At 35.1% G+C, this 66296-nt stretch overlaps 1 protein-coding gene across 3 annotated transcripts; it reads right to left on the reverse strand.

Moving 5' to 3' along the window:
* Nucleotides 1-23290: 23290 nt before the first annotated feature.
* On the reverse strand, nucleotides 23291-48579 carry LOC149531057 (uncharacterized protein At1g76660-like). Of its 3 annotated transcripts, XM_089810175.1 has the most exons (4): nucleotides 48237-48368; nucleotides 48025-48145; nucleotides 45952-46031; nucleotides 23291-25297 (listed from the first exon to the last, which is right to left on the reverse strand). In XM_089810175.1, exons 3-4 carry the CDS (start codon nucleotides 46027-46029, stop codon nucleotides 24140-24142), a joined length of 1236 nt encoding a protein of 411 aa, XP_089666301.1. In that variant the 5' UTR covers nucleotides 46030-46031; nucleotides 48025-48145; nucleotides 48237-48368; the 3' UTR covers nucleotides 23291-24139. The 3 variants fall into 3 exon arrangements, with proteins under 3 accessions (XP_089666301.1, XP_089666300.1, XP_089666299.1); XM_089810174.1 differs by lacking the exon at nucleotides 45952-46031 and having other exon boundaries at nucleotides 48360-48579; XM_089810173.1 differs by lacking the exon at nucleotides 45952-46031.
* Between the last annotated feature and the right edge of the window lie 17717 nt (nucleotides 48580-66296).

Below are 66296 nucleotides of genomic sequence, written 5' to 3' on the forward strand. Positions count from 1 at the left end.
GAGTATGTTATCAATACATCATTTAACCATTGTCTTAATTGATCCTTGCACTTCATTACAACATCATAACTCAACCTTTCCCTTAGGTGTTCTTGTTACATCTTGTTGATCAAATCCTCTTCATTGATCAACTAAGTGATAGTACTTGAATCTTATAAGCAAATGTCATTCCTACAAGTAGCAAGTTTGACATCAATAACAAAACAATTATTGAAAACATTATTTTCCTTCTTTCCAACAATCTCCCTCTTTGATCTTCAACAATGAGCTTTTCAATCAGATTTCCAACAACCAACAACATAGGATATGTGCTACCACTAGTGGAAGTGGCTTTTTCATGATCTTTAATTTATGTTTCCTTTGTACCTTTGTTGCCAACTTGTTGCCCACCTTGCATGTCACCAATGTTTTTGATTTCCATCTTTAGTTGTAATAGGGTCTCTAATAGGCTCACCACTCATACTGGGACCATTACCTATAACATCTAATGTATGATGTTGGTTTATGATATTAACCATATAGGGGTACTAGTCATTCCATGTGTTCACCTTCATTCTTCCTCCATTACAATTTCCATCCCCATTATGACATCCTTCAATCTTTCCTTTTTTGTACATGGATGGGGACATGTCGCTTTCTTCATTCGAAGTCTCATAATTGTAAAGAATTATTTTTAGGGTGTTTTAATTCTATCATGTCTATCACCTTCCTCTTGGAGAAATCAACATCTTTGTGGTTGATGACCACACTATTTACATAGTAGATTTTCACCCCCTATCTGGTAGTCTCAAGTGAAGTGATTCCATTCATTGTACCCGTGACATTGTATCATGGGTCATCCTTTCTCATCATATTGAATGAGACTCATCAAGTTGTTATTATTTCTGTTGGAATTACAATAGGAAAGGTAAACTTTTGAGGGGGGGGTGAATCAGTAGTTTAAACTTGAACCCATAAAACTTTCACCACACATCCATCTCATGCATTCAATGAGTAAACTAAAATAACATATAAAGCTTATACATTTAAATCAAGTAAACATGTAAGCATTCACACATATATCACTAGATATGATTACCTAGAAACCCTCCAAGTGAGAAGGTAAACTAGGGTGTGGATGACACCCACAAATCTTCACTACTGCAATAATAAAATTTATCCAATGAAGATTACAATGTTTTGATCATAAGTCATGATCTACCCTGTGAAAGGTTTGCCTTGGTAAAGGCTTACAAAGACTATTAGGTCTCACCTTGTTAGAGAATTTCAGCACCCTATTAGAAGTGTGCCTTGTTAGAGGACTTCAACTTACAACTAAGTAAGCACCCTGTTAAAGGATTTCATGCAATCTATTAGGACTACTCTGTTAAAAGATTTGACTAAAATCACTTGTTAGAATGTCTTAGCATAGATCCTGTGGTTGGCATTTGCTTGCCTGATAACAGATCACCTCTAAACGATGTCTTCTTGATCCTTCTCGATCAGATGTCTCAATATTGTATCCTTTTCTCTATCTTTTGTTCTGCTCTAACTGATTCTACAATTCAATCTCACTTCATAACTTCTAAGTCACCATGAATTCTCTATTTGTGCATGCAAACGTCTCTCTTCACTCCTTCAATTCCTTACACACTTGATAATTCATGAAGAGTTTATGGTTTTGTCCTTCTTAAGAAGACTTTGGTGGCTTAGGGTTTGGTATGATTCTAAAGCTGAGATTCATCAATTTTGCCACCTAATCCTTCCCATTTTCTGATTTCCTGCATGTAATTTCATAGGGAATCCAACTAGAGATTCATCCTTATCTCCAAAATATTGAAATACAATCTTAAGTTAGCTCAAAAATGGTTTACATAATAGTTTATGCCATTACAAAAAAAATATGTCAAAATTGTTTTACTCAGCATCTGAAGTCTATGATGCTCGACATGCACTGATTTTAATACTGTGACTCAACAGCTGCATTGCTCAACATCCATTGTTTACTCGGCTCCTGAATCACTCGGTACGGTCTATTTGCTTGGCACTTGAGTGATGAGTGGCTCAGTACTCATTATAACTCGACATGGTCTAATATTTACATGTTTTACTCGACATGTATTACTAGTTCGGCATGAACTAAGTAAATGAGTTAAGTGTGTTGAAACTCACTTGTCAAAATCAATTTGAGATCAACAATCTCCCCCTTTGACATGACTGTCAAAAACACTTGAGTATACATTATCATCCTTAATATCTTGGACATAACATATCCATGACTCAGCTTATGTACAAAACTTAAAAATTTCAAAATTTTACAATAACTTGGATACCTCAAAATTTGATAACTCCCCCTAAGTTGATAAGCCTGTTATGTAACCAAAATTCTCTGCTCTTTCTGAGTAAATGTCTCTGTGCTAATACACTAATTTGACTTCAATGTTGAATTTATGCTCTATTTTCTTTCATGCTCTCCCTTAGCTGATATCTCCCCCTTTGTTCTTATTCTTCCTTTTTTTATTCTCCTCAAAAATATTTCTTCCTGCTACTATGCTCCCTCTTTCTTAGTCTCCCCCTTTTTGACACTTATATCAAATGGGCTATACACTTATTATGTGTTTTTCTAGAAAGGAGTTATGGACATCCATGATGATCTTGAGGGTTGACTTGATTTGAATTGCAAGCTTGGAAGCAAGGTGGACTAGACCATCTAAAGTAGAAAGATTGGGGTCTTTCTTCAATAGAGTTTTAGCATAGCCTAGCTCCTTGTGTAATATTTCCATGTGGGGTGAGGGTTGCTTGAATGCTAGTCAGTTTGGCTGTTATGTTATCCTCACATGTTGTCAATACAACTAACTAACTCTATGTTTGAAGCAATCTCCTAAAATGCTTCTCACTCTAAGCTGGATTTGTTGGTATTCTTGCACCTAATGCAAAAATTTGGCTCTCCAGACTCAAAATGTGACTTCTCGTCACTTGGGTGAAGAGTGTTGGATTACATAATTTTGTGTACAATGAAAATATGTTCTCAAGTACCTTCTTTACATCCTCAACCTTAGCTGCCAATGCAACTTGCGTAAGTGCTATGTCACCAGATATTTTCTCATTCACTTTGTTTTGGAACTTCTTTTCTGATCATTCTAATAGTTTGGCATTAGTATTAAGGTCTTCATTATTGACCTTCTCCACTATAACTATCAGTTGTTCCATTAGCGGCTTGGTCCCTTCAGGAGTTGGTAGACTAAATGCATATGGAAAGATTTCCTTAATGTCTTGAAGTGCTTGCTTCTGTCTATGTTCTCTCCTAAGCATTTCTTGATGCTTTTTCCTTTCTAAGGCCTGTTGTAATATGCCTATTTTTTCTAATGTCATAGTATCATAATCATATTTTGGTCTAATAATTTCTTCATCAAGTCTCACCTCTTCATAATGAATTACCTTTTCAACCTTTGATGAACTTGGGCTTGGCACTGAGATTTGTAATGGAGTAGCATTTGTGCTTGTCTTCTGAAGAGTTTGTGTAGGAGTGTCAAATGTTGGTAAAGCTACCAATGCTTAGATGGAAACTTGTTCCTTCACCTTAGATGTTAGTTCCATCTCTTTAGGCTTTCTCTAGTCTATCACTATGACTTGACTTGCACCTTGTCCTTGTTTTGTAGGTGTAGATAAGTCTATTTGACCTTTTTCCTGTTGTCCTGCAGTGGTGTCTTGCTCTTCTTTTGTCTTCTTCTCAACAGTATCAATCTTAACAATTGTATCAACCTTGGTAGATGTAGATTCTAGCATTTGGACCAAAGGTTGTACATTAGTAACTAAAGGGATGATAGAAAGTGGTTCTTGTGGATTCACCTTTTCCCTTGTAACATCAGTCACCAATTTTTGTAGTTCATCTACACTTACCAAAATAGGATTTCCACTAAGTTTGGCCTACAATGTAGACTAATCCAATATCTTCTTCAAATATTCTATAGTAAGAGGATTGATGTTCTGAGTTGATAGATCAGAAGCATCCTTGATAGCTATAGTTTCATTTGTCTTAGTTGTGTCATGTGGAGGATTGACACTCGATAATTGTGTGTCATGCACACTATGTTCTTCTTGTTGCTCAGGCTCAGCTGTTGCCTTGCCATATTTCATTTTTGTTTATGTTCCAGCAGTATTATCTTTGTCATCATATTTAACCTCAAAAGGTTCAGTTTCTCCTTTCTTTACTGTGATTAACCCATAAATGAGTTTCCATATCTATTTTGACTTCTTGACAACATCCTTAATATTATTTTGTAGAATACTGAAGGATTTGTATTTAAGTGTGAACCTAACTGCATATTTCTTTACAACCTTAGCAATTTGTCCCTTAGTTAACTCAGGCATTACTTGGCCCAATGTGGTCTCCCTAATTTGTCTTTCCAAATTTAGACAATAATGTCATTTTTGCTCAATTATGTCATATAGACTCTTAGGTACAGAGTTGGAAAATTCTAGTGTTGTTGTCTTGAATTTTGACATCATGGCAAATAGGGCCTCTTCCACTTGGTTTTTCTCCATTTTACCCAATTTTTCAAAATCAACATGACTAAATCCTAATAGATCTGCATTGTTCTTAATTTTTTTCATATAAGTTTTCAAGATCTAAAAGAGGATTATGACTTACCACCTTAAATTGGTTGTTGTCATCTGACTCTATTTTCTCTTCATCAGAATCTGGTTGTGCCACATACTTTCTTCTTGGTATCTTTCGCTCTTGACCTCCTTGTTCTGTTTGGTTTGTGTTGTCCTTGAATTTTTTTATTGTAGCACATGTGTTGGCTCTTGTTGTAGGTGTAGTGGGCTTTGGCTAACTTGGTTTGATAGTTTTCTTAGTCCTTTCCACAAGTTGTACCTTGGCCTTCCTCTTCTTTTTCTCAGAAGAAATAGGTGTTTCGGCTTCTTCTCCCTTGACACCTTTAGTATCCTCTTCTTTATCTTCTTCCATGCCCTATGTCAATGCTAGAGGTTCTTGTGCTTGAGTTTATTCTTCCTTTTCATCCTCTTCTTCTTCTTCCTCTTCCTCCTCAACACCCTCTCCAAATTTGGCTTTCAATTCTTTACTAACTTGTCCTTCTTCTTAATAAGTAAAGCAATTTTTAGTTCTATGGTAATCTTGCACTTTACCATCTCATAATTTCCAAAAACTTTTGTAGTTTTTTCTACTTCTTCTGCTAATAGAGTTTTTATAGTTGCAGAGGCTTCATCTACATTTATCTCATAGCCTAAGGGTCTCAACCATCTTACCCTTGATGTGGCAGCTTGTACAAAAGTATATGTTGGAAATCTAATTGAAAAGATCATTGTTGAAGATCAAAGAGGGAGACTGTTGTTAAAAGAATGTTTTCAATCATTGTTTTGTCATTAATGTCAAACCTGCTATTTGTAGGAATGACAATTTCTTATAAGATCTAGGTACTATCACTTAGTTGATTGATGAAGAGGATTTGATCAACAAGATGTAACAAAAGCACCTAAGAAACATTAGAAGTATAAGTTGTAAAAAGGTCAACTGCAAAGCTTAAACTAAGTTCATTAGTGGGTGTCGAGCAAGCTAGTTGAAGCCAAGAAAGTTCTTAGTTGGAGCCGAGAAAATGCAAAATCTAGTATGTGCCAAGTGAACTTTAGGTGCCGAGTGAAGTTCATGTGCTAAGAAAAGCAATAGGTGCTAAGCATCAAAAATCTTGGTGTCAAGTGAGCTTTAGGTGCCAAGCATCAGAAAATCATAGTTGATGCCGAGTAACACACTATGTGTTGAGCACTAGTGTTTCAATAGTGCTGAGTTGTTGTATTTTGGAAATGACGAAGATTTTCCAAATCTGAGCTGACAAAGTTGTTACCTTGAATTTTGTGAACTATTTGGAGGATAAGGATGATGAGTTGGTGGCACAAAATTTTATGTAAACCATTTTTGAGCGAATATAAGTGGATTCTTCATGATTTTTCTTGAAGAACCAAAATATGGGTTAGATTCAATTAATCCTACCTAATCCATGTGAATTGAAATTAAAGGAGGGAAGAATCGAGCAGGAAAGGAAGTTCTCGATTTCTATTTAAGGAATCACAAACCAAGAAGCAAGAGCTATTGGAGTGCCAAATTGTGAAGTGGTTGAAAGGGTGTCAAGGAGAAGACATCTAGGAGAAGGAAGAACAGAGCACAAAGACTCTGCTTCAATAAGTGGTCAGAGAGAGATGATTGCACTGGTACATTAAGCATGGAGACTGAAAGAAACTAAGCTTGAAAGGATGGCAAGTTGTCAGATTTGCAAAGATTGAAAGCCAGGTAATGTTATGAGCTGAATGGTGATATGAGATCTACAAGTTGAGTTGTATTCTGTAATTAGGTCAAAACCCCTTATTGTTACTCTCTAGCAATTGTATCAGTTAGGGTAAAGGAAAAATCCTATGGACTTAGGTTGGTTTAATAACCATTTATAAATCCTTTAAAAGGGTGGCATGCCAAGTGAATGTTCTAAAGTCCTCTAACCAGGCCCACTTCTAACAGGGTGGTTAAATCCTTTAACCATGTCACATTTAACAATGTGTTGTAAGTCTTTAACAGGGCATCACTTCATAAGAGTGCGCATTGAGTAGCATGTTACTGGTGATTTTTCTCAAATTGGGTTTCCACATAAATCATTGTGTTATGTGTTGATTTGCTTATGTTTTATGCTTGCATGTTGATTTACAGTAACTTGTTGAATAGGAATGTCTAAGCTTGAATGAATGAATAGTTATATGGGCACACTTTACTTGATGAAAAAGTTTGAATTGGACATGTTGGACCTTGAATAATTGATTCACACCATGCACCCCCCCCCCCCCCCCCCCCCCAAGTTATTCTAAAAGAATTTCTAACAAATGGTATTAGAGCCATCTGTTGATTTCGTTTCAAGTTACTAGAAGCAGGAAGATCAAGATGTCCAAGAGAGAAGTTCCCAAGCTCAACAAAGACAACTTTTTTGCATGGAAAAGTCTGATGAAATTACACCTTGGATCAATAGGTGATTATGCAAAAACCTCAATTGAAACAGAATATGTAGACCCAGCTGGACCTCTTACTGCAGGTGATTTGAACAAAAGGAAGGAGCACAATCAAACAATGTTGGAGATTGCATCTACACTCAGTTATGCTAAATTTGATGATATCAAAGAATGTGACACTGCATTCAAGACGTGGAAAGCCCTGACAAATATCTATGGAGGAGATCAGAATGTTCAAAGAGTAAAGACATAAATCCTCAGAGGAAAGTTTGATGACATAAAAATGGAGGAAGGTGAAAATGCTGCTCAATATGGTGCTAGAATGAAAGAAGTGGTAAACTTGCAATTAGAAGTCTAGGTGGTCAATTGGAAGAAGAGATTGTCAATAGAAAATACTTGAGAACTCTGCTCCCCATCTATTCTATTAGAGTTTCAGCCATCCAAGAGCTAAGGTGTGTACAAGGAAACACACTATCCTTTGAAGGAATTGTGGGAAGACTTACTGCATTTGAGCTGTCCAACTTTGACAACTACAAACCTGAGAATCTTGAATCTACTTTCAAGGCCAAGCTAACATTAAATGACAATGAGGAGGTGACATCAAACAAGAAGAGAAGAAAAGGAAAACATGCATCCAGTGATAGTAGCATAGATAAAGAAGATGTGGAATAGTTGGAAGCACTACTGGCTAGAAGATTCCAGAGAGGCAAAGGTAAATTCAAAGGTAACTTGCCTATCATTTGTTTCAATTGCAATGAACTAGGTCATATTGCTATAAGGTGTACACAAAAGAAGAACTACGAAGAAGGAAATAAGTACAAGAACAAAAGAGAAGATGATAGCAGAGATTACAAAGACAAAGGAAAAAGATGCTACATTGTTGAAGAAGATTCTGATGAGAATGATGATGAAGTAGTCTATGTAGCCATGAAGGATGAATCAAATGAAGATGAAGCAACAACACAGATAACCTGTGTAAACAAGAATGACAAGTGAGGGAGAATATGAAGAAGTTGATCAGAACAAAGAATAGTAGAGGAAGAGCAATACATATAGAGGGAGAAAATGTAAGAAGGAAGAAATGAAAGAAAAAGGATGCATCAACTAAGAGGGAGAAGTAGAAATGAATCAAAAGAGGGAGATGTGAAAACTGATGATAACACAATTTTATTTTTGGCATTTGACTTACTGTTCTAACCTAGTTAGCATTTGGTTGAATAGTTTAGTCTGATGGTTGATCAGTTTGGTTTGTCATCAATGCCAAAGAGGTAGATTGTTGGAAATCTGATAAAAAAGATCATTGTTGAAGATCAAAGAGGGAGACTATTGTTAAAAAAATATTTTCAATCATTGTTTTGTCATTGATGTCAAACCTACTATTTGTAGGAATGATAATTGCTTATAAGATCTAGGTACTATCACTTAGTTGATTGATGAAGAAGATTTGATCAACAAGATGTAACAAGAGCACCTAAGAAACATTAGAAGTATAAGTTGTAAAAAGGTTGACTACAAAGCTTAAACTAAGTTCATTAGTGGGTGTCGAGCAAGCTAGTTGAAGCTGAGAAAATTCTCAGTTGGAGCCAAGATAATGAAAAATCTAGTATGTGTTGAGTGAACTTCAGGTGCCAAGTGAATTTCATATGCCGAGAAAAGAAATAGGTGCTAAAAATCAGCAAATCTTAGTTGGTACCGAGTGAACTTTAGGTGTTGAGCATCAAAAAATCTTAGTTGATGTTGAGTAACACAGTATGTGTCAAGCACTAGTATTTTAATAGTGTCAAGCTACTGCATTTTGGAAACAATGAAGATTCACCAAATTTGAGCTGACAAAGTTGTTACCTTGAATTTTGTGAACCAGTTGGAGGATAAGGATGATGAGCTGGTGGCACAAAATTTTACATAAACTATTTTTGAGAAAATTCAAGTGGATTCTTCATGATGTTTCTAGAAGAACCAAAATATGGGTTAGATTCAATGAATCCTGCCTAATCCATGCGAATTGAAAGTAAAAGAGGGAAAATTTGAGTGGGAAAGGAAGTTCCAGATTTCTATTTAAGGAATCACAGTCCAAGAAGAAAGAGCTATTGGTGTGCCAAATTGTGAAGTGGTTGAAAGGGTGTCAAAGAGAAGACATCCAGGAGAAGGAAGAATAGAACACAGAGAGTCTACTTCAATAAGTGGTCAGAGAGAGATGATTGCACTGGTACATTGAGCATGGAGACTCAAGGAAACTAAGCTTGCAAGAAGGGCAAGCTATCAGAGTTGCAGAGACTGAAAGCCAAGCAATGTTATGAGGTAGATGATGATCTGAGATCTGCAAGTTGAGTTGTATTATGTAATTAGGTCAAAACCCCTTATTGTTACTCTCTAGCAATTGTATAAGTTAGGGTAAAAAAAAAATCCTATGGACTTAGGTTGGTTTAATAGCCATTTGTAAATCCTTTAACAGGGTGGCATGCCAAGTGAATGTTCTAAAGTCCTCTAACCAAGCCCAATTCTAACAGGGTGGTTAAATCCTTTAACTAGGTCACATTTAATAGTGTGTTGTAAGACTTTAACAGGGCAAGCCTTTTACAGGGCATCACTTCAGAAGAGTGAGAATTGAGTAGCATGTTACTGGTGGTTTTTTTCAAATTGGGTTTCCACGTAAATCACCGTGTTATGTGTTGATTTGGTTATGTGTTATGCTTACATGTTGATTTAAAATAACTTGCTGAATAGGAATGTCTAAGATTAAATGAATGAATAGTTATATGGGCACACACTTTACTTGATGAAAAAGTTTGAATTGGACATGTTGGACCTTGAATAACTGATTCACCCCCCCCCCCCCCCCCCCCCTCAGTTATTCTAAAATCACTTCTAATAGTATAATTAGAATCCACAAGAAAACATACATCATTATAATGTTTTTCAACTAAATATATTGGTATCCTTAGTCTCTCCTTCATTGACTTCTTGAAGTTTTCAAAGTAACTAGTTAGGGATTCAAAATTCTATCCTAGCTGCTCAATGTACTCACCAATTTGTACTACAATTGCTCTATTGGTCTTCCATCCCATAGTACCAAATGAGGGTAATGTGTTTTCTATATAAAAGAATATACAAATCAAAATTGAACCAAATTTGCATTGTGCACTCTTAGTTTTCCTGATTGCTCCAAGGTTCTCCATCAACTATTGCAATTGTAGTTTTGCTAGATAATATGTATGATCTTTCTTAACAATCTTGTATCCAACATCCACAGCTATATAGGGTACACTATTCAATCTACTAGATGTTGATAGAACTTGTGTGGTATTACCCTTACAAAAAAGTTAATAAGAGGATCAGTAATTGTTTCCATTGTCATACCTCTTTTATTCCAGATAGCTCTAGTATTCTTTTCAATCATTTCCTTGGAATCAATTCTTAATTTCTTAGGCCGATCTAGGCTCAGGTAACCAGTAACCCTATAAATTATTCTCTTAGTAATTTTAATAGGTCTTCTCTCCAGCCATAAGGAACCATCATGGATTTGGCTAAGCACTATTCTGATCCATTCTGTCTTAAAAAATCTAGGGCTTGTGTCAATCCCTTCCTCTCAACAATTTTGAACTCTTCTTTCAAAACACCATTTTCACATAACCTATTGTATGCATCCCTGATTTCCATGTCACCAATGCTTTCTATCTTACAGTTGTATCATTTTCTCACATCATGTACCATTATTACATTTGGCAAAATCATCGACAATGTGCCAAAAAGGTCTTGTTTATATGCAATGTCAGGAATGGCTTTGAAAATGGGCTTCTTAACTTCATTACTCACTAGTTGAACATTTAAAACTTCCTTCCCTTCAACATTTTTTGAACTCGATGCCATAATGTGGAACTAGGGTTTATGAAAATTAAAATTGCGTAGCTCGGCTCCTGATAAATACCTTGTGAAATCTGATGAACTAGCATGAGATCACTGCTAAAATCTCTTGCAATTGCTTTGAATGGATTTCTAGATCACCTTCTACTCTGCTCCCTCTTTCTCAAATTTGAAATGATGAAAAAATAGCTTAAAATCAATCAAATACCCTTTGAAAACCTTGTGTTTAATGTTGAGTGCTTACACAGCTGTAAGCTTAGCATCAACTAATTTCTAGTTCACTCAGCATCCATTGACATTTCCATCACTCGGCAACCACTATGAGCTCAGCATCAACTACCTTGTCTGATAGTTCGACATCTTTTTACATTCCACTCAGCACATATAGGAAACTTTTCATGTCCAGAAATAATATGAAAAACTTAAAGATTTGTCTTGAATTCCTAACAAAATCTTGCATCTTTATTCATGCTAATGTAGTGTTTTCAGTACTAGCTGTTGGATACAATTGTTCAATTGTGTGTTGTCTTTGATGTTACACAAATGTCATATTAGTTATCAGACAGAGTCTACTGAGCTCAGTTGGTCAACAAAGCAAAAGATAGAGTCTACCAAGCTCAGATGGTTAGCAAAGTGAATTACAGTTTCTACCGAGCTCACTCGGGCATTGAAGGTTTCGTTGATAGAAGTTAGTTTCTACCAAGCTCACAAGGTTAGTAAAGGAAAGTCACATTTACCAAGTTCACTCAGTCTCCAAAGGAATTTGCAAAATTCACAGTTTTTATCGAGCTTCAGTTGGTTAACACTAGAAATCATTTTTGAAGCAGTGTTTACTGAGCAGGGTTGGTCAATGAAGGATTTCATTGTTTTGGGAAATAAAGTTTAATTGTTTCATGTAATGTTTGTAGCCGACTGATGTAATGATTATTGGTAATTTTAACTTGTAAATGAGTTGATTTGATAATTTGTATAGTATAAATAAAAGGTCAAGTTGTGAATGCTAAAGTATGATGATGATGATGATGAATGAATGCGTGAGCATGCAAGTATATTGAGGAAGGTGTGAGTGAATTTTGAAGAAGGATCAGATATCCTTGAGAAGAAGTAAAGGTGTATTCGATCAGAGAGGATCTAGTGAAGCAGAATAGAGATCTATAATAGCAAAGTTTAGTTGCATCTCATTAAGGTCACTTCACTGTTACCTTTTCATCATTGTAGCAGTGATTTCCTAAATCTCTTAACAGAGTTAGTTTAACAGCCATTTCTATAAATCCTCTGACAAGGTGATAATTCTATTGAATTGTTCTAAAGTCCTCTAGCAAGGCCACTCCTAGCAGGGTGATTAAATCCTTTAACAAGGTCACACCTCAAAGTGTGTTTTGTAGCCTTTAATAGGGTTGGCTCCTAACAGGGCTCACTTCAGAAGAGTGAAAAACGATAGCTAGTTGGTGGCTTTTCCCATATTGGATTTCCACGTTAAATCTGGTGTCTCTTGTGTTGATGTTATTTGTTTTATGCATGCATGTTAAATCTTTGTGAATGCTTAAAGATCAGTAATAAATTAACATACATCTACCGAGTTACGACATTTTTCTATGTGGCTACTGAGTGACAATAGTAATTAAGTTTATAAGACATTTAAGGGATCTATGGATTTGTTTTTGTGGTAACTAATTCACCCCCTCCCCCCCTGCCTCTTAGTTACTCCATCTACATTTCCAACACTATATCCTTTTGGAACTAATGTATGATATAGCCTTTAAATATCAGTCCCACATACCTCTTGATTGCCTAGTTTGATGAGGTGTGTTCACCTGACCCATTGGGTGAAGTGATCCCTTCTCCATTTGATGTGCTACAAAAATCTTTCCATTTCCATGTCTTATTCATCTCATTTATGATGTGTTCAACATCTACCTTGCCTTTGTCTTTATCAAATTCAAAACTTGGTGCCTTTGACTTGGTTGGACAATACATACTAATGTGACCAGTTTTCAAATAGCTGAAATATGTAGTTTGACATAACCACCTTTTGTAGTCACCACTAAATTGTGTCCTAATAAAATTCTCAGGAACATGTCCATATTCTTGACAATAATTATAGCTATATCTTGTATTATAATCTCAGTTATAAGATTTTCCATTGTTCCTTACCTTTGTTTTCCTATTTGATGACCACATGGATTTGGATCTGCATTCAAAAGCTCTATTTCCATACTTCTGACAATTATAGCAATATCCTTCAAATCTTTGTGTATGCATGGTCCTAGTTCCACATTCATGTGCATGATGACCTTCCTTGTTGCACTTATGAAAATGAATCATGTTCTTAGGCTTGACATTCTAATTTGTAGTTTTTCTCATGCACACATTATTAGTATGTCCTTTCTTACCACAATTATGACAAGTAGGTTTGGAGTTCTTACCTTTGTTGTTCCTTTCTTTTGCAATTTTGGACGATTCTCCTTCTTCAATACTTGTATATCCCAGTCCTGATGTATCATTCTTGGATCTAGGGGATCTCAGTAATTGTTCAAAGTATTTGATGGCTTCATTTAGTTTGTTGAAATTTTTAGCAAATTCCTTTTCTCTCTTTAGGTCACTCTACAATTATTCATTCTGCAACTTCAATGTAGTCATCTCAATGTCCTAGACATTCAATTTATAGTCGGCATTCATCATTTGACTTAGAGTATCCAATTGCATGTTGGAAATCTTGGTTAGCTCTGTTGACTTCTCTTTCAGTGTGTTGGCTAGAATTCTTTTGTCTTCTTCAATCATGGCTTTGTCTTCCATAGCTTTCTTCTTTTGTTCAGTTACCTCACATAACAGTATAGCATTTGATTCTTGCTCTACCTTGATATTTCTGATTTCTTTAGCTTGAACTCTATTCTTTTCCATTAGATCTGCAACTATTGCATCAAATTTATTGGAGTCTTCGTTTGCAAATAGCTTAGTAGTGTCTATCTCTTTGTATTGTGTGTCATTCTTTGCAATAGCAATTTATTTCCTTCTCTTCAAGGAATTCTTTATATCTTCTCTTGCTTGAGTCAGTTGATGTAGTATGAGATGTATTTCAATCTGTTGGTTTTTAATAGTCTTTCCCAACTTGTAGACTTCCATTTCAAGATATTTCCTCAAAGATGCAAAGCTTCTCTTTTAAAGAACAAGGCTCTGATACCAATTGTTGGAATTACAATAGGAAAGGTAAACTTCTAAGGTTGGGGGGGGGGGGGGGAATCAATAGTTTAAACTTGAACCCATAAAACTTTCACCACACACCCATCTCATGCACTCAATGAGTAAACTAAAATAACATATAAAGCATTTACATCTAAATCATGTAAACATGTAAGCATTTACACATATAACACCAAATATGATTGCCTAAAAACTCTCCAAGTGAGAAGGTAAAAATGGGGTGGGGATGACACCCACAAATCTTCACTACTACAATAATAAAGTGTATCCAATGAAGGTTACATTGTTTTGATCATGAGTCATGGTCTGCCTTGTGAAAGATCTACCCTGTTAAAGGCTTACAAAGACTGTTAGGTCTCACCTTGTTAGAAGATTTCAACACCCTATTAGAAGTGTGCCTTGTTAGAGGACTTTAACTTACAACTAAGTAAGCACCCTATTAAACAATTTCATACAGTCTGTTAGGACTACTCTATTAGGAGATTTGACTAAAATCACTTGTTAGAATGTCTCAGCATAGATCCTGTGGTTGGTACTTGCTTGCCTAATAATAGATCACCTTTAAAAAATGTCTTCTTGATCCTTCTCGATCAGATGTCTCAATGATGTATCCTTTTCTCTATCCTCTATTCTGCTCTAATTGATTCTACAATTCAATCTCACTTCATAACTTCTAAGTCACATGAATGCTCTGTTTGCACATGCAAACTTCTCTATTCGCTCCTTCAATTCCTTACACACTTGATCATTCATGAAGAGTTTAGGGTTTAGTCCTCCTTAAGAAGACTTTGGTGGCTTAGGGTTAGGTATGAATCTATGACTGCGATTCATCCATTTTGCCGCTTAATCCTTCCCATTTTTTGATTGCCTGCATGTAATTGCATTGGGAATCCAACTAGAGATTCATCCTTATGTCCAAAATATCAAAATACAATCTTAAGTCGGCTCAAAAATGGTTTACATAGTTGTTTGTGCCATTACAAACAAATATGTCAAAACTGTCTTACTTAGCATCTGAAATCTTTGATGCTTGACATGCATTGATCTTTATACTATGACTTGGCACCTGCATTGCTCGACATCCACTGTTTACTTGGCTCCTAAATCACTCAACATGGTCTATCTGCTTGGCACATGAGTGGCTCGACACTCACTATAACTCGGCATGGTCTAATATTTACATGTTGTGTTCGACATGTATTACTAGTTCGGCATGAACTAAGTAAATGAATTAAGTGTGTTGACACTCACTTGTCAAAACCAATTCAAGATCAATAATTTCTACATCTTTAGTTTTTGTGGGAAACACATGCGAGTTTATGGGTCATGGAAGTGTGATCGATGGGGTTTCTTGTTCCCCTTGTGTGAAGAGCACTTGAGTGCTCCTCACCATCAGGTTGTATGAGAACACCTTAATGATGAGTCTTAACACTTGGAAGATTTCATAAAAGGATTGCTTGGGACAGTTTTCCCTAAGTGTTATTCTCTTTTGCACTCTACACATCACAATTCCTTTCTTTTCTTAGTCTCTATATCTACCCCCATCTCCTTGATCATCCTCATCATGTCTATTTGAAGGGCATGTATTATCTTGGACTCTCTTTTACTATCATCATTTGTATTTTTTCCATTAGTCATCTTCTTCTTTCCTCTAGATTTCTTATTCTCACTTTCAATGTCCATAGCTCTATTGTATGCCTCATTGTAGGATGATGGACTTATACTACCTTTATCTTTTTGTGAATATAGGGAGTTAATCCTTCTATAAACCACCTCTTTTTCAACATGTCTTCTAGTTAGTTTTCTATCTTGCCAATCAGTTCCTTTAGCCTATGATGGTAGGCCCAAACTTCATTCTTTCTTTAACAAGTATTATATATTTCAGTTACCACCTCATCGTCATTATGAAGTAACTTGAATTATTCTTCAAAGGCTTGCTTAGGGTCCTTCCAAAAAAATTTGTATACAACTAAAAGGTTTGTATACCAATAAATTTATATACCTCTTAAGTCATCTGGAAAGGCTTTCAACTAGTAGTCTCATCATCTTGATCCTCCACCTCCCAGATGGTGACACGTGTATAGCAATGGCGAGACAAGTCCTTTAATTCATTCCCACTGAATTCTAGAAGCTTTTATTTGTTGAGTTTGTTCATTATTTTTGTCCTACAATTGGTGCCCTATGTATTATTAGATTCAAGTGGTTTAGTCACTCCTCCACATCCTTGTAAGTCTCTTGTATCATGAAGAACATGTGAGTCCTCTTCCCTTCCATTGTCATCATTCTTGCCTTGATTGTATCAATACTCCCTCCTTCTAGGAGTTTTGGGTTGTTTTCTCCATATCCTTGCCTCTTCCAATATGGAAGGTTTCCAATGCCTCACAAGGTACTTCCTCTCCTTCCAAGTCCTTTTCTTCGCTACTGAATTCCTCATAGTGCTTTGATGGCTCTATATGCATAGAGTCACTCTCCTAATTGTTTGTGTTTCATCCTTATAGTGCATAGGGAATGTGCGATAAGGGTAACTCTCTTAGAATGTCTTCCCACTCCTACCATGTGGGTGGTGACCCCCCATCATTGTGTGTATCAGTGGTGCTCCAAATTTTGGAAGGGTTAAGAAAGCTTCCCACAAGTTTTTATAGCCATTATCATGTCTTGACTTGTTGGATCTGCAGAGACCTCCTTAGTGAAGTTTCTACATCCTCAAATTGTGCTTCCTCCCTTATGTGCCTTTTATCTTAATTTGGTAAAGGGGCACTAATTTTGGTTACTGGTTGTACCACGCCTACTTGTGTCATGTGATGCTTCCTCCCTCTAATTCCTCTCTTCGTATCATTAGATTATTTTCTACATTTATTGTTCTCTTTTCTCTGCCTTTCATTGTTATTGGACTTTCACCAATGTACGAGCCAATAATCTTGGACGGCTACCCAAAGTATCATACACCAGAACATTCACCATGAGTTCACCACATATAGTGTCAAGGGAGACTTCTCTTTCTTGAGCCTCCAACTACACACACTCGTCGCAAGACACATCCTATGTGTAAACCAAAACATGTATCAATTGATCCTCTTAGGTCAATTAGGTATTGTACTTGGCATCACTATCAGTTACTAGGGCATGTTGGTTGAAGGGATGAAACATTATGTCACCATCTCACTTATCCTACTTCCTCATAACTTCCAAGTTTAGACTTAAGCAACAACAACAAAATGTTGGATGCCTAATCTCATGAGATGTGTTAACAGTGCAATGCAATTATCACCATTCAACAATAATACAAGATGCATATCACATATGGAATCACATAAATAATCAAAGAGAATACAAAACATATAATGCAAGATATTGCAAAATGATATAATGTTTCATAGCATAATAATCTTTTGTACATAAGAACAATTTTATGTGTTTCACCATGGATATAATAGACCTAACAATTGCTTAAGTATGTCAATCATCGTTAACAGATTAACAAAAGTATTATTATGTCATAATAGCTTCCTACAAAGTTTAAAGCCGCCCAAATGATTATCAACATTGGTGGATAGTAGTGAGTGGCATTATACCATAAGGGTGGTAGTTTTAGCAACTCAATAATTCATTGCATCTCTGCAAATTTGTAGAACGAATTTGTGTCACAAAGATGTCTTGAAGGAACACACGAGTCATATGTTTAACAAGTTGCATGGTTAATAATATCAAAGAAAAATGGAAAGGGGAATGGGGCCGCACAGAGTCTTATGTGGATCATTTTTTTAATTAAGGTTGGAGCATCATATAATGGTCATTTACACTAGTTGTAAATTTACAACACTATAGATAGTCTTAGGTTTTGCAATTTACATTCTTGTTTACTTTGTGTGCTAAATAACATAACTTTATTAGAGTAAACAACCATTACAAAATATTAGTCGATCTTGAAAAAGACCCTATAAGAACTAAAGATAATCTTAAGAGGTTTGTTTGAATCAACAAGCTTTTGATCCAAAAAATGTCATGGGTATCAAGACTTTCATCAAAAAAATTAAGGATCTTACTATAGGATATAAGATTCAATGTGTGGAAGAAAGAAAGAACAATAATGGTAAGGTTGAAAAAGTAGTTCCTGGTGGAAGGACAAGGAGTAACACAAAAAATTCAAGACGAAAGAAAAAGATCTCCAAAATTTTTGTTAAGCACTATGAAAGCTTTTACTAGAGAGGCCTAGAGAACCAAGCACCTAAAGCAATTATAGTTTGGGGAGGTGCAGTATTATATTTTTTAAAAATGATGATTGTCTCTTTCTTCTTATCTTTATAAATTTTATTCTATAAACATTGCACTTTCAACTAATGTTTTATCCTTCTTCATTTTGTGCATTTGGTACTTGTTGAAGTAGTAGAATCCATTTTTCTTCTCTTCTTAAACTTATTTTTGCGTCATCTTATTGCTACACAATATAGCATATAAAAATCCCAATGCTATTTCTTCATTCTCTATCTTTCTTGACTATATAATATCTTCATGTGAGGCATCACAGAAATTGATCAACTCTTCAATTGTCTTTGTTTATTGTTCAATAAAAGGATATCCATCAACTCTTAAATCAAGTATCAGGTCTTTATTAGCTTACTACCTCCAAATAAACTTCTATAGAAACCCTCTTATCCACTACAACTTGTAGTTCTTATACTTCTATCATCACATACTCCTATATATTATCTTTAAGCAAGAGGACTTCCTCGTCTTTGTTTTTACCTTTCTTCATATATGCAAACAAATCATGTTAGAAAAGATAGCATTTTTTTAATCACCCTTCTCACAATCTCATCCATGACTTTAAACTAAGATAATTTAACTATAATATTATTTTATGCTTGCATGTCACCTATATGATATTCTCCATCATTTTATATCTCATGAACTACAACTTCTCTGTGTTGCATAGCCTCCAACTTGTCCAATCTCAAATGAAGTTCTATTTATTCTCAAAAAAATTCCCTTGTCGGCATTAGATTATCTTCCTTCAATACTACTTCATAGCTACCCATTCAATCGACATTTTCAAGACCTCTTTTGCCTCTCTTTCTCAGAGATATTTCTACACAACATTCTATCCAATTAGAGTTTTTGCGCCTATAATACAGTTACTCACATTTGACAACAACATCCCTTATGGTGCATTTATACCTCCTTATCTTGACTCTCTATAGTACACCGATGCCCTCTAAAATAGAAAAATACCCACATAAAATTTACTACATCCTCTAAAACATATTATATGCATAAGAAATCATTTCATGCAACTCATACAATTGTCCTCAACATTCTCAATGATCATATCAATTCCAACAACAAGTTGATGTAGTTTTTAGTGGGGTACTAGCACAAAGAACTTGACTCAAGCAACTCAATGAGACAAACTTTGAAATGTTGAAATAGAGATCAATAAGAAGGAAACAGATTAGTCACAAGAATGAAATCATCCTTACAATGATAGCTTTAGGCTTATCTTAGTCTCAAAGCAATCCAACCATTCATTCAATACAACCAACATTTCGTATAAACAAAAAGATGATACAACTTATAGCCCAAAATCCATCAATACTATAGAGAACATACAAGAAAATTGCTATGTACTCACAATTGTTAGCATTAAGGCCAAATCATATGTCAATTAGTGACTTAACAATTAGCATCATAGGCAGTGTACAGTGTAAACTGAGTGTAGCAGAGTCTACCGAGCTCTAGACGCATATATCAATTGCTACCAAGCTTATCAGTTGCTACCGAGCTCTTTAATGTAATCAATGAAGATTTTATGTTAACCGAGCTCTGTGGTGTCTACCAAGTTTATCAACATCTACCAAGCTATAGTGTGTTAATGAAGTGAATGAAGGTAGTGTTGACTGAGCCATTCAGTGTCAACCATGTCTACCGAGTTGTTCAATATTTGTCGAGTCACCCAATACTAACCGAGTTCCTGCTACTTTGAGTGGTCAATGTGGACCATGCACTAGTGTCAAACGAATGTCAGAGTTTTTTGTGTTGATAGTGTTGTCGAGTGTCATAATATCACCCAAGTTGTCTTCAGAACTCGAGCTACAACAGTAAGCTGACTTAGTGAAGATTGTTTGAATTAGGTATTGCAGATGACACTAGAAGGTAACTTATTGGATTGTTATATATGTAATACATCTCATCATATCCAAAGCATCAAAGTGAATCAATCAAGAAGTAGTATGAGTGTGAATTAAGAAGGTTGCAAGAAGTATAAGGAAAACAAAGTCTTATCTATCACAGTCAGGTGATCATTGTATTTCAAAGGAACCTCATTCAGCAAACTGAGTTGCAGATCAGAGATTGGCCACTGATTCATTCTAACAGGTGCATCAGTCAAATCCTCTAACAAGGTGGACTTAACAGTCTTTTCCAAATTTCCTAACAGAGTGTATACTTCATTGTACATTGTAAATCCTTTCGCAAGGGGGACCTAATAGTCCTTATTGCTCTTAACAGGGCAGATCACCATAAGTGATTAATTATAAGCTTTAACAGGCTAACTTTATACTGCAATAATAAAGCTCGTGGGTATCATCCCCACCCCAGTTTTACTTTCTATTTGGAAGGTTTCTAGGTTACCAAATATTGTGTCAAGCGTTATGAATGTTTTATTGCTTTTAGTCTTTCATGCATGCAATTAGATCAGATTATATTATGAAGGTTTAATTGGAGAATAGAAGTAAGTTTTATTGGTACCTGATTCACCCCCTCCCCCTCTCAGTAACCCAGTCTATATTACATTTCCAACACTTATAGCCCAAATTCCATCAATACAGTAGAGAACATACAAGAAAATTGCTATGTACTCACAAGTGATACCTATTCAAAAATAACACATAATACTAGTAAAAAAAGTGAACTCTACAAGAAATAGCACACCACAAAAGACCGACACACAATAGAAAGAATCCTACAATAAAATGGCCTCTTTATGGTTAGGCGATCAACCCGTTTTGAAAACCATTGTAAAAAGAAAAAAGCTATAGAAACAAACTACAAGCTTCGAGACATTTTTAAATGGACTTGCATGATTGTAACTCCACTCCCTTCTCTCGTGCAAGCTTCTACTTCCTCCAAAAAGATGCTTTTCTCCTCCTTATGGCCAAGCAATCAACCTATTTTTAAGACAACTATAAAATGAAAAATGTTTCAGAAATAGACTACAAGACATTCTGAAATGGAGTCTCGTGACTATAATCCCACTCCCCTATCCCTTGTGAGCTTTTACTTCCTCTAGAAATATGCTCTTCTCCTCTCTATAGCCAAGTGATCAGCTTGTTTTGAAGATCACTATAAAAACAAAAATGCTATGGAAACAAAGTACAAACTATGAGACATTTTGAAATGGACTTGCATGACTATAATCCCACTCCCTTCTCCTTGTGAGCTTCTACTTCCTCTAGAAATGTGCTTTTCTCATTTAAATAAGATTGCATTGACCAATTCCATGACTCAATCATCAAAATAAAGAGAGTTGCCAATTCAATCACTTCTACCTAATTATTAGTAGAGAATATGTAATGCTTAAAGTTAATGGGGCCATCTTGCTTCAAAACCATATAAATTCTTTAAGTTTGTTCACATTCTACCAAATACAATATCCTATGCTCAACTTGTTTAAGTCAAATAGCATGACCACTCTTATTGACACAATAAAAGATGACTTGCATTCATTGTTAGATATGCCTTAGTATATCTAATGACCAAGGAAACAAGTGTGAAATGGTCCTACAAGTAAACAAACCTTAAGATATCATGCATAACCCTTGTTTAAATATGTATTAAGTTTTCAAGAGTAGCTAAAGTAGATTAAAGTGTGGAGATTGTGTCTCATTGTATATTTGATAATGAGCAAGTATTTGTAATGTTCCTCTAAGTTCTGAAGGCATTTGATTATATTGTTGATGTTTGCAATTTCTTTTCTGTGAGAATATTGACATGTTTTGTCTTGACAATTTGGAAAAATCAATAGTCAACAACTAATATTTTCAATAAATTTGATTTAATTCTATGATAAATCATTTTTTAGGGTGTAAGAGTGGCTTAACATGTAATGCATCATTCAAAAATTTTAATGTAACTGATGATGTGGAAGCATGCTTTAGCATTGTGTGTGTGGAGGAATGGACCTCACAACTACGTACTTGCAATAGGATGCTATCAGCCAATGAAGCCAAGGCCCCCAATCCAACTTTGTATCATAAAATATACACTCTAGCATTACTAAATGGTTACATTGAGTTGAGTTAGTCAATTGTTGGTTAACCTAGAATGGTTGATGAGTATAGGACTCCTAACTCGTGAATTTGAGAACAAATCATTTTGTCTACTAGTACTATTTTGTAATAAGTCTTAGATTGAATAATTATATTAATTAATATTTCATTTTCCAATTTGAAAGCCATTTAACAAGAAAATATTTTCGTAACAAGAATACAATAAGATACATAGAAAGGTCGGAAATTGATTTAGTTATGATATTACAACAATATTTAATTATGTAGTTTGAAGTCTCGTTAAAAAAACAACTCCTAATTTTCAATTGATTTGGTGTTTTCAATTCTATATTTACTTAACACCCCCACTATGACACAAGACACAATTGACGGAGAATTAACTCCATCTCTCAAAATCACCTTCCTCAATATATGGATTTGGCTGAAATAGAATTAATTAATTTAATATCTATGAAACATGGTACTATAAGACCTTTAACCCTCCACAGAAATAGTTATTTCTTGGTCACTACAATGAAATACTATTTCAGACCCGTGGTGTATCAATCTTTTTATTCGTAAGTTATAACTAGCATTTAATCTTATATAAATAAAGGGAAAGAATTTGCCCAAAGACTCGGCAGACTACCCATTTTCACACTACCCATTTTCACACAAACACAACCAGCAATACTATCTTATCAAAACAATTTGCATGCTTATCTTGCATATTTTTCTAATTCAGAATGATCAAATATTTTAGATCAAAATAACACGAGTGCTAGAGAATTCTGAAAGATATATTTCAATTAAGAACTCATCTTGAACCGAAGAGAGAATGGAAAACTAGAAATAAATTGTACTATCCACTTATGCCTTCACCATCTTAATAAGATGCATATTAATATGAGTATAAAATCAAAATAACAAATATAATTGCAACATTCAGATGTTGTAGCCTCCACTTCCTTCAGATATTTTAGGAAAATAAGAGAATAATTTACATATTAATATCATCAGATAATAAGAGAATAATTTACATATAAATATCATCAGATAACTATCCTGTGCTGATCATGAAGGATGTTTACAAAAGCAATCAACACCAGAACAATACATGAGCAGCATAAATCCATGTTGACAGCCTACATGAAATTTGTCAGTTAAAATATTCACTGCCCTTGAAAGATTACATTCCAGAGTGTTGAAACATTTTTCCAGATCAAGTATCTGGACAACTCCAGAGATTGACACATAAACGCTAAAAATAGCAATCATTGGATCTCTGAGCAAGAAATCTTTTAAGTACCAAAATCGGCGAGAGTTTTCATAATTTCTCATTCTACTTTGTCGTAAATTTTTACGGCTTCATGCATCTCTCTGTCATCATTTTTTGAAACAACTACTCTGCCTCTCGTTTTGAATTCTTCAAGTTCTGAGAAAAAAAAAATTGTCAGTATCAGCATGAAATTTAAATATCTTCCAGGTACTGGCTAGACTGCTAGTGGATTCTGAATATCTATCCTAATATGGTTTGGTGTAAGAATTTTCGAACTTTAGTTCCCAGTATGCTTAGTTAATCATTAGCTGAAGATGTTTGTCCATATCATCCCTAATTACTGCAAAATGGTGACTTGATTTACATGTGAAGGGAACCAATAAACAAAGGCTGACTAATCTTTAACAGCGCTATCTCTGGCATGACCAGTAAAATATTTTAAGGGATGTATGGTTGGAACTTCAATCTCATTATTTGATAAAGCTAACTCTGTTGAGTGTATATCTTCCCTGACACATTTGTTGGAGGATTTAGAATACTCCCCTTCCTATAAATTTTGAGCCTCTGTACAAGATAAAGGAAGCCTTTCTACTAAAACTTCTAAGGGTCTGGCACTACCCTGAGTGATTTCATCAGTAACAAGTTCAAATGAAGCCCTATTTAATTCTTGTTCCATCTGCATTTGGCTGTTTTCCACGGGAAACTTGACTAGGATATCCACACTAGACTTGTAAATTGCATTTGTGCAACGGTTGATTGTTTCCAAATGCCTTACTCCCTCCATATTTTCACTGCTGCAACAAACAAAAGCTTCTCTCGTGAACTGTGGCTCAGTGCTACTCTGACCCCCAAAAGACCATTGCTGAGACACGTGGTCCAATTTGAAATTTGCCGAGGTAGAACAAAAAGCATTTGAACCCCTTGAGATCATAGAAGTTCCTGAAGTTGCTGAGCCATAATTGAATAGATTTGAGTGCTCATTCCTGGAAAAAAGTGAATCCTTAGCAGAATGCAAAACTTTCCATTGAGCAGGAAACTCCAGATCGGGGAATGGAGAAGAGGACCCTGATCCAGAAAACCCCGATCCTGGTGATAGAAGACTGCCTGCAGGGCTTCCTGGATAAAGTTGGTAAGCTGATAGAAGGTCATTTGTTGCACCATAACCTGAGGATATAAATGGAAAAGAAGAAAATGTTAACCCATGGTCTTGGCTAGTTCCTTTTGTATTTGATGAAGCCTGAAGCAGGTGTGCAAAAGGTACTTCTGGTGATGGCGGGTTAGTAAGTTGAGCCAACTCAGGTGGCGGTGTAAGAGGAGCAGTGGAAGGTTCGGTTGTAAAAGTGGAGAGCACAGGAGGTGAAACCAGCTGGGTTTCATATGCATATGGTCCAATTGCAAAAATATTTGAGATAGGCCTACCAGGCGAACAAGTGGTACCAGACATTGAAGATAAAGGTAAGCACCCAGCCGGTGATGGTACAGTAGACGAATTGCAGGAATTCAAAAATGAAGCTGGTGATGATGGAGGTGCTGATAGCGATGTAGATATTGTCAGTTGATAGGCACCACCTGCTTGTTGAACACCATTTGTGAGAGCTTCTGTTGCATTTCTTTCCTGAGCATGAAATGCAGGTACAATGCGCTTTGTTCGTTTCTGTGGACCAAAGCACCAGAAACGACTCCAGTATCCTTTCCATCGTCCATGCTGTAAATCAAGTATACCGTTTGAGCAATTTAGAGAATTAAGCAGATGACCAAATAGCAATGCCATTAGTTTTTGCATAGAAACACAAATGAACATACATAGCAACTTCAAGAAACATTTGGTGAAGGAGCTAAAAGAAAAACAGAAATTATAATCAAACTTTTCTTTTTACCAATTTCATCCTAAGCCGGGTAAAACCAAATCTCATTGAATTCACTTGCATGAAGGGATGATAAGCAAGAAGTTTTGTATCAAAATTTCTTAAGATGAAAAGGTTCAACACTGTATATCTTCATCAAGAGTATGTTAAACAGAATAAAAAATGAGAAAATTTGAAAAGTTTAGTTGTGAGCATTAAGCATACATTAACAACAGTAAAAATAAAATCTAATTACTACCTACAGAATTAAATTATAAAAGTAAAAAACTAATGTAAGCCTGAAACAGATGATTGGATTTTTTATTTAAAATACCATATCATTTGAACTTTTCAAGTTTACATATTGGAAATTTATTAAAAATGGTTTCTGACTATCAATAGACACAAAACCATGTCTGACATTTATATTCCATGTTATTGCCATTTAATGTGAGTATATTTTTGCCCGTGAGCATGGGTGTGGAATTTCTTATTGCAGGGAGATGGTAGATGGACAACCAATGAAGGTTATCTGACATCGATAATGAATGCCTAAACATAATATCTATGGAACAGATTCTCAAAGTGATAAAAGGTAAAATCTAAGAATACAGTAGGAAATTGTGTTCTAAAGAAGAGAATGGATTTTAACTATCCAAATCCCAAATGTAATACTACTGTCATCTTTACCTCTGGCATGGATACAAACTGCCCTATAATAGAAGTCCCCCTATTTACCTCAACAATAACAGCAGATTATTATGTAAACAACCTGAGGAATATATCTGAAGCTAATAAGCAGCCAGCTAAAGATGAGCAACGGATTATTTTGGTGGGTGAGTTATTATGTAAACAACCTGAGGAATATATCTGAAGCTAATAAGCAGCCAGCTATAGATGAGCAACGGATTATTTTGGTGGGTGAGTTTATAAAAATCGGCAAACCAATGCTAATGAAATATTGCTTGCCTCTTAAAAGCAAGTTTGCAATTAAAAAATTAGTAATTAAAAAAATACAATGACTTAATATAACCTCCATATCATGATGTGGTGCATCAACCAATCAAGCAGTTATCAATTACAATAAACAAATATATTTTAAAGCTGATGTTTTATTTATGTTTAGAAAGGAAACAACACAATCATGAAGGGGGATATCTGGACAATGATGACCTAAAATTTAAAATAATTGATATCAAATCTGTTGTAAATACTGTGGTTGACAACTATTTGCTTGATACGGATCCAAATTATATTTAGAAATTTCTAGCTTGATTATATGTATGCTAGTTTTGTTATCATATAGATTGCTTATATTTGTTCTTAGAATAGTCACACTGAAACTTAAGTACAAATAAAGAAAGGAAGGTTTTGAATATGTTTCATTTAACTTTAAGAACCAAGATTTTAAAATGAGGGATTGTGTGATACCTTTATTTATAATAAAAATAACATGATAATATTAATTATAAGAAGGTGAGCTTTTATCTTGCATTCTTTCATCCATAGAAACATTTGCTATTAACAGGCTTTCTAAGGTCCAGCTATAAACAAGTTATTGACTTTCTATAGTTTTTCCTTAACAGACAACAAAAGAAGCTTTGCCTTGTCAACTCCTGTTTATAAGAAAACCAAACTTTGATGTTTATTTATCTCTAGGACTTGCAACGATATCCTGATTGTATTTAACATTTACCCTGGATTCCCAGAAATACTGCCATAACACTTACCAATAGTTTAATAAGAGCCCCCTTATTATCCTGAGAAGCATTTGGAAAATGGGATACAACACTACTGAGTAATCTAAAATGTTAATATAAGCTTCAACCAGCAGTTGTATCGTATAACAAGTATTTTTCCTTTAGCAAACTTTTAATCATATCTCACGCCGTAGTGTTGTTTATTTTATTCAATATTTTATATAACATATGATGGATACCAGATCATAGTCCTCTCAAACCATTAAATAAATAACATCATTTGGTACAATGATTCAAGTGGCGTTTCAGGTGCTGAAGGATAGAAATGTAATGCACTTAGCTTGCGACCTTTTTGCTTTGGATGACTTCAATTCATTGAAAATTCTGCTGTTTATATCTTCAAATTTGATTATAAATATTGGACAACCATTGACATTGAATTAATTGATGCAATGATTCTGAACATTTCTCTACTGTTGTTGTTGGACTAACACCAATGTTCCCCTTTGGGATTTGTAACATGGCTTAACTGCCTACTGTGTTTTATAAGTCTAATGGTTGTATTGAACATTGACAGGTGGTTCTTTTGGTGCAATGACAACCCTAGCTTGTAACAAGTGGTATCACAGCTTGGTCATAGGTTTGAAACTCCTTGGGTAACGCTGATGGGGAATTGTTGGACTAACTGCCAACGTCACCCTTTGGGATTCGTGACATGACTTAACCGGCTCTTGTTTTCTACAAGTCTAGTGGTTGTATCGGGCATTGACAGGTCAATCTTCTGGTGCAACAGCAACCCTAGCTTGTAACAATTGTTTCTTCTTACAAGTAAAACATTTCTTTTTTATAATCAAACAATTAAATCTCAAACAAAAGACGTGGAGGCCTGAATGAAATGCAGAAAAAGGTTAACAAAATGAAACCGATAGGAATAAACAAGAAGCAAGTATTTATTTAAAATGTGATATAACGAAAATATTTATTAACGTGAGATGACTGTTCAATTCATCTTCAAGAAGGCTGTCTGGCTTCTACTGTATCTAGGAGATATAAGATATAAAATATTGTTCTACTAGGTTTGACTATACCTGGGATTATATACAATAGTGTTACAGGATGATGTAACAAAAAACAGAACATACATAAATGAGATACTATTCAATTAATGTTTCCCAGAAATGACCAGGGCATCCATATTTCTACATGATGATGAAAAAATTTACCAAGTGTCTTGTGCTTCTCTAGGAAAATTTTGCAAATCACACAGGACCATATCAAATACTTCACAGAATAATGGAGATGATTTATTCTTGGACAGTGTGCAGACTATTTGCATGTAGCAGGAGTGTATCTGAAGTTCTGAACCCTCAACATTGCCTTTGATTCAAACCCTGAATGTTTCTTATGCTGAATGCAAACAAGCACACAGGATATGACTAGACATTCTTGAAAAAATGAAACTGGACTATTTTATTGTCAGAACAGAGGATGAATAGCCTGCTCTAGTACCAATGTAGACACGGGAACAAAATGAAATGGACAAGAAATTGAAAAAGAATCAAGTACTCAATGAATCTCATATTCCATTCATACAAAATGTGATACAATATGCATATTTAATATTTATCAACAAGAAGAAACTGTTCAATTCATATTCTAAATAACTGTTCAATTTCTAGCGTATCTAAAAACTAGAAAATATAAAATATGATTCTACTAGGTTTCACTTCACCTAGGATTATTTATGAAGTGTTGTAGATGATTGATGTAAGAGAACTTAGAAAACAGAAAAAAATGTAAAAGAAATACTAATCAATCAATATCTCGTAATAATGATCAGAGCCTCTATATTTCCATATGATGATGACAATGTTTACCAGGGTATCTAGTGCAGCTCTAGGTAAATTTTTGCTCTTTTAGGGCTTCTCATATTATTTATTTTTCTTAATTTCAGTACACTGTCTGTGACATTCGATGCAAGCCTTGGTTTTTCCCTTGAAATTGTACATCTAAGTTTATTGGTGCATGCAGTTACCATTCATATGTTGTTTCTGTACCGTTTGTCTCATTGCTCCACTAGATCTCAGTATACCTGCCACAATCTGTTTTACGTTTTCCAGTAGTTATATGGATTTGAAGGGACTCCCACCATTGAAATTTAGTTGTCCATGTAATTTTTGAAAGATATATTTTTCCAATTCTTGTGAGCAAAGTTTCCAAATTGGGAATGGGAACGGGTACAGGTGCATGGGTACAAAATGCTGGTATGGCACAATTTTTGTGTGTGTGGGGTGGGGGGATTGGGTACCTTTTTGGTATGCTCATATATGCACGTGCACGCGGGCACACACACACACACACACATGCAGCTAGAAAATAGAATAAAGTTTAGAATGTCATATACCAATACATTTCTAAACAAAACCATTACAAAATTCAAATTTTGAAACATATCATTCTAATTTAAATTCAAGTTTCAGTATAAAAAAGATCAAGCTAGAATCTCATTATGGATAACTTCAGAGTTCGCTAATTAATAGTGTAGGTCTTAAAAATATCTAAAGATCAAACTAGAAACACTAAACATTTGGCATTTAAAAACACAAATCCCAGATGTGTATCCACAGGAGATTCATTTCTGAATCTGGTTCGAGTACGTTCTGTACCCAAAATCACCTGAAAAGTTCCATTAATCAGCAACTTAGCTCGTGGGCATAGTGCCCTAGAAAATGAGTGAAAATTTCTATGGATGTGATTTTCAATGCAATACTTATCATTGATGGTTAAAGTTTCATGTTGGGAATTTTCTTTCCTTTATAAACATAGTGCTGTTGGAAGTGAGTAACAAGGTATATGGATTTGATTTTTCTCATAATACCTGGTGTTGATAATTAAAGCTTCATGCCAGGCAGTTTCTTCAATTTTTAAACTTATTCTCCTTATCTGGTTCATATGTTCTACAATATGCATTACTGATTATTTAAAAATGTTAAGAGACACTACTAACAATCACCAATTAAATATTATATAATATATTTGTTAACTCTGCACAAAACCTTCTATCAACTAATATCTTATTCTAAATTACCTATAAATACAGTTTTAAATGTCCACCAATGCAAGAAAACACAAAAAAAGGATCTTGTGTCACATCCATACAAGTGCAAACAAGCCATAAATAGGAAATGAACGTGCAAGTACACCTTGAGAAACTCACAAAAGCAAAGAAAACTCCAAAAGAGAGAGCCCATGCACCTCATGCCACTGATATCCAGTCAATTACTAGTGTTAATAAATGTCAATAGGACAAGGTATCATTTTAGCAAGTACAAAAAGATCCAAAAACCTGCAAAATAGTCACTGCACCATGGATACCCCGTTCTTCCTTTTGTAATAGTCAAATCAAACACAGACGAAGATAGAACTGAGAGCCAAGATTTGTACCAAAATGAAGTTTAAAAGTCAAAAAGTTGAACTAAGAAGTTAAAACCCTTCAAAATCATGTTCTTTCCACTTTCTATGAATCTATGAAACTTGCACCCACAGCTACATAGCAACAGTAGCGAGAGCTGAAATTGTATATGAGATTTAATTACACAACTTCAAAACAAGAAAGACAACACATTAAGAAATGCTAAAATGATCACAAAACACATAAAAAGGTCTGCAATTATCTTTCATGCCAAATAAAATACATAGGAAAAGCCCTAAGCCTGCAGTTTTTTAAAAAAAAAAGCCAAATCCTAAACATTATGGATTTTTAAAAAAGCCAAAAGTTTGCATTTCATATAGGCAATTATATTTTAGTTTAATCTTTTTAGGGAGGATGTTGTTCGCCGGGTCAACCAAGATTTGACCAAGTGTTGACCAGATCTACAATAACTTGGGCTTGCTGTTCTGACTTGACATGGACTGCAGCCTGTGTGGTGTTTACTAGTGTCTAATTACATATCAATCCTGATGATTGCTACTATGCTACTATTTGACGACTTTTGGCGATCGCCAAACCACCACAATGGTTATGAGAACAAGTCATAGCCTTTGAAACAGTATTTTAGAGAGAACACATGTAAGCATAGCTTTGAGAGAAATTAAATGGAAATGACATCAACTAACCTCATGGCCATAATACTTGTATCCATTTTTTTGGGTCACAGTTCCCCACTAAGGAATCTTAAGGCCTTTGCAAGTGAATAATTTTGTTCCTCATTCTTTCTTGGGATGCCAGTTTGCTTTTCTTTATAGTTGCCTCTTCAATCCCACTAGCTACATCTCATCCTCACCTACTTGTCCAACACATCATCCTCCAACTACTCTTGGCTATTTGGATGAAGGCAACAATATATCATCTCCTCATCAAGCATAGAAGACTCAAAGAAATGGATAATCTCCACAATGTGTACATCTACATGTGGGAGGCAAGTCCATCTGAAAAAGATTAGCTCTGACCTGTTGCAATACCTAAAACACTTGATACCTCATTGGTTTGAACTCTACTTGGTCCTTGAAGCCTTTCGTTTCCTAAGCATAATCAAACATGATCTCCAACCTTAAAATTATGTATCAACCAATGTTGATCATGTTGCCTCTAGCACCTAGCTTGAATGTTGAATCTTATCAACGAACTATTTGGCCTTGACCACCTCTTAATCCACATTCTTAGACTTTTCTCATGACTATCACAAAGCAGCATCAAAGAGACTAGGAGGCAAGACATTAAAACATGTTCAAACAGCAACAACCTTGTGGTTGTGTGAACTTCCCTATTGTATGAATCATGAATCTCTGCCAAATGCAATTTATAATGTCCCCAACTGAGACTTTACATGATTTACCCTAAAATTCTCACTCAGGATTTGGATTATGCTTGGAAATAGAGATTCGTAACACTCCCTAGTAGGAGATTGCCAATTCCAAAAAATTATCATGCATCACTATGCATTTAATTTAAGAAGAAATCCATAATACATACTTAAGCCCTAATTCGTTACTCTCGTAATCAATAACCTTAAGAAGGATTGGGATTTACTTGTCGTTGGGTGCTTGACACCAATCTACAAGTAGGCTCCCTCAAGGCTTCAAGACACCATCCTTATCCCATCTTGGGAATTTCCTACTAGATTGTGAGGTTTTACTTCACCTCTCCCTCACAAACACCAACCTATCTGCTTAACAGTTAGCAAGTGATATCATTAATTTTTGTATTATGAACACACACACACACACTCGTATGTAAATTATGCTATAAGTGTGTGTGTGTATAATTATATATAGACATTAAAGCATTATTTATTAATTTGGTGTCACACGGTACTTGCCAACATTGTAAATAATATTACAATAATAGATAGTTTCTATTATCTGTGTTTAGCATCTAATGGTTATCTATTGTAATTTTCTGTAAATATTAGAATTTTTCTAATATTTAGTTTTTTGTTTCTATTTTTTAGTTAGCTTTAGAGAACTGTTAATTTTCTCTTATAGCTAGAACAGAAAGCTTTTATTCTTTACAATCGTTTCCTAAGGAAACATTGTTCCATTCTTTTGTATATATAGACATCTTGGTCTCTGTTAATAACAAGCAAATATTTTCCAATTACTTTGTAATATGATATCAAAGCCAATACTTTAAATTTTTTCGAAAATATTATAATTGCTTGGTTGAAATTATCTGCCTTTTATTATTGAAATTATTTACATGCATGTTTGCTTCCAATTCTCTCTATAATCTAACTAGGGTTTCCGTCCTGAGAGATTTGAATCCACCGACTTCTAGTTCGGTTTTGCAACCCTTATATGTCCAGATCTGTCTGATTTTTCTGCACATTTCTGCCATTTGTTGTAGTTTTTTTTTTGGAGCAGGGCCGTTTTTGTTCAAAACCCTAATTTTTGAGTTTGGAAAAAAAATTTGATTCCAAATTCTTTTTGGGTTTTTTGAGAGCTCAACTAGGGTGTCTATTTTTCCTAGGTGAATAAATTTTCGTGCCTCTATTTTCGAGTTAGCTGATTCAGAAATCGACAACATATTCTTTTTGGACTTTTCGAGTTCTCTTTTGGGTCACCCTTCAAATTTTTTGGGGGTTGCATGTTTGTTGCGTGTATTTGCATGTGCTGCTTTACCATGCAAAGTCTCATGTTTTGCCTACCCTAAAAATTCCGGTGGGTTTTCATTTTTTTTTCCTTAAATTTTTTTGGGCTTTTATAAATTTTCCTTTAAAAATTTATGATTATGTAATTCACAAAGTTGTGTGGGATTCCTTTGTGGGTTTCTAATTTTTTCCTCAAATTATTTGTTGGGTTTTAATTGATTTTTCACCTCAAAAATCATGTTGGGTTTTGATTGATTTTTCACCTCAAAAATCATGTCAGGTTTTGATTAATTTTTCACCTCAAAAATCATGTTAGGTTTTGATTGATTTTTCACCCCAAAAATTGTGTTCGGTTCTTTCAATTTTCTCCTAAAAATCATGGCATTTTGCGGTTTGTTTTGGAGCATTATGCTCATCTGCAAAGTTTTGGAGTGTTATCCAAATTACCATTAGCAGTCTTCTCAACAGACATCCTCTACTCCAGATTCATAAGGCTCTTGGAAGAAGAACATTCAATGCAACTATTGCCACAAGTTTGGTCACATGAAGGTTGAATGTCAAAAGTGCTTAGCTGCCCTATCTAAGCAATCTGGTTCGCAGCCCACAACAAACAGTGTGGAGCACCTTGAGCAGGTAGAATTTGTCTTTTACGCTTTTTGACAGCTTCATGCTCTAGATAAATTAACCATTAAGCGAGGGTATTACAATAATAGATAGTTTCTATTATCTCTATTTAGCATCTAATGGTTATCTATTGTAATCTTCTGTAAATATTAGAATGTTTCTAATATTTAGTTTTTTGTTTCTAGAATATAATGTTTCTATTCTTTAGTTAGCAGTAGATACCTGTTAGTTTTCTCTTTGCTAGAATAAAAAGTTTCTATTCTTTACGATCGTTTCCTAAGGAAACATCATTCCATTCTTTTGTATATATTCCCTAGGCAAGTTGAGCATCCATAAGATGTGACTCTTGGAGTGAACCTCGATAAATGAAAGGTGCAAAAACATTTGAAGTCCTCCCACTTGGAGATTGGTGACACATTAGGAAATTGAAAATTGCAAGCATTGCTTACAAATCAAGTGAAATATGCCTCCATTTGAGAAATCCGTCAATCCAATTCATGAGCATTTATTTCTCCATCAAAGGGATGAACATGCATCTTAGCTTCAGCCTTTAAGAAATCACTAGAAAAAGAGTCTCTATGTTCTTTGTCATTCCTCTTACGCTATTACTGTTCCTCTTCCTTTTTTCATTTTTCCCTCCTCTTGTTCATGTGCAATGCCCAGTTATCAAGTTAAAGCTAGGAGGAGAGTTCACTGACTCGAACCCAAAGAAATCTGGAAGCCCAAAATTTTCAAGTTCGCAAAAACATAGCAAATCTCGACAGCTTAGAAAGTATTAGAAATTAATCTCTCTTAAAGAATCTTTTTTTGAGAAATTCAATTACAAAATACATTGAATTAAAAATTGACATCTCCAAAGAGAAAAAATTTCAAAACAGGGGATGGGGGTACTTGTGTACATCAATTTTTTTTAATATAATTTAATATTAATAGAAAATCTGAAAATATGAGTCATAACAATGGTTTTTCAAAACAAGAACAGTGAAAGTTTGTGGATGGGAAGTATTGTTTTCAGTTTCAAATTTGCAATATGTTTGTAATAATAATATATGCTAAATATGTAGATGCATAACAGAGGAGGCAGACTTTAAACATGAACAAGAAGATTATAAATCATATAACGATGACATATTGCAAATGATAAACTTCTGACTTGAACAGTGATAAAGTTTACTGTTAATTAGTATTTTATCAAAGTTTCAAGCTGATTATGTATTGAATTAAGCTTGATAAACAAACTGATACGCAAACAAAAATCAGAAATCTTGATCAAAGTCCTTAGGTATGATGCTCACCACTAAGTACCCAATACTTGGGCATGTGGGTATTCATCCTAGGGGTGTGGGTACATGCACCCATGCAACCTTGGTTTTTACCCATGTTTTTTTATGTCTATTCAAATGCAATAGTTAAACTTGTGAAAACTTGCCCAGAAAAAAATATAGTACTCAGCAGTTTGGACAGCTTGTAAACTATGGCTGGGAGTATATTCTCCAGCGGATCTATCTGTCCTATTGAGGGGAAATACAAGCAACATCACTGTCCAGACTTCTAAACTATTCCTCATCCTTATCCATCTTTTTGTCCATATCTCTTTCCATCAATCTTGCTGTCCCATTCCACTCTCTTGTACCAGTATTGAGATTAGAAGGAGCCACTTTATCACTTCCACCTGACCCTTGTATTGGCAAGCCAATAGCCTTCTTATTTCTGTAAAATGTTAAGATGCTCCCCCCCAACAATCACAAAGTACTGATTGTACATGTCAACTCTACACAAAGCTGCTTATAGAATCAGTCTCAAATACTGAACATTGCAAGAAAACACAGAAACAAGATTTCACATCCACACGAGTGAATAAACCATGAAAAGGGACTGAACATAAAATTACCTTTGAAACCCTCAAAGGGGAAACAAATCTCCAAAAACAGTAACCTCATACTTCTCATGCCACCTATATCCAGTTAGAAGTGTTTACAATGTCACTAGGGTGAGTTGGAACACTTTCCACTATTAAAAAACTCCAAATACTTGCAACACAGGCACAGCACCAAGGAAAACCTCTCTCTTGCAATTTTCAAATTCAATGTAGATGAAGGTATAATTGAGAACCAACATTTGAAAAATGTAATTCTTTTCCATGTCCAACCTTGGCATTAAAATGCAATCCAAAACCTAAAAGTTGAACCAAGGAAAACCCTACAAATTCCATATTCTGTCCACTTTGTATGAAACTGCCACCTAATGAATTATGGCTAATGGAAAACCACCGAGGCAGTTACACAAATGTGTCATGTCAAAAACAAACAATTTTGTCAAATTTCTCTCATTTCCAACTTCTGACCTTTGGTTTCTAACCTCCTTGTGATGCTCTGAATCGCCTCAAAGCTGCCCATAACCAAAGAACAAAACATCATCATGGCTTATTAAACAGTCTTATGGAGGAAACAAATGTAATCGTAGTCATGAGACAACTCAACTAGAAATGACATCAACTAAACCCACTGGCCTACCATTTGGATCTATTTTTTCAATCATGTGGTTTGGTAGGCATAATTACTTTCTATGTCAATTGCAAGCAAACTATGTAGCAGTTGATTGATATAAGGCATTATATTTGCAAGCATCATAATTGGGTGCTACAATTGCATTTTCTTTCTAATGGAATACATGTATTTTCTAGCCCATATCTAGTTCAAAGTCATTTGGTTTTGGAAGTAAAATGATGTTTCAACAGTTTTTATTGTCTGTATGTTGTTTTTCAATATCTTCAATTTTCATTGTACTACCAAATTGATCAACTCCAGAATAGTGTATACTACAACATTCATTTTCCCAGTTATAAGCTAACATGGATTAATATTGATTAAAGATTTGGTGCAACCAATATTATCTATATGGAAAGTCTCCTTTGGTAGAAGTGCTGTGGTGGTTTTTGATTGCATACATATTTCAGAATTGTTGTTTTCCGGATAGTATTTCCAAGGTTGATGGCCTCATGTGTAATGCTCCCACCATGAGATCATCATTTTTCTAAACTAGAACACAGCATTAATCAATCAAACATAGGCAATGGAATAAATGACAAGAGCTATTCCATGTAAGGGGCCAACCAAGGCACGGGATAAAAGGAAAAAGGGGTGGCAATTTGCTACAATAAAAAAATTGAATTAAAGTATTATTAAGGTAGCCCGCGTTCAAGAGGAAGACCTGTGAATCTTTCAGATGGCTGAAATGAAGAAGAGGCAAGACTTCTACCTCATATTGGAAGATATAAAAGCAAGAAAAGTTCATTTGAAATGGAGAGATCAATGAAGGGTGCATATCAATGATGGAAAGATGAATTTGGAAAAATAATTTATTATTATCAAAAGGCAACAATAAAGGTTGGTGACTCAATTCTTAAAGACATTACTCTTTCACCAATAAAATGTGAAGGACAAGATTATTCCAGGGATTTCATCATCACTCTAACAAATCAGCATCCATTCAATCATCATTCACTAATATATCAAAACAGCAGTCATTACATCATCACTCATCAATCATCTAATCAACAACCACTTAATCATTGCTCACCAAAACCTAAAATCATCAAATCAAAGAAATTCATTCAAACAATCAACCATACACATATCAATCTTTTAACAGCAATCCACGAATCGATCAATTATACAAGTCGCAATCATTCAAATATCAATTACTCGAGAGTCGATCAATTTCAAACCTCATTTAAGTAAGCATCCACTCCTCAATCCCTCCAAGAAATCAAAATGATAATCAAAAGAAATCAAGCAATCATCAATAATCTAGCAAATTCCTTGAATTATCAGTTTTGAATTTGTGGAAGTGCCTTGCAAATGGGAAGGATGAAATCCCTTCCAAGTCCACAAGAGGTGAATGGATGGCCCCCCTTTCATTCTCTTATCAAGTTGAACAGGTGTTGGAAGGACAGCCAGCCTTCCATGCTCTTGGGCTTGATCAAGGAGGACGGCAAGCCTCCAAGGTGGACTGAAGGATGGAAGGGCAGCCCACCTTTCATGCTCTCAGCAAGTCAGGACAACCAGCTTTGGTAATTGCCATTGGCAAGCATTTCCAAGGTATTTACAATGTAACTGACTGCAAGGAATATGCTATTATTTACTTATCTGAGTATTATTGATCTTCAACAAGACAGTTTGAAGGAGAATATTTGCAGAAAATCAAGATTAGTTGTATCTTCTGAATTATTTATGGAACTATAAGTTGAATGCTACAATAAAACTTATTCATTTTTTATCAAATTAATTATTAAATTTATAAATATAGTGCAACCTCACCTTAAGTTGGAATTGATGTTTTGTGGGAAAAAATAAGGAATATTCCAAAAAGGGACGTCACAAATACTATGTAACAACTAACAAGTAATTCCAAGTATGAGTTATCTTTGCTCAACATAATTGATTTTCAAACTTTTATGGGCTACTATTCTGACATTTTGCAATTAAATCGTTCCTACAATGTGACCACTAACATTCATATATGCTACAAGCAATTCTATCCCATCATTGATCTCAGAATTAGTGTTTCAATTAGTGGCTTTTAGATGTTTCAAAATATTGATAACAAAATTCTTTGGTTCAATAGGGCACATCAAGGGTGCAATTAAATATCTCTAAATACTGTTTGCTTTTTTTTATCCTTTTGTATTATAAAGACGCAAGCTTTTCCATGCATTATGACACTCTTTTAACAAATCCATTTATAACCTAGAACTATAAAATATCTACTCCTTTGCATAGGGCCAAAAACTTTTTGGTCATTATATTGTTGAACTTGTATTTCAAAGTTAGGCACATAGATACATCATCTTAGAACTTAGCTACCCAAGTTCGCGGTTTTGCCCCCAGAACCCTACCTGGGTTTGAACCAATTCGAAATACTAGTCCGGTTCGGCCCAAGTTCAAACAGGATTTGATTTTTTTGGAACTGGTTCGAATCCACAGTCTAGGAATTCGAACCCGGGCGAAATTCTGGTGACGGGCGACTTTCAAGGCATTTTTTATAAAAAATTTAATATTGTTTTGAGTTCTGCAGCCTTAGAAAGTGAATGTAAATAGGTTATTTTGGCTTCTAACATCATTTGTGGTGTGTAAATAGGTGATTGAGCAAAAGTAAGTTTGTGCAAGGTAAAGTTGGAAGATTGGATTGTTAGCTATATTCAAGTGTTTCTGTCTCATTGCTACATGTTTGCAAGCTTACACTGGCAGGAAGAGGTAAGTTCTTGTTCTATTTTGCTTTTGTGTCAATGTTCTATTTAAGCCTTTTTTTCCAAATATCTTTCATTGCCAATAAGATCTAGCTATTATATTCCCTAAAGGCTAAAATTTTATTCTCAATAACAATATGTCAATACGTACACAATTTCTTATCATAGGAAAAGGTGCTTCAAAAGGATCTACATCCTTCTTGGTAGGCAATGGCAATATCCCACAAAGAATAGAACCCCCATCTAATTCTCCTTTGTGGAAGTATGTGGATATTATACATCCTCTTTCGGGAGGTGGTGGTTTCCATTGAAAATGCCGAGGTTGTGATGTAGAAAGAAACAATTCATATTATCATGTGGTGGGTCATTTGTCTGGATACCCTAGTAGAGGAGTGAAGAAATGCCTAGAAGAAAAATGCCCCTGTGCCAAATTCATTAGTATTAAAATATATTGAAGAGCATGATTGAGCTGAAGAGAGAGATGAACTTAGACAAAATGCCATTGATGGCAATAAAAATAAGAAAAGAGCAAAAGGAATGAAATCCACCCCAGATGTTGCGATAGAAAATCACCCCTTCTATACTACCTCAGCTGCCCCTAGTTCTAAAATTGAAGCACCCATTCGACACAAAAGAAGGGGATTGCTTGAAACTGCATTTCAAAATCAGAGTAGGGAAATTGTGGACATTGATGCAGCAAGATGCTTGTATGCAAATGGGTTGTCTTTTAATCTTGTTCGCTCTCCATATTTCAAGCAAATGTTGAGAAGTGTTAATGCAACACCTGCAGGGTATTCAGGTCCCGGTTTTGAGAGAGTACGAACCACCTTGTTGGATGATGAGGTCAAGTTGATTGATAAGCAATTGAAGCCCATCAAGGTTTCATGGATTGAGACAGGGGTAACAATTGTTTCAGATGGGTGGAAAGATGCTAGAAATCATCCATTGATCAATGTTTTGGCGGTGTCCCCTAAAGGGGCAATGTTTTTTAAAGAAATGGAATGGATTATGAGGGGTAAGTCAAAGATGAGCCATTTATTGTTAATATCCTAATTGAGGCCATTGAACAAGTGGGTGCAAGAAACATTGGCCAAGTCATAACAAACAACGCAAAGAATTGTAGAGTTGCTGGTTTGTTGGTTGAAGAGAGATACCAACATATTTTTGGACACCTTGTGCAGTTCATTCATTCTATCTTATGCTACAAAAGATTAGGAAGCGTATTGAGTGGATCAAAGAGGTGTATATAGAAGTTGAGGGCATCCCGATGTTCATCACAAACCACTACATGACTCAAGGGATATTCAGAATGTTCTCACATTTGGAGTTGCTGAAGGTAAGTAAATTTGAACTCAAGTTAGTTAGTTAATTTTTTTAAAAATAGTATCTTACAATTTCTGATTTTTTGATTATGTAATGCGTATTCTTTTATCAAGTATGTATCTAATAATTGTATTGGTTTTGCTCTATTTTATGTTATAGGTTGTTGAGACACGTTTTGCATCAAATGTAATTATCTTGAGACAATTTATGCAAGTGAAAGAGGCACTTACCAATATGATAATCAGCAACAATTGAGCCATATGGAGGCAAAGAACACTGAGAGGGCAACCAAAATAAGGAAGAAGATATTGGATGAAAAATGGTGGGAACATGTGGAATATCTCATTAAGCTCACCACACCCATTATGATCATGCTTAGGTACGCAAACATGGATAGGCCTTGCCTTGGAGAGATCTATGATAGCATAGATTCAATGCTTGAGAAAATCAAACAAATTGTAAATGAAAAGGAACAAGATCCTGAAGAGACCTTCTTCGAACAATTGCACGCAACTGTTGTAGAAAGATGGAACAAAATGACCACTCCTCTACATTTGCTTGCCTATGCATTAACATCCATATACTATAGCACCCAATTTACTAATCTACCAGGAAGGCTACCACCTTATAGAGACATAGAAGTGTCTGATGGATACAAGGCAACATTTCAAAGACTCTTTCCTGATGACAAAATGCGAGATTTGATTAAGGATGAGTTCATACAGTTTGTGGATGCAAAAAAATTAAGTAATGATGCTCTTTGTCATCGGTTTAGGAATGATGCTCATAGTTGGTCGTACCTCCATGGCCAAAGATTCCAAACGTTGCAGCACCTTGCAATCAAAGTGATATCACAAGTAAGTTTAATTTTAAAAAAAAATGTTATTAGTTTCCTTTGTCTAAAAAGATTGTTATTAGTTTCCTTTATCTTCATAAATTGCTAGAAATTCTAAGATTTAAGATACATAATTTAAATTTTATTTTAATTGTTTACATGTCATGTCTTCATAGATTGCTAGTTCATCTGCTTCAGAGAGAAATTGAAGCACATATTCTTTCATCCATTTAGTGAAGCGCAATAAGTTGCAATTAAAAAAGAGCGAAGAATTTGGTATTTGTGCATTACAACTTGCATCTCCTCTGCAGAGTTGGCAGACTTGGATGTTTCTCTTCTCGGCTTACAATTGAAGACTTTGAAGATTTTGATGCCCATACTATTGTTGTTGGTGCTGATCCCATTGGCCTTAGCTCTATTGCTGAGTCAACTAATGAGAAAGGACTACGAGAAGAAGAAGAAGAAGAAGAAGAAGAAGAAGATGAATATGATGAATATTCAAATTTTACACATTATGATTAGTTGAAACTTGAACTTGAAACAATGATACTTGAACTTGCTGTTATGATTCATGGATAATGCTTTAATTTTAATGTTTTGAATTTGAATCTTTGATGTTGAACTTGAAAATTGAAATATATGATGCTATGATCTCGATTCATGATGCTATGATTACATGTTCAAAGTTTATGCCTATGGTGTTTTTGTTGTTTAAATGATTAAATCATATGATTTTATGATACTCTATGCTTCTAGGCTTCATAAATATGTATATAGATAATTTTTTATAATTTTATACATGTTTTTGTACGAACGAACCCAAACAAACCCAAAACCCTTTCCAAAACTTTACCGTACCGGCAAACTGGTTCTTTGAACCCATATTTTGTATCGAACTCGAACCGTTAACTAAGTCTTAGAAGGGAACTTAAGTCTAATAATCGTCCCCCTTATATGTAAATTCAATATTGGCTTCATAGCCAAACTTGCTGAAAACTACATTTTGTGCACATCCTAAATATGGGGGGTTTGGGATTCTTCCACATTCGTGTTTTGCTCAATGCGACCAAGGAGTGATTTTTACCCACTTTTTTGGATTTTGCTGCTCAACAGCTCTTTGTCAGATTAAGTTTTTGATTTGTTAGTTTGAGGATGACTCCAATCATTTTTGGCTCCACAACTTCCTATGGCAGTTTGAGTGTTAACTTTTGCTTTGGGTGGTCCATATTTCTTATTTTTGCGTGTCAAACTCTTAGAAAGTATCCTTGGTTGCATATGATGTAATAGGAAATTAATTTGGAATTTAGATCCCCTAAGAATCTTGGCATTTATTGTTATATGCATTCATGAAAGAAGTGGAGTTTGTAATAGTCGTTATAAAGCTATTTTTAGCAAATCTCTCAACTTGAGCATGAGAATTGAGAGTGAAGCATCTTGACTGTTGTTGGTGGATCCCTTACAAGTTGGGCGATAATTTTACTCCCTTTGGATATGAAGGTGCCATCCAGTATTGGTATGACAGTTATTTTTGCTATTCATGGTTAATTGGAAGGTACATTTACTATTCTCAAAGTGCCTCTTCATTTTGGGCGAGCTATTTTTCTTATTTTACCATGGTTTGATGATACATTTTTTTGGGAAACCATATGTGGTATTCCTCAAATTCACAGGTGTTGCTGGAGAGCTGTCAAAGTGAAGAGAGTGCCAGTGAATAGATGTATCACCTATTTGAAGACTGGTGCATATTTTTCCTCTTTCTTGTGTGGAATATTTAAAAAAATTCACACTGTTGATATGATATACTGATTTATCTCTTATTGCTGATTTTGCAGTCATTTTATTTAAATTTTATGGCAATCCTTGCTTAAAAACAAATCTCAGATTTGTTAAAAACTTGTAGATGTTATTCTTGCAGCAGTTTCACCTCATGTGAACTTTAGGTTCTCCATATTAAGGGCAAATAATGTGACTTTAACTAATTTTCTTGATTCATTTGGTAATAAACCCTCTTTGACATAATCTAACCGCTTGGTATTTTTCCAAGGAGCCCACTTAGTCTTGCCAATATATTTTAAGTTGTTTTAGAATATCTTTTCATGCTAGCCATATCTTTAAGGAAATCCAAACACTTCCCAAAGGCTTCCAAAGCATCATTCTAAAGAGAAGGGTGCTTACAATTGTGGCTTGAATTTGGGTCAAGTATCTATGAGCTCCTCGTTAATTTTCAGTTTATCATTATGCCTGCGAAATGCAAAACTATAGCCAACAGTTGATCTTCTTAATGATAGTGTTCATTGACTTGAATCATGAATGATAGTTATAATTTGCTGGAGATCAAAGATTTACACATCACCATTATTAAGTCTTTTTGTTGAAAAGAATGGGGAAGCGTATTCTTCTCATTGTGGATCCTCTGCTGTCCATTTCCATGTCTCTCAATCTTTGAACCATATCCAAATCAACTTTGATGCTTCAACATCATCTCCAATAATATTTTGGTATTGCCCAATAGCCCCAATCGTCTTTGTAACCCATGACTATTTGCATAGATGGATTTCCCTCAATCGATTAATTATTTTAGTCATTACGTGTGTAGTTGGAAAGATGAAATTGAAGACATGCCCTCATGAGATTGTTACAAATCATCCAATCCATAGTTGCATAGGACAAGAACACAAGCTAAGCTCCTACAAACACCCCAGAAGTTAAAGACGAGACATGCACACTTTGAAATAAGAGTGAAGAACATCAAACCACATCTTATTGGCTAAACTTCATGCAGACCAACTGACATGGACAAGAGTCATCCAGATAACATGGGTCTTCCACTAATAACAGAATATAGCTATCCAAATTAACAACGATAGTCTGCTGTTAGCAGTGAAAGGTTATCCAGCTAACATGAATTTTCAAGCTTATTGTGGGCAATGAATCCAACAATTAGTAGTATCCTTTCATTGTTCATCCTTTCATTGTTCCTGGGCAGTTTTCAGGACTTTCTGCTTGTTGTGGGAAATCGTTATCATCCCTTTTGGGAATAAGTTGTTACCATTTATTTGAATACAAGCTTGCCTGCATAATAGTTTTAACATTTTTACACTGCAGTAAATATTCAACCAAGACCATGTCAAGGTCATTCACATCTTCAGAAAAAGCCAACAGAACAATGAAAAATAATTTGGTCAGAGTTAATTTTTAATACAATTAAAATATTGAAACAATTCATCTTAGCTCTGTTGGGTGTGTACAACTATAAATATTCGATGGTGTCATATACATCATGTTGTCCAATACAGAAAAACCAATTAACTAATTTTGTCTGTTTAGTTTAAAATGACAGTCATAAATCGACAACCCTCCTATTTTCTAATTGCACCAGCAAGGAAAGCTACATGGTTTCTATTTTTGGCTTTCCCCTTTACTGCTATCCTTCACATTATGAATAAAATGGAAGCAATCCAAACTGAAAGGTGCAACTGAATAGCCAACCTCAAGCTTCAACTATAGCTATTGGCCTATTGGTTTTCACTGCACCATGAATTCACAACAGTTTACATCCACTGCATTAAGAGAATGAACTCTCCTTTTGAGAGTAGAGTTGAATTTTAGTTGCTCACCTTGTACTAATAGCAAAGTTGTATGGAAACACATATGGATACAAATACGGATACGACCATTTTTTAAGATCCTCAATATGGATATGGCTGGATAGAACATTAATAAAAAACATACATTATTTTTTTAGTTAGTAGAGGAGATTTTGACTACTTCAAAAACAGTATAGACACATAAATGATAAATGCTACACATACAATAAGAAGTTAATTTAATACTTAAAGTTTACAATATGTAAAAATAGTACAGTTGCATTGGAAGATAACCCAAATAAATGGGTTGCTGAAATAGAAAAACATCTCATTTGTCTTTCTCTCATTTGGTGTAGGTTTTGTTTGCACACAAAAACAAATTAAGTAAAAATATGAATGAAAATTTTTAACTGAAAGACAAATCACATATTATTCAGCACTGTTGGCAAATCAAGATTTTCTGGGCAAGCATGGGTATAATAACCAACATGTATCCAGGCCATACTGAATACGTATCCAAATCAGTTACGGGGATACATACGCCTGAGGAGGGACAAAGGAGTGTCTAGCTACTCTACTAAAAGCTTTTTACGATATCGTATTCATTTAACTAATGAGATCTTTTTTTTACTACAAAGAAAGACAATCAATAAGACAGTACTACATATCAGCACTGGAGCTATGCTACACAGATAAATAGAATACAGATGGATTAAATACAACACCAAATACCTCCTGCAAAGGTATTCTTACAGATGTACTAAACAGATTGTGAGTATCAGCAAGTTGCATATGAACGCAATAGCGGACACTAAAATGGAACCAACTCCACCATCCACATCCAAAACCCTCTTTATAGTGCCCTATGTGTTTCTTCTCCAATAAGTGCCAGTTACTCAACAATGATCTATCCTAGGACTTAGAAGTCATAATCAAGAGTAAGATAGCTACAATACAAAGGTCATCCCGCCAAAGAAACATTGTAACTAGAAAGGCGGGAGGTTAGAAGAATCTTGCTACCCAATACCAACTCTCTATTCACAACTAGTGAACTTTATCAATGGAAGCACACCACACAACAAAGGAAACACAAAAACCTCTGCACTTACCAAAAGGAAAATGAATAGACCAACTGCAACATGAAATGCCAAGAAACTCCAGTATACAAATAAGAGCCGCATCCCCATCCCTGAAACCACAATTTTGTTGACTTCTTATTCACTATGCTCAAATATTCTAATGTAATGACATTGTCATCCCCATCTGTAACCCCACATCTCCAGGTAATTATGTATCCAACAGTTGCATAAACAATAACTATGCAGGCTGGAATTAAACACAAGAAAGAAGTATTTATCGTTATTGTACATACTACATATCATAAAAAGGTACAATTAAGCAAGATATTTCAATACTTACACAGCAAGCAAAATTCTAAGAAGAACTGATCAAGAAGCTCACTCAAATATAAAGGACAGAAAACTAATTATCATAATTAATATTTATCAAATCAAAAGAAAGTAGAACAATCGATTTTCAGAAAAATACGCAAAAGCAACCCAATGAAATTCTAGTTTTTGAACTTGACACACGTGAAACAAGATATATCTACCATTCATGATGCACGTTCTGGGGTACAATAATTATGAGACATATTAATCAACAAGCAGATACCAGCCAATGATCAAACACAAAACTTGTTAATTGTGCAATGAAGCATTCTATAAGGCTATACAACAGAACATAGTTTACATTGTTTTTCAAAGCCATCCAAGACATCAAAGAGTGGACCAGCAGAAAACAGTCATCAAGGAAATAAAAATTATATTTTGACCAACTACTGGATTGTTTGTTTATCATAATGGCACTATACTGTTACTGTTAAAAGAGTATGCACCAGTAAATGAAGGGGTAAATAGGATCAGATAGTTCATTATTATAGAATGGGATACATAGGAAAGAATCTGGAAGAAGTCTCCCTTCCTAATATGACAACATTTAAATCAACTAGGCAACATTGAAATCGCCTTGCAAGAATAAAGAGCACAAAATCACCTGAACATTGATCTCACTGGTATGCTAATCCATGTTTAACTCAATGGATGCAATATGGTTTACTTTGATGAAAAACCTGTGTCCATATTTACACTATAGAAATGAATGGAATATGTGACATAGAAGGAGAACTAAAACCAGGGATGCAGTAACATGGCAGAAATCTCGCAGCTTTGAAATTGCTAATTATTTAAAATGGGTGCCAATCTAACAAGTCTAGTGATGTGACCAGGCAATTATCTCGTTAACACCGAGGTTGAAACCCTCATGAACCCGATATTATCTGGTCGATCTGTTAATGGGACTTGATGAATATGACCAAAGAGTTGGCTTGTGATATTGCTATCAAGATTTAACTATGTAGTTTTTGAGTCAAACTCATTGACTCATGTTTTATTAGAAGTGATTCACAAGAATCCATCTCTCATGCGAATAAATGGAACACTTAGCACTCATTGGATGAGGTGATGCTCACAAAGGTGAAGCACCGGGACTTCCCGGGAGGTCACACATCCCAGTTGAGTGCACTTAACTACAGAGTTTTTGCCGTGGTTAAACCTACTCTGCTTGCAACCCCATTTGCAAAACCTTCACCAAAGTGTTGGCTTTCATATTTTCAATGAACCCAAACATCAAATGGCTATATGGTGAGATAGTTTGCCTCCTAGTTTGGGAAGAAAAGGCAGTTTCAAGATGAATACTGAAACCTACAGTGACTGAGAGACTCCTCTGCTCCCCAGATAATCAACAGTCTAGAATAAACCAAGAAGTTAACAAGTGGGTATTGGTCCAAATACTAAACTACACAATTCTTATAGAACTCCCAGTGACTTTCAATAATTAAAAAACACTTTTCAACATAAATGTTTTTCAATATGCTAAATTGTTTTCCGTCCACACATGATACTGGTACGACGAATCCATAGCCCACAAAGTACAAAGTGTGTTAGACCAGGTCTGAAACAGACCATAACCTCCTCAAACCACAACCTTCCTAAAACAGCTTGCGAAGAAGAAGAACTTGGGCTAAATAAACACAGCCCACATCACTAATGCAAGCATAATCTCGATCCGCGTCCTCTTTAACACAAAATTTATAAGGTACTTTTTATCTGATTGAAGATTACCTGGTGAGGAGCAGGAGGTCGGGGGTTGATTGAAGTAATGGCATTTGCAGCGGCATTCAAGATTTCGGTGCTTCTACTCGCTGAGTTGTTGGCCATCATTGCCATCCTCATCTTCAATTCTCTGCATTATTCAAACAAAAAGGTAATAAATGTTTTATTTCGTTACAAAGCACCGCCACGAGTGATGAAACTTGTACAAGAAGTCATCTTACACGCTCAGCCCAGGCTTCCTCCCAAAAAGTATTGTTTTCGTCGTTCAGAAAAAATTAAAAATTGGGTTCAGCTATTTGAAGATGAAGAAGATGCATGGAAAGAAGGGAAAGAGAAAAGCTTACCAACGCCCACGCTCACAAACAAGTGCCTGGTCAAACACAGGGATTACCGCCTAATGAAATCGCACGTTTATTTAATTAATAATTTTTTGATATCCTAATACTTACTCAACCCATCCTTGACATTGTTTACGTATGGCTGATCTCTGCTATAATATTCTACAAAGAATTTCAACTTTTTTATTATTTTATTAAGACCATCTTTTCTTTCACTTCAAAGAATTCTTCTACCCTGCAAGAAATTTGTTTTTATTTTTAAAACTTGGCACGTGCGATTTGAAGCATTAGATTATGTGTTGATTTTCAAAATCTTGTGTACTTTTTTAATGTTTTCTCCGATACCCATGTTCAGAGTTTGAATTTGGGTTTTTGGATTGGGGATGCGACTTTAGTTTAAGATTAAAATTAGGAGGCTAAATTTAATGGAAGTACATTAGTTTATTTTATGAATCTCTCCAAGATAAATTGAAGCTCTAGAAGATGTTAAGTGGGTAGTCTATTTTGCTCAAGTAAATGATTTACAAAATCTTAAAACTCGGGTTTTAGAATGGAAGTTTGACTTAAAAAAATTAAGGCTATATATTAAGTATATAGTATAAATATTGTGTATAAAATTTAAATAGAATTTGGTCGATAAATTATTTGTAGAAATTGAAAAATTTGTCATAAAATTGTCACATCTTTATATTTTTGTTTTATTATTTTTTTGATCTATATTTTACTAGTAGCGGTTCACAATTTCATAAAATGAATAGAAAATTTAGTACTCAGTGTGATATCAATATCTTATAATAGTAAAAAAACATAAGAATCCAAATACAATTTTTTTCAATCATATTTAAACAACATTTATGAACAAAAAAAAATTAATTTTTTCAAATATAAAAATTTAAATACAAAATATACATTATCCTTATGAAATTAATTTTACTAGAGTGGTATCATAAGCAGCCATACAATCTTGGAATATAACTTAATTTAAGACTCTTTTTTTTGGTAGAATGGTTGCATGGCTTCTGGACTATTGTAAACACAAATATATATTCATTTTTTAAAATTTATAATTTAAGGGAAAGCTGTAAAATCAGTAATTTTAAAAAATCTAAAAATCCGTGGAGCTAAATGAGAGAGAAATCCCAGTCCCACGTCATGGATCGAAAATGCTGTCCATTGGTATTTGAGTTGGCAATGGCATTATCTTCCTTCTTGTCTTGTCATCAATCTCTTTAAAATTGAAAAGCCAACTACACAAAACGAACTATCATGTACCTCAAAAGAATAATTTATTCCTTACTTTAAACTCCTTGAGCCTTTTTATGATTGGACCACTAAAATTTACTCTTTGCACTTTTGATTATGATTTAATAGCTAGATTTCAAATAGCTAGATTTCATGCAAGATTGCATTTGCTTTACCCTTGCAAGCAATGAGTGTATATTTTTCAATTGTTGGAGTCCCATCTTGTTTATATTTATCATTGTTCAATTATGGTAATCATATATCTATTTATTTTTTCCTTCAAGTTCATGATGAGTAAATCAAATCTATATGTTTCAATAAAATTGGCAAAATTTAAGATTGTCTTGTGTATCAAATCTATCATTGGTGAAAATAAAAGAGGCAAAAGATTGTCAAGCATAAATTTAATCATGGGTACATTGGGTAGTGTTAATTTTTAATAAAAAGTAAAATTAAGGTATGTTGTGTCAACTTATAATATTATAATGTAAAATCTAAATAGTGATAGTTTAGTTATTTTATTGAGGATTTTATTCATTTACAATATTGTTTGGCTATTAACTACGAGAATATAAGTCTTAGTGTGAAAACTCTTTAAAGAGCTAAGGATTATGATGCAGGAGCCCCAACTCCATCAACAAGTTGAAGACATGTCTTAGGACATCTAGTTAGGTTGGGTCTAATAAGGACCACTTAGTTTGTCAATAAGATCCATTTGTGAGACTTAGTGCCAAGATTTGGTATTGATATACCACTTGGTCAACCATGGTCAAAGGATCACCAAATCTCTTGATTTTGTGTTATTTAGGGATTTTTAGTGTTTTTATAATGTTTTGGTCCATTTAGGACCCTAAGTTTGCAAGGTAGACAAAAATTTCGCACTAGGAGCAACATTTGACAAACTTTAATAAAATTGTTGTAATTAACACCCCCAACAGTTGGAAGTTTGAATTTTGGTTGTAAATAGTTGGGGAGGCCTTCAAACACCCTTACAGGTGGGTGGGAGGCGTAATGATGTAATTAGCATTTTGAAAGCAATAAAAAAAAAACTATTTTTTTTGTAATTTTGTTGTTCTACAAGCGTGTACAAACTGGTATGGATCCCTAGACATGGGTTGATGACATATTCAGTCTCCTGATCCAGTTAGCTTTCATTTGCATTTCATTTGAGGGTCTGATCAATCCTACAACTCTAGATACCTTAGTTTTGTCATTGTTGAATTGGTTTTTAACCTAGGGTGTCAACTTTGAACTTGAATAACTTGCATTCCAACAATGGAAATCTAACAGTCATTGGTGGAATGCAAGACCTATGTATGTACATTAAGATTATATAGATTATGAATTTTATCTTGCAAGGTGATGGGTTTTATGTGATGCCCTAGGTGTGCATCCTCTTGTGTGTGCTTGAACAACCAAAGACAAAAACCTAGATATGGATTGATGGGTATGATACCAAATTCTCATATATTGGATTTGAACATGTTTTAAGTGCCTCTAAATGCCCCCATAGGAGTTGAGGAGTGGCAGTAAGGTTGGAGGATACTTCCTTGGTTAACCAAGACCTAATTAGCCCTTTAGGTCTTTGACAAAACTTGTGATTGTAGGCCCTGTGTAGAATGTCATTTCCTATTGCTTTGGAATCAAATATAACATTTAAAAGGGTATTATGTAAATGTCCCCTTTTTTCCAAGTCCTTTGCAACTTTTAGGACTTGTCCCCTAATTTAGAATCCAAAGGCTACAAGCCATACTAGGGACTTACAAAGCAACTAGCCTTCTGAAGATTACTGAGACCAATCAAGGGTCGGACCAAGTCATTGTGGTTCCAAATGGTCCACAAACCAACTGGCTTAGTCTCATTTATTAGTCAGGTCAACTTGAGCCCTTAACACTAGATGTGTAACCTTGGGTGTATAGGAGACCTTTAAGGTTTGCCTTCTCAACCCATTATATTTGGATGTTTTCCATGAAGTAGTGCATCATAAGGATCTAAACTAAAGGTGTGGAGCCTATGAGAAGCCTACTCTTATAGAGAGTTAAGAAAAAACACTTCAAGGAACCCTATATCTCATAGCCTCTGCATTAAGTGGTATTAGAGCTTAGGAAGAGAATCCTAAGAGGTAAGGGCAATCAAGATGTCTAAGACAGAAGTTCATGCCTTTCCTAGAATGACTAATGCACAATTGGTGAGATTGGTTAGAGAACAAATAGCAGAGAGCAAGGCAATATGCGCAGCTAGTGAATCCTTAGTCAAGGAAGTGGATAGGCTAAGATGTATTATTGACAAGAGGGAGAAGGAGATCTCTGGAAATGATGAAGGGGAAGGAGAACATGCCCCTGAGTAGGAGGAAGAACAAGTTCTTGTAGACTAGAGATACATATTGAATGACTTGAAGTCAATGGAAGGAGAACAATCGATGCCATATTAGATTTTCCTATGTATAATGGGAAGATGGACCCTATTTTGGTCATGGAATGGATTGAATCCATGTCAAACTTCTTTGAATGTGAAGACATTCGAAAGAATCAAAGAGTAAAGATTACAAAGTCCAAGTTGCCCGGAGGAGCCCTAACTTGATGAAACTTCACTCAATCGAAGAGGGTGAAGAACAAGAAGGCCACGATTTCATCATGGAACAATATGGTGAAAATGGTCAAAGAGGCCTATGTCCATGAGGATTATGGGGTGCAACTCCATAAAAGAAGACAAAATCTTAGATAGAATGATATGGATGTAAGTACATATACATAGGAGTTCTTGAAATGGTGCTTGAAGTCGAAGACAATAGAAACTGAGGAAGAGAAGCTTCCAAGGTATGTGAATGGGTTGAAACTCTCAATCCAAGAAGAGCTTAACCTTCATACCCCTAACTCAACAAATTTTATCAAATGGCCATCAAAGTTGAAGAGAATTTCAAGAAGAGACAAGAGTATAACAACAAAGGCAAAGGCACTAATAAGAAATTCAGAGGTAAGGAAAATTCATGAGGAAGAGGACAATTCCCCAAACCCTTTGATGAAAAAGAAAAGGAGCAAGGAGAATCTACTTCTAGAGGATAATCTAGAGGAAGGAAATCCTTTGGAAGAGGAAGGTTTGGATGAAGAAACAATGGGCCACTCAAATGCTTCAATTGTAACCAATTAGGACACCATGCCAACAAATGTCTTGAGAAGGCAGGAACTAGCACTCAAGGAGAAAGGAGAACCCAACTGGTGAATGAAGACACACAAAACATTGACTCTACATCCATGGATCTAGAACCTAAAGAAGGAATTTTTGTAATGATGAGGCAAGCACTACTATAGTAACCACCGGCCCAAGAACCTCCACAAAGGAGATCTCTGCTAAGAACCACATGCAAAAGCCATGGGAAGGTATGTAAGTTACTCATTGATTTTGGTTTAACAAAAAATCTAGTGTCTAATGAAATGATACAAAAATTCAAATTGCAAAGATTCCCTCATCCTCATCATTATAATGTATCTTAGCTCACTAGAGGACAACAAACCCTAGTCAAGGAACAACCTTGGGTAGAGTTTTATATTGGAGACTATAAGGATAAAATTATTTGTGACATAGTGGATATGGATACATGTCATATGCTTCTAGGTAGGCCATGTTAGTATGATGTAGATGTTACACATAATGGAAGAAAGAACACATATTCACTGACCAAAAATGGTGTCACCTACATCATGAAACCTTTGCCTAATCCAAAACCAGAAAAGAAACCATTGGTCATAATTGTGGGGGAGAAGGAAATTATTAAAATAGTCAAAGAATCAGATGAGGGGGGATACATATTGATTCAAAAACCTAAGGATGAAGTAAAGGCAGATAAGGAGGAACCTATTCCTAAAGAAGTCCAGCCCTCACTTGAGACATACAAGGATGTTGTGACTAATGATTTGCCCTCATCCCTCCTTCCCATAAGATACATAAGTCATCAAATTTAATTTATGCCAGGTGATTCCTTACCCAATAAAGTCCCATACAAAATGACTCCTAGTCAAAATGCAGAAATCTCCAAATAAGTCAATGACTTATTGCAAAAAGGTCTCATTCAAACGAGTCTAAGCCCTTGTGCAGTCCCTTCAGTTTTAGCCCCAAAGAATGATAGAAAATGGAGATTACGTACTGACAGTAGGGCTATGAGCAAGATAATTATTAAATATAGATTCCCAATTCCAAGGATTGAGGACTTCCTAGATTAGTAGGGTAATGTATGCTACTTCTCAAAGATTGACTTAAAGTCGGGCTACCACCAAATTGAGATAAAGCTAGGTGATGAATGGAAAACAACATTCAAGACATGTGAAGGATTGTATGAATGGCTTGTGATGCCATTTGGGTTAAGTAATGCAACATCCACCTTTATGAGGCTAATGAATGAAATCTTCCATGATTATAATGACAAATTTCTTGTTATCTTCATTTACGATATTCTTAGTTTCAATAGTAGTTTGGAGGAGCACTTAAAACACCTAGAATTGGTGATGCAAAGGTTGAAAGAACATAAACTAATGATAAATTTGGAAAAGTGTACATTTTTGCAAAAGGAGCTAATTTTTTTGGGCTTTTTCATATCACAAGGGACACTCAAGATGGATCCCTCAAAGGTTGATGCTATCATCAATTGGCCACCTCCAAAAACTCTCGGTGATGTGAGAAGTTTTCATGGTTTGTCAACCTTTGATAGAAAATTTATTAAGAATTCCAATCATGTGTGTGCCCCTACTCTTAACATCATTAAAGGTGGGGAGAAAATAAAGATTGTTTGGACTAAAGAGGCCAATGATGCCTTTGAGTAAAGTTGGCCATTTTTGCCCCCTATTTAGCACATCACTAATAACCGATCTGAGAGATCTTTAATGGGTTGGATTCTTTGATGTGTGTTAACACACTTTTTGGTTGGGTTAGCATCTCATGTTAACTCGGTCTCTTCATGAGCCAAGTTGGCTCAGTTCCTTCATGTGCCGAGCTAGTTCAGTTTGTTCATTAACTAAGTTGGCTTTTTTTCCCTTCATGTGCCGAGTTGAGGGTTAACACATGTTTTTTTCTAGGGTTAAAATTTCGTGTTAACCATTTTTTCCATTTCAAGGAATGACTTTTTTGCTCTTTTTGAAATTGCTAAATCGTTGTTGCCTCTTCAATCAAACATTCGAGAAATGTGTCGACCAACTGATTCATGCCACTTGGTAGGTCGTTCTTGTGATGGGTTGCTTTAATCAAACGGTGGTCATATTTTCTTGTCATTGCTTGGGCCTCTTGTGAAGATATGATGGTCGTTGGATTTGGAAGCATCTTGTGGGTATTTTGAGTCCATCTCAGTCGTCCATGGTTATAAAGGAAGATATGCATCTACAATTAGATTTTATTCATCTATTGGGGAGATTTTTGCAACATCTAGCTCATTCATTTCAACAAGAAGATCTACATCAATGGTTCACACCTTTTGGGAGCAAATCAGAATTATTCCATGTGGGTCAACTCTATATTTTCATGGCGGATTAACTTGCATGTTATCCCATCCTACATTTTTTTGACAATGGTGCAAATTTATTTTTTGCAGCTATGACATGTTACAAGGATTGTTATTTAATGTTGAATGACATTCCTTGGCCTTATTTGTATGAAATTTATGTATCTACATGCCTCATTAATGATTGTAATAATCAAATCTTATGGGATTTGATTTCTTATGGCTGGGTGCATTTATTTTGCCCTTCCTGCCACTTCACCATAGCAAGTTGATTTCAAGATCAGATTTTTCTCTGATATTCATTTATTGCTCTCTAAAACTTGACTCCACCTTGGGTTGGGGTTTGAACTTCATAGTTTAGATTGAGTTATGTCTGATCTATAAAGGCAAGTTGTAAATTTTTTTTCTAGGTTCTTCTCCATTTGTATTTTGTAGTAGTATTATGCTCTACAACTTTTGCCTTCTATTAATGAAATCTTCGTTCCTTACCTTTTCTTGCCATTATATTTACTAGTGCATGTATTTTCCTTGTAGTGAATGTTTCTTTTCTATTTTCTTGATTCATATTTTGTGTTAAGTCTATCAACAGTTGTTGTATAGTGAAGTTCATTTCCTTTCAACACCTCAACCAGTTCCAAACCTGCACGTGGTTTCTTGGAGATAGAATAGAGTCAAGACTAGTGTATTTTGGTGCTTTGATTGATGTGTAGTGCAGTTACAGGTAGGGTTGTAACCATATTTCTATCTTGGTGCATCACCCCCTCTCCCTTTCAACATTTTAATTTATGTTCTCCTTCTCCCTTTTCCTCTCAAGAAGTAGTTTAGGTGCACCCTGACCCTCTCCGGAGATTCAACCTTAGAGCACAAGTCCCACACTCGGAGGTCATTTCCATATTACACAATTTCGTATGAGAAGTAGTTCCTCAGGCAAGGGTGTAGGCTTTTGTGTCAACAAGTACCTTAAGACAATAGTGGCACAATATCTTATATTCAGTCTTCTTGATTTCAACAAAGTTTTCACAGTAGAGACTAAAGCAAGAAACTTGGCTATAGGAGCAATTTTAAGCCATGATAGAAAACTAGTTGCATTCTTCTTTGAAAAATTGGATGATGCAAAGAAGAGACATTCTACTTATGATTTAGAACTCTATGAAATGGTGCAAGCTCTTAAAAAGTGGAGACATTATCACTTGCCAAAAGAATTTGTTATCTTTACAGATAATCATGAACTAAGTTACCTTAACCAACAAGACATGTTGAGTGTCAAACACATCAATGGATGGAACAACTGCAAGCATATTCTTTCACCATAAAACATAAAAAGGGTCAAGCCAAAAAAGTGGTTGATGCATTAAGTAGGAGAATTGCTTTGGTGCAAGAAATAAAACTCAAGAGCATAGGCATCAATGACCTCAAAGACCTTTATGTTGGAGATGCAGATTTTGGGGAAGCATATGAAATTTGTAGCAAAATCAAAGATAGTAATAATTTTGTAGATTTCTTGATTCAAGATGATCTTATCTTTAAAGGTAACCAACTTTGTATCCCTAGGTGCTCAATGAGGGATAATATCATAAAGGAAAAGCATTATGGGGGTCTGAGTGGTCATTTTGGGTTAGATAAAACCTTAGGAGAAGTCAAAGGATACTACAATTGGCCTAGGATGGCAACTAATGTTAGAAAGTGGGTAGAAACTTGTGTTATTTACCAAAAAGCTAAGGGTGTCTCAATAAACCAAGGACTCTATCAACCCTTACCTATACCTACCAAACAATGGGAAGCAATTTCAATGGACTTTGTCGTGGGACTCCCAAGGACCAAGTAGGGTTATGACAACATTTTTGTGGTTATAGATAGGTTTAATAAAACGGGACCCTTAGTTCCATGTAAGAGTGCTCATGATGCCTCCCACATTGCACAACTATTCTTCAAGAAAATAATCAAAATTCATCATCTACCTACCTCAATTGTGTCTAATAGAGATGCAAAATTCCAAATTCATTTCTAGAGAACTTTGCATAAGAAGTTGGGAACTAACTTGAAATTTAGTTCCTCTTACCATCTCCAAACAGATGGTCAAACATAAGTAGTTAATAGGTCCCTTTCCAATCTACTCTGATGCCTTACTCAATAATATGCTCAAAACTGGGATCTCCTACTACTATAGGTAGAATATGCCTTCAATGATTCTATAAACAAGTATATAGGTAAGACACTTTTCCAAGTTGTTTATGGCTTACACCCAAGAGGTCCATTAGAGACTAGAGCTCTTCCAAATGATCTTAAGGTCAGTGTACAAGGAGAAGAACTGGAAGAGTTGATCAAACAAGTCAAGGATACCTTAGAACAAATAATCTAGAAATATAAAGCACAAGTAGACAAGAGAAGGGAAGTTTACTTCCAAGTGGTTGATAAGGTCTAGGATTACTCAAGGAAAGAGATATACCTAAAGGAAAATACTCCAAGATATAGATGAAGAAGATATGACCTTGCACAATCCTACACAGATTTGGACATAATGCTTATGAGATCTCACTCCCACCCACACTTTCCATTTCTCCAAATTTTAATGTTTCTCTCTAACACCTTTTAAAGCTAATGTAGGCATTTAAATTGATTCCATAGGTCAATATTACTCTCAAGATGACTGATTCAAGGACATGCCTCCTAGTCAACCATTGCAGTAGGAGCAAAAATTGCAATGTTGCACAAAAGTTGCTCAACAACTTTTGAGTAACATTTGACAAACTTTAACAAAAATATTTTTTATCAACACTTCCAATGGTTGGAAGTTTTAAATTTGGTTGTAAATCATTGGGGATACCTTCAAATAGTCCTCACAAGTGGGTGGAAGGCATAATTATGTAATTGACATTTTGAAAGCAATAAAAAATCAACCAAAATTTCTAGAATTCTGCTATTTTGCAAGCATGTATGGACTGGATCCCTAGGCATGGTTTAATGACACATTCAGCCCCTTGATCTAGTTATCTTTCTTTTGTATTTGGTTTGAGGATCTGATCAATCCTACAACTCTAGATATCTTAGTTTTGTCATTGTTGCCTCTAAATTGATTTCTAACCTAAGGTGTCAACATTGCACTTGAATAACTTGCATTCCAACCATGGAAATCTAATGGCCCTTGGTGGAATGAAATACTTATGAGTTTACATTAAGATTTTACAAATTAGGAATTTTATCTTGTTAGATGATGGGTTTTATGTGATGCCCTAGGTATACATCCCTCATGTGTGCACCTGAACAACTAGGGACAAAATGCTAGATACCCATTGATGGGTCTAACAAAAAGTTCTCAAATATTGGATTTGAACATTCTTTAAGTGCCTCTAAGTTCCCCCATAGGAGTTAAGGAATGGTGGTAAGGTTGGAGGGTACATCCTTTGTTAACCGAGGCCTAATTAGCTATCTAGGTCTTTGACAAAACTTGTGATTATAGGGCGTTTGTAAATTTTCAAACCTTGCCATTGTGGAATCAAACATAACATCCAAAAGGGTATCTCTAAATGTCCTTATTTTTTTCCCAATTCCTGTGCAATGTTTAGGACTTGTCCCATAATTTAGAATCAAAAGGCTATAAGCCATATTAGGGACTTACAAAGTAGCTAGTCTTCTGAAGATTAATGAGACCAATCCAAGGGTCAGACCAAGTCATTATGGTTCCAAATAGTCCAAAAACCAACTATCCTAGCCTCATTTATTATTCAAGCTAGTTTGAGCCCTTGACACCAAATGTGTAACCTTGGGTGTATAGGAGACCTTTAAGGTTTGCCTTCTCAAGTTTGAATACTTGTTGAATCCATTGTATTTGGATGTGTTCCTTAAGTAGTACATCATAAGTATCTAAACTAAAGGTCTGGAGCCTATGAGAAGCATGCTCTTATAAAGAGTTAAGAAAATTAGTTCAAGGAACCCTATATCTCATAGCCTCTACATCAAAATAAGGGGTCTTCATTTGATTAGAGTCACTTATATCAGAATATTAGTCTCATCCCTTCAATGTCAATGTAATAAGTAGGACCATTAGAAACTAGTCAACTTTAGCAATAGACCCAAGAGTTGGATGTAATTTCTCTGTTAAGTATTAATGAGGTTAAAATATTGCATAAGAGAGCATTAATATCTCAACTCAATTTTTTAATGTATATTTTTTATCGTCAATATTTTGTTAGGGTTTTCAAACAAACCAAAACAATAAAAAAATATTAAATATTATCCAAAAAATAAATAAAAAATACAAGACACAAAGATTTGACTTGGTTCACCTAATGTGAGTTGCATCCACCAAATAAATAATTGTCTACTTCTTTCTATTATTTAGTGAAAAGAACATTGTGCTAGGCTTTTTTAAAAAAACCAAAATAATAAACAATATTAAATATTATCCAAAATAAGAGAGGCAAATTAAAAAAAATAAGACACAAAGATTTAACATGGTTCACTTAATGTGGGCTACATCCACCAAATAAGTAATCATCTAATTCTTTCTATTATTTAGTGAAAAAACATTATAATGTGTCTTTGAAATTACATAACCACTTATTCATGGACCTTAAGTCAATTTAAAAAGGTAAATTTTATCATGCCCACCAGGATGCAAGCACAACTAGGAGGGTGAATTAGTTGCATGCCAAATATATCTTCAAACCACTTAAACAAATGTTAGATTAGAATGATAAAAAATAATACAATATATGCAACACAAAACATAATAACATTAGATTTTTTGTGGAGGAAATTTGATTCTTAGGGAAAACCCTAGTGAGAGTCAAACCCACAAGATAAATGTACTCTGTTAAAAGTAATGCTTAGATGAAAAAATAAATAAAAAACAAAAGAATGCACTTGCATCCACAAGCTCACAACCCAACATGCATGCTCATTACCTAGAGCAAACTGCTCATTGTACAATCATAGATCTATCCCTTAGTCAAGTTCACCGATCTATATTCGATTACAATAAGATGGACATGTACTATCCATTATAGCCAACCTAACCAATAGCATCTCCAATGTCAATATAGCTCAGATGAAGTACAATTCCTCTCTCAAATGTAGAATACAAATACTAACATCTCTCCTTAAATTTACACCATATCACATCTACAACATATCCTCACAAATACAAAATGATCTCTTATTTATACAGATTACATTGATTACACATTAGCTAGGTCATCCAAGACCTAGAATAATAAAGTATATAAATATTATGCTTAATCTCCAATGCGATCCAAATCAAGTTGTCCAAGACTTATATAGGACCCAAATCAAGTTGTCAAAGACTTGAATATGACCATGAAAATGAAATGACATCACCAGAATAATACTCATAATTATAGCATGTTGCTCCATCAAGCTAGTTAGGACATAAGTGAAGAAACACAAACATACCACCAAATCAGCAAATCTAATCTCCTCAATCAATGAAAACTAGTAGCATGATCATCATAGGATCTAAGAACACTAGGAAACATGAATACCATTCAAAACCTTTGCTCCATATCTAACTCATAGTACAAACCCATCTTGAACACTAATCAATAGGAACATTGAAATATCAAATTCTATCATAACAAAATATAACTTCTTGTATTTTGAATCATGAACAACACTAGTTGATAACATGATGATAAGTCTTACTATAAAAACTAGCTTGAAATCCTCTGAAACATCTAATCCAATTCATACCAAAGTAAATAATCAACCATTAAACACAAGAACCATAATAAAAAAAACCAATAAACCATTTGTATCTCTCAAACAATCAAGTGAACCTCTATAAGTTGACTTGAAACAACTACAAACATATCATAAAAACTAACAAAAATATAATAAATATATCTTCAATATATCATATGAACATCACAAATTATACAAATTGAACATGAAAACTATCTTAAACAACAATAGTATATTGACATCAATGACAAATGACTAATGTTAGCATACATCACTAATATTTGACATACTCAACAAACATCCAACAATCTCCCCCTTTGGCATTGATGGTAATATATGAAGTTAAAAAATAATTAATGCACAAATCCATAATGCATCCATCCATTTGATCACTTTGAATATCTAGCTAAAAATCTCTCAGCACAAACTTGCAAATATCTTTCCCATGGCATCATTTTCTTGTAGATATCTTTCCCCTTTGATATCAGTTGAAAAGGGCCAAAGTGATGGGGAGCTTCTTCACCTAGAACCTATAGCTCTACCAAGGCTATCTCCTAGCCTTCTTAGGGTCACTTCTCTAACCCTAACCTAGAGGATTCTCTTCTAATCCTCTTTTGTCAAGAAACTCACCAATCAATTTAGTTTTTACTCCTCTAACCCCGTAATCCAAACTACACACCTTTTTGGCTTGATAAGCCAAAAGTCCACCAAAATGTTGTGAGGAAACAAAAATCAAGGTTCAATCTTCCTCATTAGGTTATTGGCACATTCCAAGCCATTCTTTACATCTTTGACATGTTTATCACACAAAAATCCCATTCTTGCTCTATTTGGCCTACCCTTATTAGCCCTCCTAAAAATAAGGAACTTGCAATAATTCACAAAATCCCTTAACATGGCCTCTTGATGCCTTCTAGAATATGTTTCCTATTGACCTAGGCTTGAATATTTTCTAGGTCTTAGGTCTCCATGTTGTATGTACAGTATGGTTCCAAAAAAATCTTTATTTTGAGGGTTTCAAGGGCAATGATAGAAAAATGTAGGGCCCATTTGCCGTTGCACCAAAAGCCATGCCTGTGGGCAGGGGAGCGTGTCGCATCACCCAACAAAAAACACTTGCCAAATGATCTATACCTTGTATCAAACCTTCTCCTCTAATTTTTGGACACCTGAAACTCTACTCCACCATTTCCCATTCAATTCTAGCACATTTCAATCCCTTGTTCATCTTAAAACTCCATTGCAAGCATCATTGCGCCTTGCCAAGTTATTGCTTTCTTGCCTAGGGCTCTCTTGCAAAAATGGCCAATTGACTCCCACAACTCCCAAAATTGATATTTACATAGTTTATAGATGTTATTACTTGATTCCAAAAGTCCATAGGTTTTCAACCATGGGAAATTAGTCTTTAGCCATTTTTGTGTTGATTGCCCAAAACTAGACAACAGGAATGCAAAACCTACATAATTTTGAAAACCTTGAAAAATGACTACTAATGATCAAAAAAACCTTGCACGGTTCCAAAACATGAATTCAAGAATCTATTCCATCCAAAACATTAGCACACCAACCCAACTATTCAAGAAATCCTCTAAAAACTTGTTTTTGTTAGCAACTTCCTCTTGTTTCATTAACTGTCTGTACATATGATTCAACCAACCCATTGAAAGGAGTTATTTCATGCTTATATAGCCTCCTCTATCTATCTTGGCCCTTGGTTCAAGTTCCAACTACCCATCTTGCCTTTTCCTGGAAAAGTCCAAAAATTGCCATTGCAATTTTGCAAAAATTGCAAAGTTGTCAATAAGCAATTTTGACAACTTTTGCAATTTTGCATTCTAGGTCCCCAAACCATTCCAATTTGGTTTCAATCTTTATAAATTGGACCTAAAACACCTAACGACCTTCCTTAAATATTTCTCACTCCATTTTTGGCATTTTTCCACATTTTTCCCTATAGAGCAACTTTAAGCATTTTTAGTCTTATCAGGACCTAATTGCTAAGAACACGACTCAACCTTAAATCCTACTTAATCACACCTTCTAAAAATACCTTGGGACTTTACTTTTAGTCCTTATTCATTCAAATGGTTAGCTAGACCATTTACAAGCCAAGATTGTCTTAGGGTTCTGCCTTACCCCAAGGTACTCCTGCACCATACTCCACCTACAGGAAGAAGCCTAAGACACCTATGGTAAGAGGAACTCTTTTATGATTCCATGCTTCTTGAAGTCACTCTCAGCCACCCAAGTTACCTCAGCTTCATGAGTATCCTTCCATTTCACCAAATGTTCTTTGTACACCTCGTGTCCTGCTCTTTTTCACCCTAGAATCTAGTATCTTCTCCACTTGTGGTTGCTTCTTCTCAAGTACCTGCAAGTATGATATCTCCTCGTGTAGCTCTACCTAATACTTCTCTTCATACACATTTGTACCCTTGTAGGGTATCAAGTCTTTGACATTGAAAATGGGAGAGATAGACATGTCACTTGGTAGATCAACTTTGTAAGCATTGGACCCATACTTCTATAGCACTTTCCATGGCCCAATTCTCTTCATTTTCAACTTACTTGGAATAACTTTTCACAATCTATCCTTGTTCAAGTAGACCATGACCAAATCTCCTATCTAAAATTGCAAGTCTCTCCTTCCTTCATCCTTCTTTTCCTTCAACTTCTGATTTGCTTCCATCAAGGTCCTCTTAACTTGATCATGTATTTCCTTCATAGACTGAACAAAATCATTAGCATGTCCACTAATGATGTCATGTGTTGGCAGTTCCCTCAACTCCATTATGCCCCTTGGATGTGTGTCATACACTACTTGAAAAGGACTTAATGCTATTGTCCTATTCTTGCTATCATTATAGGCAAATTCTACCCGAGGTATGCCTTTCTCCCAACTCTTCCCATGCGCCTTGATGTGACACCTTAAGAGGTTACTGAGGACCTTATTGATAAACTATGTCTGCCCATCTATTTGGGGATGGTAGGTAGAACTATGAGCTAGGTTTGCACCCAATCTCTTCCATAGGGTTTTCCAAAAATGCCCCATAAACTTGACATCTCTGTTAGCCAAAATGCTCATTGGTAGCCCATGAATTTTATCCACCTCCTTGAAGAATAGATTAGCTATATGGCTAGCATCATGTGTTTTCTTGCATGGGATGAAATGGCTCATCTTGCTGAATCTATCTACCACCACAAACACACTATCTAACCTTGTCTTAGTCCTTGGCAAGCATATTATGAAATACATGTTGATGCATTCCCAAGGCCTATTAAGAATGGGTAGAGGTTGATAGAACTCTGCATTGGATGAAGTACACGTTTCCTTTTGACATATGCCACATTTTTTTACATACCTCCTCACATCCCTTTGCATCTTGGGCTTGTAATAAAACCTTTCCACTAGGTTTAGGGTCTTGTTGAGGCAAAAATGCCCACTCATGCTTCTGTTGTGCTTTTATTGTATGAGATTCTCCCTCATAGATCCCCTTGGGATGCACAATTGTTGAACCTTAAACAATATCCCATTTTGCAATGTATATTTAGAAAATTGACTATGGAAATGATTCTCAAAATTATTACATACCTTGTATGCTTCCAAAAAATCAATATCCTCATCACACATATCCTTGAATCCTTCTAGTCCTATGCTCTACAACTTGACTTTTTGAACAGTCAACAACCTCCTGCTCAAAGCATCTACCACCTTGTTATTGGTACCTTTCTTGTGTTTGATAGTAAAAGTGTAGGACTACAAGAACTCCATCCATTTGATGTGTCTCAAGCTAAGCTTCTCTTGTGAATTGATAAAGATTCATGTTTGGTTGTCAGTAAAGACAACAAACTCCTTTAGCAATAAATAATGCCTCCACTTCTTTAGGGCTTGGACAAATGCATAGAGCTCCAAATCATATGTTGAGTACCTTGTCTTAGCTTCATTGAGTCTCTCACTAAAAAATGCCATAGGCCTGCCCTCTTGGCTTAATACTGCCCCAACTACTATGTTACTAGCATTACACTCTACCACAAATAGCTTCTCAAAACTTGGCAAGACCAATATTGGTTGCATTGCCACTTCCTTCTTCAACCTCTCAAAACTTTCACCTATAGCTTTGGTCCATGTGAACTTTTTCTTCATGCCTCCTTTGATGGTGTCATTCATTGGTGCACAAATATCACTAAACTTTCTCACAAACTTCTTATTATATTGTGTTAGGCCATGAAAACTTCTAACCTCGGTAGTAGATGTAGGAGTAGGCCAACTCAAGATCGCCTCTACCTTACTTTTGTCCATTTTCAAACTTCCTTGGGATACTACAAAACCCAAATACACTAGCTCTATTGGTAATATGGTAAAATAGATGTCTTGATGATTTTCATTTATGGAAACATACATTCAACATTTCATTTATGCATTTAGAGTTGGAAAATTGTTTAAGTGTTAGAAAATTTACAACAACACAAAGAATAAATGTTAAGTGTATGGATGACTCATTAAGAGTTGGGTCATGCATAGTTGAGGAATGCTTCATGATAGTAGCATGATGGTGTGTGCTAGTGCATATATGTGTATGGACAATATGACACAAGTTATGATTAAAATACTAGTGTGGGTATAAATAATAGTGCAAAACATAGCATAACGGAGAATTGGATTGTATGACCTTAGGAATTATTTTGGTTACAAAATAATTACTAAGTTATGATGAGCCGACTATGTGGATATTATTTCATAAGCTATTTTATATTATGTCAAGCGTGTAAATACATGAAAGCTGACTGAGCAGAGTTTTGTAATTATGTAAAGTATAAGTAAAGATCTTATCTTGTGTAGATAAATGTGCTATCTATGATAGATGAACACGTGTTATGTGATGCAAACTATTTTATAGAGAGCTTGAAAGATTTGTGAGCCTTATGTGATGCAAATTTTGATGCATGATTAGAATAAGTGCGAAGTACAATAGATAAAAAGTATTGTATGTATATCTATCTTGTGAAGAACTAAATTGTATAATTGCATGTTAGGGTAGTGGGCTCTTCTTTCATACATTGTATTTTTTCTACCAACTTCTAATAGGGTTCAGGCTTCTAACAAGGCCTAGTCTCCTAATAGGAACTCGAGACACTATATGTACTTCATAGACTCCTAATAGGGTCAATATCCTTAACAAGATCCTATTGTTTAGTGAATCATCTAGTGGATATCATCCCCACCGAGGTTTTCCCTTGGTAAGGGTTTCACTTGTTAACAAATAATGGTGTTATGAGTTATCTATGTGCATGGTTATATTTATTGTTCAACATTGTTGGTTTACTTTCATATTCAAGTTATAAAGTAATTACCAATATTCATTTGTGGGAAAGAGTTTGTAGAATACTAATTCACACCTCCCCTCTCAGTATTATCTATTTCTAACAATTGTTATCAGAGAAAAATTGCTTTGAAGAAGTTTAACAACTTGAGTATGATCCCTGGAGGTATGGAACAATTGAAGAAAAGCCTA

The sequence above is a fragment of the Cupressus sempervirens genome, chromosome 11 (assembly GCF_028749045.1).
Source record: "Cupressus sempervirens isolate cs-2001-9-10 chromosome 11, ASM2874904v1, whole genome shotgun sequence".
Taxonomy (NCBI): domain Eukaryota; kingdom Viridiplantae; phylum Streptophyta; class Pinopsida; order Cupressales; family Cupressaceae; genus Cupressus; species Cupressus sempervirens.

Bases quoted from the DNA above. Each gene is read 5' to 3' on its own strand.
- LOC149531057 (XM_089810174.1), bottom strand. From the start codon at position 48,135: ATGAGGATGGCAATGATGGCCAACAACTCAGCGAGTAGAAGCACCGAA. The intron at 25,298-48,024 runs GTAATCTTCAAT...CTTGATTTACAG, and splicing joins GACCTCCTGCTCCTCACCAG to CATGGACGATGGAAAGGATA.